This window comes from Dama dama, chromosome 10 (genome assembly GCF_033118175.1).
Source record: "Dama dama isolate Ldn47 chromosome 10, ASM3311817v1, whole genome shotgun sequence".
Lineage (NCBI taxonomy): Eukaryota > Metazoa > Chordata > Mammalia > Artiodactyla > Cervidae > Dama > Dama dama.
The window spans coordinates 36,215,543-36,284,732 of NC_083690.1; the positions used below are offsets into that span (position 1 = coordinate 36,215,543).

General features: G+C 51.0%; 3 protein-coding genes across 5 annotated transcripts; all 3 read right to left on the reverse strand.

The window, feature by feature from the left end:
* Positions 1–6,086: 6,086 nt before the first annotated feature.
* LOC133063758 (mucin-12-like) lies at positions 6,087–19,825 on the reverse strand. Of its 3 annotated transcripts, none has more exons than XM_061153510.1 (11): positions 15,027–19,814; positions 14,519–14,620; positions 13,934–14,061; positions 13,541–13,605; positions 10,573–10,724; positions 10,142–10,213; positions 9,874–10,036; positions 9,027–9,188; positions 8,310–8,389; positions 6,601–6,689; positions 6,087–6,414 (listed from the first exon to the last, which is right to left on the reverse strand). In XM_061153510.1, the coding sequence occupies exons 5-11, from the start codon at positions 10,616–10,618 to the stop codon at positions 6,373–6,375; spliced, it is 654 nt and encodes a 217-aa protein (XP_061009493.1). In that variant the 5' UTR covers positions 10,619–10,724; positions 13,541–13,605; positions 13,934–14,061; positions 14,519–14,620; positions 15,027–19,814; the 3' UTR covers positions 6,087–6,372. The 3 variants fall into 3 exon arrangements, with proteins under 3 accessions (XP_061009493.1, XP_061009494.1, XP_061009492.1); XM_061153511.1 differs by having other exon boundaries at positions 8,310–8,386; positions 15,027–19,811; XM_061153509.1 differs by lacking the exons at positions 6,087–6,414; positions 6,601–6,689; positions 8,310–8,389; ... (1 more) ...; positions 9,874–10,036; positions 10,142–10,213 and having other exon boundaries at positions 10,641–10,724; positions 15,027–19,825.
* On the reverse strand, positions 19,661–32,990 carry LOC133063244 (mucin-2-like). Its single transcript, XM_061152362.1, has 3 exons — positions 32,750–32,990; positions 19,934–21,722; positions 19,661–19,670 (listed from the first exon to the last, which is right to left on the reverse strand). Exons 1-3 carry the CDS (start codon positions 32,838–32,840, stop codon positions 19,661–19,663), a joined length of 1,890 nt encoding a protein of 629 aa, XP_061008345.1. The 5' UTR covers positions 32,841–32,990.
* Positions 32,991–34,274: 1,284 nt separating this feature from the next.
* Positions 34,275–41,718, reverse strand: MUC3A (mucin 3A, cell surface associated). Its single transcript, XM_061153512.1, has 10 exons — positions 39,447–41,718; positions 39,249–39,402; positions 38,203–38,318; positions 38,032–38,090; positions 37,259–37,407; positions 36,810–36,875; positions 36,291–36,453; positions 35,930–36,106; positions 35,761–35,837; positions 34,275–35,494 (listed from the first exon to the last, which is right to left on the reverse strand). The coding sequence occupies exons 1-10, from the start codon at positions 41,475–41,477 to the stop codon at positions 35,286–35,288; spliced, it is 3,201 nt and encodes a 1,066-aa protein (XP_061009495.1). The 5' UTR covers positions 41,478–41,718; the 3' UTR covers positions 34,275–35,285.
* Between the last annotated feature and the right edge of the window lie 27,472 nt (positions 41,719–69,190).

Here is a 69,190-nt window from a genome sequence, read left to right on the forward strand (position 1 = left end):
TGGACTGTAGTACATCAGGCTTCCCTGTCCATCACCAACTCCTAGAGCATGCTCAGACTCATTTCCATCGAGTCAGCGATGCCGTCCAACCATCTTCATCTTCAACCATCCGTCATCCCCTTCTCTTCCTGTCTTCAATCTTTCCCAGCATCAGGGTCATTTCTAATAAGTCGACTCTTGGCATCAGGTGGCCAAAGTGTTGGAGCTTCCGCTTCAGCATCAGTCCTTCCAATGAATATTCAGGACTGATTTTCTTCAGGATTGACAAATGATCTCCTTGAAGTCCCAGGGACTCTCAAGAGTCTTCTCCGACACCACAGTTCAAAAGCATCAATTCTTCGGCACTCAGCTTTCTTTATGGTCCAATTCTCACGTCCATACATTACTACTGGCAAAACCATAGCTTTGACTGGATGGACCTTTGTCAGCAAAGTAATGTCTCTGCTTTTTAATATGCTGTCTAGGTTGGTCATAACTTTCCTTCCAAGGAGTAAGCGTCTTTTAATTTCGTGGCTGCAGTCACCATCTGCAGTGATTTTGGAGCCCAAGAAAATAAAGTCACTCACTGTTTCCATTGTTTCCCCATCTATTTGCCATGAAGTGATGGGACCAGATGCCATGATCTTCGTTTTTTGAATGTTGAGTTTTAAGCCAGCTTTTTCACTTTCCTCTTTCACTTTCATCAAGAAGTTCTTTAGTACCTCTTTGATTTCTGCCATAAGGGTAGTGTCACCTGCATATCTGAGGTTATTAGTATTTCTCCCAGTGACCTTGATTCCAGCTTGTGCTTCATCCATTTCTCACCATAATCCAAAATGACTGGTGTCCTTCTCAAAAGGAAAAATTTGGACACACACATGCACGTGGAGAAGGACGGGAAGATGGAGACAGAGATCAAAGTGATATGGCTGCAAGCCAAGGAACACCAGAAGTGAAAGTGTTAGTTGCTCAGTTGTGTCTGACTCTTTGCAACCCCAAGGACTGTAGCCCACCAGACTCAGGCTTCTCTGTCCATGGGATTCTCCAGGCAAGAATACTGGAGTGGGTTGCCATTTCTTCCTCCAGGAGATCTTCCTGATCCAGGAATTGCAGGCAGATTCTTTACTGTCTGAGCCACCAGGGAAGGCCTGTGATTGCTGGCAAATCACCAGAAGCCAGGAGGAGAAGCCTGGAACAGATCCTTCTCTACTGCCTTTGGAGGGAGCACGGCCCTGCTGACACCTTGGCTTTGGACTTCTGGCCTCTGTAACTGTGAGCCAATAAATTTCTGTTGTTTTAAGTCATCTGTTTGTGATACTTCGTTGCTACAGCCCTAGGAAACTGGTAGAACCAGGAAATGGATTAAAGATAGGACTGCTGTGTAGTTTGATTTTTTTTTTTTTTTTTTTTTGCCTCTTCGATCCCTGGTAGGGGAACTAAGATCCCACATGCTGGGAGGGTGGTGGGTGGGCAACTAAGCCAACTTGCCACAACTTCTGAACCTGCACACCTCAACTAGAGAGCCCACAAACCACAAGATAGATTCCAAGGGGTGAAACTAAGAACCTAAGTTGAATCAATCAATCAATAAAGACCACATGAAAGGACTGCAGACCTGCACACACCTTAAACCTTATCAGCAACCCCACCCGTGAATCATTACTATTAAGTATTAGTTGCTCAGTCTTGTCCGACTCTTTGTGACCTTGTGGACTGCAGCCCGCCAGGCTCAGGCTCAGAGGATCCAGGTTCAATCACTGGGTTGAGATGATCCCCTGGAGAAGGGAATGGCAACCCACTCCAGTATTCTTGCCTGGAGAATCCCATGGACAGAGGAGCCTGACGGAATACAGTCCATGGGGTTTCAGAGTCAGACATGACTGAGCAACTAACACTTTCATTCCTATAAAGCTTCTCACCAAATCCCTCCCAGGTTGGGACATGGTTTCCAAGGGCAGAAGCTCACCTTTTCCCCGTGTGCCTGGCAAAGCAATAAAGCTGTTCTTTTTTTTTTTAATTTACTCCAAAGTCTGTCTCTGAGTTTCAATTCGGCCCCAGGGCAAAGAGGCTGAGTTTTTGTCATCATCCCCATCCATCCACCTCCTTGCTTCCCGTTTGGGCTTCCACCCCGAACAGTCCTCTACATCAGAGCCAGAGCGATTGCTTCAAAACACATTTGTCAAGTGACTTCTGTGCTGCAAACTCCTTGGGGCCTCTGTTACGGGTTGCAAGGTGTCCCCCCTCCCCGAATCCATGCAGTGAATTCCTAACCCCTAGTACCACAGACAGTGACATTGGGAACTGAGGTCATTGCAGATATAATTAGCTCAGATGAGGTCACACTGGAGTAGGGTGGATCCTAATCCCAAATGACTGGTGCCCTTGTAAAAAGGGGCAGTTTGAAGGCGGACACAGAAGCCCACGTGAAGGTAAAGGGTGATGTGGCCACAAGCCAAGATCGACAGCCAACGACCAGAAGCCAGGGGAGAGACCTGGAACAAACCCTTCCCCGCTGACCTCAGAGAGAGCAGAGCCCTGCTGACAGCTTGGCTTTGGCCTTCTGGCCTCTGTGACTGTGAGACAATAAATACCTGTTGTTCTAGGCCACCTGGGTTGTGGTAATTGGTTAAGGCAGTCACGGGAAGTGAGCACCCTTTCTGATCACCTGTTGCTGCCAGGGTGGGTTTGAGAGGAGATAAGTTAGTGGAGATCCCCAGGGGAGCTCCTCAGAGGAGGAGGGCCTGATTCCGGGTGGGGTGGGGGTGTGGGAGCGATACAGGCTTGAGTCTAACTTCCCCAGACTCTCTCAGCCAGAGTACGAGAGTAGGACAGCAGTGGAAACAGGGATCATGGGCAAATGAAAGGGCCCAGGCAGGATGGGGGGTGGGCAGGGAGAGGAGAGGGGGAGGGTGGAAAAGACAGAAGGGCCTGCTGTAGGCAGAGGGCTTAGCAACCAGTCCTGGGTCCCATTCGTGCCGGGTGTGGGCAAGGAGAAGGCTCTTGGCAAGCCTGGACATGCCTGCCCTGGGCTGAAAGGACCTTGTGTTTCTTATGTCCAATATAACCTGGGTGTGCTGCAAGGGAGGGCAGTGGGAGCGGGTGTGTCTGCTGGGACAGGGCAAGGCCAGGCAGAGGCCGATACAATGTTGCTCAAGGCCCTGCCTCAGCCCTGTAGCCTGAGGGAGTATACCTGGCTCTGGGTCCCCAGAGAAAAAACATGGGCGAATTGGTGCCACCCAAAGCTGGCCAGGGGTCTCCAGACCAGTGGACGCCGGGCACAGAGAGAGGACCACAGAATCCAGGAGCAGAGAGTCTGAAATTCTCCATTTCACAGAGAGGGAGACTGAAGCCAGAGAGGCCATGAGTCCCAGAGTCCAGAATGTGGTTAGAGGCTAAGGGGTGATGGGGGAAGGTGGAAAGAAAAGAAGAAGAAAGGGAGAGGGAAGGGAAGAGAGGGCCAGAAAGAGGGCATGGAGGAGCAGGGAGAAAGGAAAAGGGCAGGGGAGCAGAGGGATGAGAGGGACCCGGAAAGATCTTCCCTAGGGCATATCACCGGTCCCCAGACCCACCATTGTCTGGGAGGCATTGAAAATGTTGGGACTGGGAGAGACGGTGTCATTCTTACTACAGATAAGATAGCTTCTGGTGACGTTATCCTGGGAAAATCTGTGCCAAGGGACGGCAGAGTTCAAATCAGTGATGAATCTGCCCTTTAGACCAAGCCAAGCCACTGTCCTGCTCTGCCCAGACTCCCTCCCCCTCTTCCCACCTCCATCTTCTTCACTGGCCCCCTCAGCTCTCAGGTTGGCCCCCAAGAACACCTTGCCTCCTGCGGGCAGGTTTGGACCAAGGAGGTCACGGTCTCCCTGATTACGCTCAGGGGTACTTTCTCCCCCTCCCCCACTCCATTTCCACCTTGAAGGAGAGCTGTCCACAGTCTGGGGCAAGGGGACATGAGGCCCCCACCCCAACCCCTGCTTCTGGGGCCATGAGCTCAGGGCAGGACAAAGTCCAGGATGTGGCTGCTTGAATGACATTGACAGGGCCCAGCGTGAGCCCCCATGTCTGCCCCGAGCTCCCTTCCCTCCCCACCCAGGCAATCCCAGGATGACAACCCAAGGGGGTTGGGAGTCCTGCAGCCCACAGTTTGATTTTGACCTTTGTCCCCTTCCCTCTTTCTCTGGGAGCAGGCAAGGGGCAGAGGGGATCCTGGAGGGTTCGACTAGGACCCGTGATCATCTGCTGAGTTGAGCCCAGTTCCACGGCCAAGGACCCCAGAAAGGCTGAATTGGAAGGAGTCCTAGAGGCCCCAACCATTGTTCTTCAGGCAGAGAAACTGAGGCCAGAGACAACCTGAGTTGCCCCATGGCACACAGCTACTTCCAGGCAGGATTAGAGTTAGGGTTAGGTTAGGTAAGGTTAGGGTTTGTTCCCAAACCCTATCTTGTGCCCATCTGGCTACAGCAGTAGCCTTTTGCCTGGCTCTGGGTTGTCTGACAGCTCTGTGACATCCTTGGGGCACCAGGTGGGGATAGGGTGATGCAGAAATGGTCAGGCCAAGAGTTTGAGGGAGCAGAGCTGTGAGGCATTTGAAGACCCGACTCTTTGGAAAAGATCCTGATGCTGGGAAAGATTGAAGGCAAAAGGAGAAGGGGGTGACAGAGCATGAGATGTTTAGATAACATCACCGGCCTGAGGGGCATGAGTTTGAGCAAACTTTGGGACATGGTGAAGGACAGGGAAGCCTGGCATGCTGCAGTCTATGGGGTCACAAAGAGTCGGACACGGAGCAACAACAACAATGAAAGAGAGAACCTGGGCATCTGGGGCAGGGGTGGAGGGGAGAGGAGGGGAGCACCCACGGGGTAAGGACAGGTCCCACCACTGGCTGAGCATCTGTCACATGCCTGGGGTTTTGTCTGGGGCGTTCTGCCTGCTTCTCCAGCCCTGACAAGTCAGCTTTCTTATTCTCCCTTTTTGGAACGGAAACTGAAGTTCCGCGAGGCCAACTCAGACGAGCCCTAAAGCCTGGCTCTTCCTCTGGACCTCACTGGGGAGGAGAGAGGAGCAGGCGAAGGGCAGGAGGCTGAGAGTACCCCCGCCTGGGCCCCCAGCACGCAGCCCTCCCTGGGCATGGGCAGGTCCAGGACCCCGCAGGGCTGAGGCTGTGAGAGCAATGGGGTGGGGTGGGGGTCAGTCACCCTGGAGAGGGGCAGAAGCTGAAGGAACAGAGGCAGCAGGCGGAGCGTCATTGTCACCAGTCTCGATTTCAGAGCCTGGAGGGCAGCACACCTGCCCTTCACCCTTCGGGGAATTGGTGAAACAAACGTTGGTCAAGGAACCCCAGACATAAACGGGCCCCAAGCCCTTTGATCCCGGAGATGCTGGAGAGCTGGGGCCCACCTAGGGCAGTATGGGAAGCTTCACTGATGACTGGGAGTGTGAGAGGCCCTGTTTCAGGTCAAAGGGCAGAGGGAAGGGGAGGTCCTCCCTGGTCAAACAGCACGTAGGCACACAGGTCATCAGATCTGTCGGGCACAGGGCCTGAAGCGGCCTGGAAGAACTAGGGGGGCCCTGGAGGGAAGTGGAAGGTGGAGGAGAGGGTGCCCTGCTTTTGACTCCAGTCCCCGGAGTGGAGACCCCCTCCCCTCTTCTCGAGCTGGCTTTACTTCTGCTCTGGGTACCCCGCCAGGTCATGGGTACAGGCCAGTGCCCAGCCCCAGGAGGGCTGAGAGTTCTCGGGTCTGGGAGGTTCGCAGATAAGCACAGCCCCTGGGGTCATCTGGAGTGACCTTGGCCCCTCTCAAGTTCAGCAGGGCAACGTGGTCACTCTTCTGCCTTCTGGGGACTCCCGCTCCTCCTTCCCTTGGCCCGAGGTACACTCCCGGATGTGACCCCAAGCTCAGCTGCCGCAGAACCCTTGGGCAGAGGTGGGCCTGATCCGGTCTGGGCTTGGAGCAGACGAGGGGCCCCAGGCTCCAAACGTGGGCACGGGAAGGGGCCCAGATATGCCGTCCAACCCTGCAGTGCTCTTCCCAGAAGGACCTGCCCAGACTCGCAGCGCCCCCCTGCGGGGAGGGGAGGTGACTGCTCGGGCCACGCTCAGCTCTATAAAACTTGTTCCTTTATTGGCAGGAAATTCCTGCACGGTTGTCACAGGTGGAGTAAACAGTTTGAGTAAACAAGATGCCTCGGGGCTCCTGGCTGGAGGGCAAGGGAGCAGTGTTCACAGCAGTGAGGACAGGGCCAGCCCGCTCGCTCTGAGAGGGCCATCCTCGGGCCCGACGACTCCAGACTTCAGGTTCCTCTTGGCAGCCTGGGGCCGGCGGAGGCCTCTGTTGGCCGCAGCCTCATCACCCGGATCTGAGTGAGGGGTGGCAGTCCCTGTCCCCATCACTGAGCAGTCGTCACCACTGTGGGCCTCTGAATGTGGAGCTGGGGAGGGTGGGAGAGAGGAGGTGAGACGGACAGGGGCCCCAGTGATGGCCGTGTCCAGGGGGAGTGAGCTGCCTCTGGGCTGAGGGGAGCCCATCCTCCCCAGGCAGCCCCAGGCAGTGGATGGAGGGGAGAAGCCCCTAGCTGGGGGGTAGGGGGACGGGGAGTTGGGGGCTCCTGAGTCACCTCTGTAGTGGGGTCCACGCTCCTCAGGGAGGGCTGGAAGTTTCTGTAGATGTTTTCAAGGCCAAACGTGTCCCCCTTCAGATCCTGACCTGTTAAGGAGAGGTACTGGGGTGAGAGTGAGCCTTGGGGAAGCCGAAGAGACACCCAGGATAGATTGTTCACAGTAAAAGGGATGGGTTTGGGGAGTCGGCCCCAGAGCTGCCTAAACTCCTTTCCCACTGCCTGTCCGTCCTCCCCCCAGCCCAGCTCATCAGGGATGCGGAAGAGGGGGTGGGGAGGTGGCCCGGGGTGACGCAGGGACAGGAGGGGATGGGAGCTGCCTTCCGACATGCCCCATGGTCAAAAGTCAAGGCCTGGTGAGTGGGTGCCCAAGGAGTCACTTGGTTTAGGTGGGGTAGGAGGGCAAGACTGCCTGGGGTCAACGGGCACACTCCCTCATAGCAACGGTAGCGACAACAGGCAGAAGCAGCTATGCCTGAAATCTTGTGTGAGTTGGCATGAGTCCAGCACCCCCTGTCTCCGTCATGCAGATAAACTCGCTCTTCAACCTTCAGAACCGGGTTCCAGGTCCGCCTGGCATCTTCCTGAATGTTCCTTTGCTCCCTCCCTCGAGATCCTCCCCCACCGTCTGCCCTCCTGGCTCGCTCTCCCCCCAGTGTAGGCTGAGCTGAGCTGACTCCCCAGCGCTGCCCGTAGGCCACAGGCCTCTCTGCAGACTTCAGACTGGCCAGATCTGGGGTATCTCTCCCTCCGCACTTAACTGCCCCCCAGTATGCCCCACCTGCGGCTTCTCCTCACTGCACCCTGTCTCCATCATCCCCTCCCAGAGCCTGCAAACAACAGGCCCTACCCAGCTAGCTCACTGGCATCTGAACTATGTTGACTACTGTCCACACCTCCTGGTCCCCACCGTCCCCCCACTCAGGCTCATCATCCCTGGCCTGCATTACTGTGCTGTTCCCTCTCTGAACTCCCCACTTCATGCAGCCCCCTCAAATCCTCCTGAATGAGCCACCCAAAATGCGTGTCTGGTCCCCCTCCCTTCAAGCTCCTCCAATGGGTCCCCCGACAACCATGGTCCGCTGACCAGTCCTGACCTGGCTCTGTCATCCTCCCGTCCCACTGACCCGCCCCTGGTTCCCTACAGGCCACGTCTTCCCCACCTCCACGCCCTTTCTTAATCAGCAACCCTTGCCTGGAAAGCCCCTCTCCCTTCCTGTCCCGGGACAAGGCCTCACTTGGCCGTGGCCCTTCATCCCACTGAGTGTGTGACATGCTGGGGCTGGGCTCTGGGGTAGGATCAGGCTCTCAGCCGTTGTGAGCGGCTCTGGCGGCCAGAGTGGGCTAACCCACGGGAAGCTCTGTGGAAGGACCACGTGTGACCTGGATCTCGGGAACAGTGGGATGGGGATGTGCAGAGATTCAGACGACCGGAAGCAGCACAGGCTCTGCAAAGTGGTGGGCCACAGACTGGAGTGCAGGGAACTTGATGGGGAGAAGCCAAGTAAAGGCTGGAGGGTCAGCAGGGCTGCCCGTGGGGACTCGGGGTCAGGAGGCTGCAGGCTGTCTGACTGTTGCGGCAGATGCAGGACTGGCTGGCAGGACATGTGTGTGTGTCACCCACAACCACGGGAGTCTGACTGGCCCTTCTCCACACCCCCCCACACCCCTGCCAGCCTGCCCCGCCTTGGCCCCCTGATAAGATCTACCTTCCCAGACGCTTGTGTTCTCAAAACTGCCAGGGTAGCCTGCATCTTGCCACTCTCGAGACATGTCGCACTCTTGCCTGCTAACAGAAATGACGTGAGCAGCTGATGACGGAGAAGTAGGAGACGGGCTCAGAGACCTCTGACCCTCGGCCTCCAGAAGAGTCTGCTCTGGCCAAGCCCTGAGTCAGGGAGGGAGGGGCCTTCCCCTGTGGCAGGGGTAGAAACCGAATAGCATTCCTGGGGATGTCCCCACCGCCTGCCCCCGCCCCCACCCCTCAGAGGGCCTCAGTGACCTTATCTGTGAGCTGGGGGCATCGGAATAGAGTCAGGGCAGTTTCCTCGGCCTGCCGGCCAGGCTCTGTACAAAACATCACTCAGTCTTTTATAGGTGGGAAGAGAGCGATCATTCCCAGCGTCCTAGTGTGTCAGACAGGGCTGCTCTGGGGCAGCCAAGGTGATAAGAGGCGCCAGGTCATTTCATTACACAATCCAGTTTCAGTACATAAGTCTCTGTTTCCATTTCTCTGCCAAGCGGATATGTCTTATCAGATCTGCAGGCTGCCCTCTGCCAGACACAGAGCTGGGACGGACCAGCAGGAAATAGGAGGGACTTGGGGGTGGGGGGCAGGGCCTCAGCCACCCCCGCTGGCCTCAGCAGGGCCTCAGGATATTCTGACTGCGGTCCCCTCTCCCCTAGGCCCAGCCCCGGAAGCTCACCTGTGCAGTTTTCTCTGGGATCGGCTGAGTAAGAAGATCAGGACCACTACCAAGATCACCAGGAGCGCTGCCACGGCCCCCACGACCCCATATACCACGCTCTTGCTGGTGCTGGATTCACAGGTCTCCCCCGAGTACCAGTGTGTGTCTGAGTTCAGGCATCTGGGGACACAGACAAGCTCAGGCCAGTCCACCAGCTTCCCTCACCCACCCAATTTCTGCCTCCCCGCCCCCTGCCCCTGAAAAAAAAAGATCAATATCAAAGCACAGGAAACCATCTCACCCACTGAGGGCAGTTGCTGGGCACCCTCCCTGACTCCCCAAGTCTAAGGGGTGGTGAGTGGGTGCAGGGACCGCAGATCCACAGAGCAGAATCTGAGATGGCCGGGCACCTCATCCCACGCACGTAATGTTCACCCACGTAATCGCTAAGCAGCTGGCACTTGGATGGCCTGTCACCATGTTTTATATTTTGTACTTTAGTTTAAGACATAGAGCGCCAGCAAGGAGGTGATAATGGCATGGTGGCATGGTGGCTGGGATGTTGTTAGGGATGTGAATGATAGATGGAGAGAGAGGTCCATAGATACAGATTTGCAATTGATAACCAGAACTTTTTCAGAAAGGGGACTGCTTGGTTCTCTGAGGCCTGTGTCTGTAATCTCCCGTGGTATATGGGAGCAGGAGGTGGGAGACCTGGGTAGAGAAAAGAGGATGTAGAGACTGGGCTGGAGGTGCCTGTGAGCTCTGCCCACCCTCAGCCTGCACCCTTGGATGACCTTCGGGGAGAGTGGGATCCTACTCCTAGAGAAGGCAGATGCCGGCCTTAGAGGGAACAAGCTCTTACAGACAACGGGGGCCGCTTTGCTGCAGCTGGCACCTGCCGTGGTGACAGTCCATTTCCGACTTCGTCCCTGGGGTGCACTTGTTCACACAGGCCAGCTTCCCATCCAGCTCATCCACGTAGTAGAACTGGGCTAATTCCTTTGCAGCATTCTTAGTGCATTGCTCTGGGGGCAGGTAGGGGGCGGGCAGGAAGTGTCAGCCAGATGAACCCCGTCCCTAGGCCCCCCCACCCCACAGGTTTACTGTCCACTCTCCATGGAGCTGCTCACCTTGCAGGTCAAAGTTGATCTTCACGGGGTTCACGATGGTGTCCGTCTCATCGTAGCACAGGAGTGAGAGGTCTGCCCAGGGTGATGAAAAAGAACAAAACAGATGTGCCTCCCCCTGCCCGCTGCGGGCAGTCAGCCTCCCCTTCCTCCTTGCTGTGGCCAAGACTAGTAGATGCAGTTGAGGCTGTGAGCTGGCTCTGAGGGGGTCACTGGGGCTGCTGACCACCTTAGCCCAGGACTGAGAAGGGCTGCCAGGAGCAGTGCAAAATATGGGGAAGGTACCCGGGCTTGACCTCTGGATTCCTTGAGGGAGATCTCTGGGGTTCCAGAAGAGACAAGAGATGCGGGACGTGGGGGTGGGCCTGAGACCTCCTTAACGGGCCCCGCCCATCCTTTCCCCACCAATATCAAGGGGTTTTGGGGGAGCATACTTTTGCAGTCTTCAGAATTCCCATGTAGCTGTCCAGTCTCATTCATAATCTTGGCCCTTATAATCTTAGTGAGGTTTTCAAACAGCTCCAGTTACCCTGAAGTGTAGTTGGCCTCCATGATGAGTTCGTGTTCCACCACGATGCTGCCAGGACTGGAAACGGGAGTCATCAGTCAACCCTTGTTGCCCGCCCTCCCAGCAAGTGGGGCCCAAGAAGCTAGAAGGGTGATGAGAAACAGTTAGTCATGTGACCCAGGGGCAGGACAGAATATAGACTCTTCCCTCCAGCAGTTAACAACCTAGAGCAAGGCTACAACATAAGCCTGGGATTACAATATATGTCAACGGGTGAAATTTATTCCTAAAAATGGAGGCTGTTGGGCAAAGACATGGAGGAATGGAACCCTTGAGCAACACTGGTGGGAAAGCAAACTGGTACAGCTACTGTGGAAAACAGTATGATGGTTCCTCAAAAAATGAAATATAGAATGATCATGTGATCCAGCAATTCTACCTCTGAGTATCCACCTCAAAGAATTGAAAGCAGGGGCAGGAGGAAATAATTTGTACACCCATGTTCATAGCCAAGTTATTCATAACTAAACAGTGGAACCAATTAATCTAAGCGCCCATCAGCAGATGACTGGATTAACAAAATGCAATGGAATATTACATACAATGGAATATTATTCAGTCTCTAAAAGGAAGGAAATTCTGAGACATGTTGCAACATGCATGAACCTTGAAGACATTATGCTAAGTGAAATAGGCCAGTCAAAAAAAGGATGAATACTGGATGAGTATTTATGAGTAGTAATATGAGATCCCTGAAGTAATAAAATTCAAAATAGAGGCAGAAGGCAGCATGGTGATTGTCAAAGGGCAGATGAGGGGGAATTGGGAGTTACTGTTAAATGGGTACAGAGTTTCAGTTTGGGAAGATGAAAAATTATGGAGGATTTCCCTGGTGGTCCAGTGGTTACGAATCCACCTGCCAGTGCCGGGGACACAGGTTCAATCCCTGGCCTGGGAAGATTCCACAAGCTGTGGGCAACTAAGCCCGAGACTAAAGTCCGCTTGTGCTAGAGTTCCTGCTCAGCAACAGGAGAAGTCGTGCAATGAGAAGCCCATGTGTCACAATGAGAGAGCAGACCCTGCTTGCCGCAACCAGAGAAAGTCCCCCACAGCAATGAAGACCCAGTGCAGCCACAAAAAAAAAAAAAGAATTAAAAAGTTTTAGAGATGGACAGTGGTGGTGGTTGCACAACAATGAGAATTTACTTAATGCTGTTAACCATATACTTAACATGGTGAATTCAGTGGCTAAGGACAGATTTTATGTTATAGGTATTCCACCACAATGAAAATATTCTAAATTTAAAAATTTAAGACAGAAGCTAATGGGTTGTATTTTGAAAACCAAATAAGTAAAGTTTTAGATATGAAAAAACATGAGGGCACTTTAGAAATGTTGGATTCCAACTAGCAATGTTGGATTCCAACCCAGAAGCTTCTTGGTAGATGGTCAGCAATGCTCTGAGTAGAGAGCTCCTGAGACAAGGTCTGTCACTACCCACAGTCCTTGTGACGGAGAAGTCAGAAGCAGGACCCAAGAGGACCTAACCCAACAAAATCCTGAGTCAGAATGGAGACAAAGACCATTGCTCTGAGGCAGGGTGTGGGTGGAGGATGCTGGGTTCTTGATATGTTGGTAACTGACATGCCCCAGGCTCCCTCCCCACCCTTCTGTCTCCTTCTTCCCATCCTCCTCTGAGAGCTCTGCTTCTCCTGCCCATCTGTTAAATGTGGATGCTTCCCATGCTTCTGCCCAGGGACAGCTTCACTTCCATGCTGTGACAATTGCCCCAGCCATCTGGTCTACTCCCTGAGCTTCCAGTGAAGCCTATCTAGGGACGTCAATGCCGATGTCTCTGCTGTAGACCCTTACTATCATACATTTGACCATCAGCTGCTCCATCACTCCACATGGCTGGGCCCCAGACACTTGAGGCTTAACAAGGCCCATGTCAAACTCATTATCTTCTTCCACCATCCTCCTGCTCCTTCTTATGTTCCTCATCTCAGCCAAGGGCAACCCACACTCCCAGCAGCCCAGAAATCTGGTGTCATTCTTCCTTTTCTCCAAACACCCATCAAAATCCAATGATCTGCTGGGCCTGCCTCTTAAAGACCTCTCACACTGGACTACTTTCCCTCTTCAGTAACACCTCTCAGGCCCAGGCTACTATCATCTCCCTCCTCTGTCCATCCATTCTCAACCCTGCAACCAGATTGCACGGTCTGCAGTACAAAGTGTTTACTCTGCCACATGGGCCACAACTGCTGATGCTTCACATGTAAATGAGCACGTGTCACTTTTCCAACCTCCTCTCCCACCACAGCTCCTTTGTCTTCTAGAAGCCAAGTGTGCTTTATGTTCCTAGAATCTGCGCTCCTTTCTCTTACCTGTAGGCACGTCATGGATTTCCTCTTGTAACACTCTCCCTCTCCCTTGCCTCCAGTTGGCCCATTCCTCATCCTTCAAGCCTGAGCTTAGCTGTCACTTCCTCCAGGAAGATTTCTCTCAGTCTCACTGACCCTGCATTCAGGACCTCTCCCTCTGTACCTCGTGTGTTCCTTATCACAACTCTAGCCTCAGTAACTGAGCTATCATAACTACCATAACTCTAGCTACCTGTGGTCTGCCCTTCTAAGCTTCATGAAGAGCAGAACCCAATGTTCCCAGCACCTAGCACAGGGTAGATGTCCACCATTAGCTTGATAAATGGATGAATGCTGAATGAATAAATGCATGGTCTCAGAGCCCTCAGGTGTCGCCTTTGAGCTGGGGGCCTTTTTGACCCAGCCCGGTACTGATGCTCTAACCATTTATAATAGGAGGAGGCAGGAGAGCAGGCAAGAGAGAAGAGCTTCCCACAGTCTATAAACCTTCTCACCCCCATACTTACCGCAGTCTTGTGACATTCACGCCTCTGTATTGGGGAAAGTTTTTGTCCCTGTAAACTTTATCCATCTGAAAGAAACAAGACAGCTAAGTTCATAGAAGCCTGGAGTGTGCAGCAGCCTCTGTTCTCTGTGCTGGGAGCAGTCCCTCAGAACCTCCTTTCCCCAAGGAGTCCCTGTATTCAGTTCAGTCGCTCAGTCGCATCTGACTCTTTGAGACCACATGAACCACAGCATGCCAGGCCTCCCTGTCCATCACCAAACCCCAGAGTCCACCCGAACCCATGTCCATTGAGTCAGTGATGCCATCCGCCCATAGGAAAGAAGGAAGGGGGTGCATAGGGATGTCCCCTCATCCAGGATTCACATCAGGGAATCTAAGCTTCCTCTCCTCTTACCCGACTCTTGAATAGTTGAACGAAGTTCTTGTATGCATCGGAGGATTTGTCATTTAGGTCATCTGTGAAACCCCTGTTAGTCACTTTCACACGCAGGTCTACAGTGGCATTGATTTTTTGGGGGGTTTCTATGGAAACAGGGGATATTATGCATGAGACACAACCTCACAGTAATGCCTTCCAGGAAGGGCTAATTCTTCATTTGTTGGCTTTGTGGGAGAGGAGAAAGTGTGTAGGGAGGCAGATGGAAACTCAAAAGGCAAGTAGGGGTAGCTGAAACATCTGCCCCTTGTCTCTGAAGACCAGGAGGAGCTACTGGTCAGAATCTTGATTCAGTGAGACCTGACTGGAGGGCACCAGATACTCATTCAGATGAGAGAGGCAGGTTAACTAGTGAAAGGGGCTCAGAAGTGGCATGCAGAAAATCTATGCTCTACCTGCGTTTTGGCCTGGGTGAAAGTCACATTTTCTCCTCTACCTGCACAATTAGGCAATGGTAGCAAATGAACCTTCCAATGTTGCCCTCCTATTTTGAATGGTTAAGGGATGTGGAGATGATCTACAAGTCTCAAAAAAGGTCTTTACCTATGGGGAAGGATTCCTTGGGGTATTTACACTGGTAACCAGAGTAGCCTTTGGCACAGACACATTTTTTTCCGTTCCAAGTGGCCCCATTGTAGCACTGCACTGCAAAAAAGTAGAACATTCCAGAGGTTACCATGGAAGCCCAAGACACAAAACACCAACTCTTGTTCCAAGTACCATCATTCAGACATTGCACTGAAAGATGGAAATGGGACTAGATAATCATGCTGCAACTGAGAGCCCTCTGCCACCATTTCAATCCCCAGGAGACAGTGGGGAAAGGAGAAGGAACAACAGAATGAAAGGAAGCAAGAGATGAAAGAGGACACTCAAAGAAATCAAGAGTCCTACAACTCAAAAGAGAGACACACCATCCCCTTGGATGATGTATACTGGCAACAAGATGGTACTGGAAGTGTGGAACAAGACTACAAGGAGGACAAAACTGATTAGCTGATAAAGGAGATGAGCAGGAGGAGCCCACAGAGTGACATACAAGTAGACTTACATGGTGTCATAGTTGAAGAGTGGGTTGTCCTCATAGTTGTCTGTGTCCTAGTGGATGGTGGATGTGGGGTTGAAGTGGTACTGAATCCAGGGACTGGAACACCAGTGGAGCCAGGTGAAGTGGAGGACACAGGAGAAGAAAAGCCAGAAGTCGACTCCTCTTTGGCAGTCATGGTGGTATATTGTGAGACCACAGTGTGGGTGGAGATCTCACTGGGGCTTGATGAGGAAGGACTTGCACTGTTTGTACTGTTCAAAGAATGGGTAGAGAATGATGGCACGGACCCATCTGAGGAGCTGGTGTAGAGAGTGGATCCCAGAGAAGAAGATGTGGTCATATGTCCATCTCCAACGGAAGTGGTTAAGGATTCTCCAGGCCTTGATGTGGAAGCAGAAATTTCATTCCCTACAGTAACAGTGCTGTTCAAGGTGCCTGTCGGTTTTGATGAATCAGGGGTGGAGGTAGCAAGAGTGAGTTCCTCTGTGAGGCCTGTGATTGTCTGTGTGGAGACAGAGGGGGTGGTAGACAGCAGGCTGGGAATTGAAGAGGAAGCTAAGCTACTACCATGGCTGGGATAGGAAGTTGACATAGAAGATTCAGAAATGGTTGAAAGGACAGAGGACATCTCAGTAATTGTTGTTGTACTGAGTCCAGTGCTGGAGGTGGTGGTAGAAAGTCCCTCAGAGTTTGAAGGTATATAAATTGTTGAGGTGTAAGAGGAGACTGTATGTGTTGATGGTGCTGAGACTGTGGTGGACACAGTGGCTTCAGGAGTAGAATATGTGGTCCTTTCTTCATCACCAGTGGAGGAGGTAATAGACTCAGCTGGACTTGAAGTGGACACAGGACTTCCATCCTCTTGAGAAATTGTCGATGTAGGTAAGTCCGTGACTTGAGAAAAATCAGATATGGTGTTGTGATCTGTGGATTTCTGAGTGACAAAAGTGGTAGACTGTACTGAACCAGATGAGCTGGAAAGTGTCTCTCCAGTGCTAGATGGGGCTGTAGAGCTCCCAGAAACTCCTGTGTGGGAACTCTCAGAAGAAACACTAGATGCAGACCACCCAGAAGTAGTGGCAAAACTCCCAGGCTGTGTGGTGAGGGAACCCTCAGAAGACACGGTGAATTCAGACAGACCAGAAATGGTTGGGGAGGACATGGAAATTGTGGTATGGGAACCATCAGAAGACACTGTGGATTCAGACAGACCAGTAGTGGTAGAGCTCCCAGGTACCATGGTTGGGGAACCTGAAGGAGACACTGAGGATTCAGACTGGCCAGATGTGGTGAGGTAACCCTCTGAAGAGACTGTGGATTCAGACTGACCAGATGTGGTGTGGGAACCCTCTGAAGAGACTGTGGATTCTGACTGACCAGATGTGCTGACAGAGCTCAAAGGAATTGTGATGAGGGAACCCTCAGAAGAGACTGTAGATTCAGACTGAGCAGAAGTAAAGGTGGAGCTCCCAGGGTCTGTGGTGTGGGAATCCTGAGAAGAAACTGTGGATTCAAACTGACCAGATGTGGTGGTTAAGCTCCCAGAGATTGTTGAATGGAAACTCTCAGAAGAGACTGTGGATTCTGACTGAACAGAAGGAGTGGGGGAACTCCCAAACCCTGTTGTGAGGGAGCCCTCTGAAGAGACAGTGAATTCAGACTGTCCAGATGTGGTGTGGAAATTGTCAGAGGAGACTGTAGATAAAGTGAGATCAGATGTGGTAGTGGAACTCCAAAGGACTGTGGTGTGGGAACCCTCAGAAGAGATTGTGGATTCAGTCTGACCAGATGTGGTGAGAAAACTCACAGGGACTGTGGTATGGGAATCCTCAAAAGACACTGTGGATTCAGACACAGTGGATATGGTGGGGAAACTCCCAAGGACTGTGGTGAGGAAACTCTCAGAAGAGACTGTGGATGCAGACTGATCCGATGTGGTGTGGGAACTTCCAGAAGAGACTGTATAATCAGACCAAGCAAATGTGGTGGTGGAGGTCCCAGGGAATATGGTGGGGGGGCCATTAGAAGTGACAGTAAATTCAGACCAACTGGAAGTAGTAGTGGAGCTTCCAGGAACTGTGGAGGCGGAACCCTCAGAAGAAACTGTGGGTTCAAACTGCCCAGATGTGGTGACAAAGCTCCCAGGGACTGTGGTGTGGGAACTCTCAGAAGAGATTGTGGATCCAGACTGATCAAATGTGGTGGTGGAACTCAGTAGGACTGTGGTTTGGGAAACCTCAGAAGACACTGTGGATTCTGACAGAACTGATGTGGTGGTGGAGCTTCCAGGGACTGTAGTGGGGGAACTCTCAGAAGAAACTGTGGATTCAGACTGACCAGATGTGGTGATAAAGCTACCAGGGACTGTGGTGGGAGAAACCTCAGAAGAGACTGTGGATCCAGACTGATGAGATGTGGTATGGGAACTATCAGAAGAGACTGTGGATTCTGACAGAATTGATGTGGTACTGGAGCTTCCAAGGACTACAGTGGGGAAACTCTCAGAAGAAACTGTGGATTCAGACTGATCAGATGTGGTGATAAAGCTCCCAGCGACTGTGGTGGGAGATCCCTCAGAAGAGACTGTGGATCCAGACTGATCAAATGTGGTGGTGGAGCTCAGTAGGACTGTGGTTTGGGAACCCTCAGAAGACATTGTGGGTTCAGAGAGACCTGATGTGGTGATGAAGCTTCTAGGGACTGTGGTGGGAGAAGTCTCAGAAGAGACTGTGGGTTCAGATTGACCAGATGTGGTATGGGAACTCTCAGAAGACACTGTGGATTCTGACAGAACTGATGTGGTGGTGGAGCTTCCAAGGACTGTGGTGGGAGAAGCCTCAGAAGAGATTGTGGATCCAGATTGATCAAATGTGGTGGCTGAGCTCAGTAGGACTGTGGTTTGGGAACCCTCAGAAGACACTGTAGATTCTGACAGAACTGATGTGGTGGTGGAGCTTCCAGGAACTGTGGTTGGAGAAGCCTCAAAAGAGACTGTGGGTTCAGACTGACCAGATGTGGTGATAAAATTCCCAGGAACTGTGGTGGGAGAAGCTTCTGAAGAGACTGTGGATTCAGAATGACCAGATGTGGTGTGGGAACCCTCAGAAGACACTGTGGATTCTGAGAGAGCTGATGTGGTCATGGAGCTTCCAGGGACTGTGGTGGGAGAAGTCTCAGAAGAGATTGTGGATTCAGATGGATCAAATGTGATGCTGGAGCTCAATAGGACTGTGGTTTGGGGACCTTCAGAAGACACTGTAGATTCTGACAGAACTGATGTGGTGGTGGAGCTTCCAGGGACTGTGGTTGGAGAAGCCTCAAAAGAGACTGTGGGTTCAGACTGACCAGATGTGGTGAAAAAACTCCCAGGGACTGTGGTGGGAGAAGCTTCTGAAGAGACTGTGGATTCAGACTGACCTGATGTGGTGTGGGAATTCTCAGAAGACACTGTGGATTCAAACTGATCAAATGTGGTGGTTGAGCTCAGTAGGACTGTGGTTTGGGAACCCTCAGAAGACACTGTGGATTCTGACAGAACTGATGTGGTGGTGGAGCTTACAGGAACTGTGGTGGGAGAAGATTCAGAAGAGACTGTGGGTTCAGACTGACCAGATGTGGTGTGGGAACTCTCAGAAGAGAATGTGGGCTCAGAGTGATCAAATGTGGTGGTGGAGCTCAGTAGTACTGTTGTTTGGGAACCCTCAGAAGAGACTGTGGATTCAGACTGACCAGATGTGGTGTGGGAACTCTCAGGAGACACTGTGGGTTCTGACAGAACTGATGTAGTGGTGGAGCTTCCAGTGACTGTGGTAGGAGAAGCCTCAGAAGAGACTGTGGATTCAGACTGACCAGGTGTGGTGATAAAAGTCCCAGGGACTGTGGTGGGAGACGCGTCAGAAGAGACTGTGGATTCAGGCTGACCAGATGTGGTGTGGGAACTCTCAGGAGACACTGTGGGTTCTGACAGAACTGATGTGGTGGTGAAGCTCCCAAGGACTGTGGTTGGGAAACTCTCAGAAAAGACTGTGGATTCAGACTGACCAGATGTTGTGTGGGAACTCTCAGAAGACACTGTGGATTCTGACAGAACTGATGTAGTGATGGAGCTTCCAGTGACTGTGGTAGGAGAAGCCTCAGAAGAGACTGTGGATTCAGACTGATCAGATGTGGTGTGGGAACTCTCAGGAGACACTGTGGATTCTGACAGAACTGATGTGATGGTGGAGCTTCCAGTGACTGTGGTAAGAGAAGCCTCAGAAGAGACTGTGGATTCAGACTGACCAGATGTGGTGATAAAAGTCCCAGGGACTGTGGTGGGAGAAGCGTCAGAAGAGACTGTGGATTCAGGCTGACCAGATGTGGTGTGGGAACTCTCAGGAGACACTGTGGGTTCTGACAGAACTGATGTGGTGGTGGAGCTCCCAGGGCCTGTGGTGGGGGACCACTCAGTAGAGACTGTGGATTCAGACTGACCAGCTGTGGTGTGGGAACTCTCAGAAGACACTGTGAATTCTGACAGAACTGATGTGATGGTGGAGCTTCCAGTGACTGTGGTAAGAGAAGCCTCAGAAGAGACTGTGGATTCAGACTGACCAGATGTGGTGATAAAAGTCCTAGGGATTGTTGTGGGAGAAGCGTCAGAAGAGACTGTGGATTCAGACTGATCAGATGAGGTGTGGGAACTCTCAGGAAACACTGTGGGTTCTGACAGAACTGATGTGGTGGTGACGCCCCCAAGGACTGTGGTTGGGAAACTCTCAGAAAAGACTGTGGATTCAGACTGAGCAGAGGTGGAGGTAAAACTCCCAGGGACTGTAGTGGAGGAAGCCTCAGAAGAGACTGTGGATTCAGTCTGACCTGATGTCATGTGGGAACTCTCAGAATATACTGTGGATTCTGACAGAACTGACGTAGTGGTAGAGCTTCCAGAGACTGTGGTGGGAGAAGCGTCAGAAGAGACTGTGGATTCAGACTGACCAGATGTGGTGTGGGAACTCTCAGGAGACACTGTGGGTTCTGACAGAACTGATGTGGTCGTGGAGGTCCCAGGGCCTGCGGTGGGGGACCACTCAGTAGAGACTGTGGATTCAGACTGACCAGATGTGGTGTGGGAACTCTCAGAAGAGAATGTGGGCTCAGAGTGATCAAATGTGGTGGTGGAGCTCAGTAGTACTGTTGTTTGGGAACCCTCAGAAGAGACTGTGGATTCAGACTGATCGGATGTGGTGTGGGAACTCTCAGGAGACACTGTGGATTCTGACAGAACTGATGTGATGGTGGAGTTTCCAGTGACTGTGGTAAGAGAAGAGTCAGAAGAGACTGTGGATTCAGACTGACCAGATGTGGTGATAAAAGTCCCAGGGACTGTGGTGGGAGAAGTGTCAGAAGAGACTGTGGATTCAGACTGATCAGATGAGGTGTGGGAACTCTCAGGAGACACTGTGGGTTCTGACAGAACTGATGTGGTGGTGACGCCCCCAAGGGCTGTGGTTGGGAAACTCTCAGAAAAGACTGTGGATTCAGACTGAGCAGAGGTGGAGGTAAAACTCCCAGGGACTGTAGCGGAGGAAGCCTCAGAAGAGACTGTGTGTTCAGACTGACCTGATGTCATGTGGGAACTCTCAGAATATACTGTGGATTCTGACAGAACTAATGTAGTGGTGGAGCTTCCAGTGACTCTAGTGGGAGACACCTCAGAAGAGACTGTGGATTCAGACTGACCAGATGTGGTGATAAAAGTCACAGGGACTGTGGTGGGAGATGCCTCAGAAGAGTCTGTGGATTCAGACTGACCAGTTGTGGTGTGGGAACTCTCAGGAGACACTGTGGGTTCTGACAGAACTGATGTGGTGGTAAAGCTCCCAGGGACTGTGGTGGGGGAACCCTCAGAAGAGACTGTGGATTCAGACTGACCAGATGTGCTGTGAGTACTCTCAGAAGAGACTGTGGGTTCAGATTGATCAGATGTGGTGATAAAACTCCCAGGAGATGTGGTGGGAGAAGCCTCAGAAGAGACTGTGGATCCAGTCTGATCAAATGTGGTGGTGGAGCTCCATAGCACTGTGGTTAGGGAACCCTCAGAAGACACTGTAGATTCTGATAGAACTGATGTGGTGGTGGAGCTTCCAGGGATTCCGGTGGGAGAAGCCTCAGAAGATACTGTGGGTTCAGACTGACCAGATGTGGAGATAGAACTCCATGGAACTGTAGTGAAGGAACTCTCAGAAGAGACTGTAAATTCAGACTGACCAGATGTGGTGTGGGAACTCTCTGATTGTGTGGATTCTGACAGAACTGATGTGGTGGCGGAGCTTCCAGTGACTCTCGTGGGGGAACCCTGAGAAGAGATTGTGGATTCAGACTGACCAGAAGTATTGGGTGAACTTTCAAGGACTGTGGTGAGTGGACCTTTAGAAGAGACTGTGGATTTAAGCTGACCAGATGTGCTATGGGCACTCTCTGAAGAGTCTGTAGATTCAGATTGATCAAATGTTGTGGTGTAGCTCAGTTGGACTGCTGCTTTGGCATCCTCAGAAGACACTGTGGATTTAGACTGACCAGAAGTGGTGGTGGAACTCCCCAGTGCAGTGGTGAGGGGACTTGCAGAAGAGACTGAAGATTTAAGTGGACCAGAAGTTGTGGTGGAATTTTCAGAGACTGTGGTGCTAGTAGTTATTGCGTAATCTGTTGTTGTCGTCCCTGAAATAAAAGAAGTTGTAGTTTGTCAGGACTTGAAAGGGATGCAGTTTTTTAATCTTTGATGTATTCAGTTTCAAAGGACTATTATTTTGAACAAATATGAGATGTTTATAGAGAATGTCTTTATTGAATGTCGTCACTGTTTGTCTAGAGTCTTGAGTGCTGCTTGATTCACCAGGACCAGAATATACTGAAGCTTTTATATTATCAGTGGTATTTAAGGAGGCAGATGGAACTGAAAGATTTGGTAATTCTTAGATTGTTTTAGGAAAAACGAATTGCCTTCTAGTCAATATGGCTGATAGTCCATCATCCTAGAGGTGTAGGTGTCACCAGGACTTGTGGGGGCATTTTTGGTTAAGATGCTTGTAGAGAACATCATGAATTGGAAAAACTCAGAGATGAAACTACTATGGTCTATGATTTTGTTATTACATTTAGTGGCAGTCTGTCCCAGGCTGCTGGGACATAGCTGGTCAGTCTGTTACACTGAAGCATGGCTTTTCTTTCCAAGGGTTTAGGAAGTGTCAGAGCATCTGTAGATTTGGACAATTTACCAATGGTAGTCTAGAAATTTGGTCTCTTCTGTTAAATATAGAAATTTTTATAGCGCAAGATAATATCTCTAGCTAATGTTCTGGGAGTTGATTGTGATTTATGACTTGAATTGTTATGGCTGTGGCTATGGATTTTGACAAATTTGCATATATATATGTGTGTGTGTGTATGTGTGTGTGTGTGCATGCTCAATGACTTTAGCTGTGTTTGACTCTATGTGACCTTATGTATTGTGGCCTGCCAGGCTCCTCTGTCCTAGGGATTTTCCAAGAAAGAATACTGAAATGGGTTGCCATGTCCTCCTCCTGATCCAGGGATGGAAACTGCATCTCCTGCAACTCCTGCACTGCAGCAGATATTTTACTGCTGAGCCACTAGGGAAGCCTATATATATATACTCACACATACATATATATATACACACATGCACATATACCTATATATCATTTTCTCAATCCAAAGTGTCATCTGCAAACACTTGAACTGAGAATGCCTCCACATCAAGTATATATGTGTTCTTTTGCCCAATATTGCCTGTACATTCCTCCCTGGGCACCCTAGGACATATGCGTCTCCTTGGATATCGGGCATAAATTCTAGCGGATAGTTGTACTCACACAAATGCCCCCTGCACATTCCTTTTGCCCCTCACATTTTGTGATCTGCAGGCCACATGATCCCCTTCCATCCTCTGACCAGTACTTAGACAAGTCTCTCTTCCCATCCTTTACATCTGAGGTTCCTCCTCTACCCCAATACTTCCTACTGACCCCAAAGGAATAGGAGAGCTAAGGCAGTCACTCGTTACCCTGGACAATTCATCGCCTGTCCTCTCTCTCCAGACACACTTACACAGGGACTAACCACTCTACTGGAATGCTGCCACCTCTACCTGGCTGTCCTGTGTTCATCACAACTGCCCAGGTAAGCTCTTCCTCTCCCCGCTGGTCCCACAGCCCACTCAATGGGTTGCAACTCTCTAATAATGGGAGCTGGGCTTGCACCCTGGGGCTGGAGGGCTTCTATTGTGTTCTCTGGGTCACTTAGAACATGTGGCTGCACTTGTGGAACTCTATTTTCCTATGTAAGGTGGGACTATACCCCTGGCTCCTCTTCACTCTGCCTGTAAGATGAATAAGATCAAATAAAGAAAGGATTTTTGAGACAGTTACACCATAAATCTAGGAATTATCAGGAATTCCACAGGATAGTGTGCAGGAAACTTCCTAGAGAAGTCAGGGAATGCGGCCTCTCATCCCTCCTATCAGTCCCCACTCCTCTGCAAAGATACCCTGGGGCTGCATGCTTCTCACCTCTCCGGAAGGTGGTCTTTGGCCCCTGGCAGAGGGGACAGTGGAAGCCATCAGGGCAGCAGTACCCTCTACCATCCCAGATGCTCCCATTTTCAGAGGGTCCTTAAAGAGGCAGACAGTCTCAGGGTGAGACCAGGAGCTGGACCAGGACTGGAGGCCATGGGAGTGGACCATTAGTGAAGACATGACATTCACACCAATGGTTCTGGATCATTGGCTTTGCAGAGCTTCCATCAGAACTTTAGGGGAAAAGTGATATCAAACCACTGATTAAGGTAGTTCAAGTCAAAGGTGCCATAATGCCTATGATTTGTAGGATTCTAAATTAATGTTAAAAACTTGACAAGATTACTTGGTTGTTTTTAAGTCAGTAGATAAGTTTGTCTTGCCCAGTTCTCTTGCACAGAGCTGACTCATTAGAAAAGATCCCGATGCTGGGAAAGAGTGAAGGCAGGAGGAGAAGGGGATGACAGAGGATGAGATGGTTGGATGGCGTCACCGACTCAATAGACATGAGTTTGAGCAAGCTCTGGGAGATGGTGAAGGACAGGGGAGCCTGGCGTGCTTCAGTCCATGGGGTCACAAAGAGTTGGACACGACTGAGCAATTGAACAACTTGCCTACCAAGAGGAAGAGAAGGGGCTGAGCTGAGAGGCTGCCAGGGGTGGAGGTGGGGGCATCCTTGAGTCTTAGGCATAGGAAGGATCAGAAAGAGAGAGAGAGTACACAATGAGGGCTTTAGTCAACCCAAAACACACTGTAACATGGCTCAGAGTAAACCCAGGCTGGTGGACAAATGGGCCCCCACCCCTCAAGGATGCTCCTGGCCCTCCCCCGAACAGTGCAATTCTAGAGCAGTCAAGGCCCATTTAAGGGACACGGAAGTCAACGGTGGCGGGGAGGGGGGAGGGAACTGTTCCTCTGCCTTTCTCAGAAGGCTTCAAAATGAAAGTAAAAGCCAAGCTATCTTTTTCCTTCCTTCTTTAAAACGAAAGGATTTTGTGGACTTAGGTATTATAAGTTTTACTGGACTTTTTAAGTTATAAAAGTAGACTATTTTTGTTGTGACACGTCAAGAATGAGAAAGCATATAAAGGCAATTTATGATCCCTAACTGAATCACAGGAATGAGTAGAGGTGGGGGGAGAGGTGACATTTATTGGCTGCCTATCAAATTCCTGAGTAGTCGTATCACACTATAATTCAATGACCGTGTATGTAATTGCCTTTGCTCCTTTCTGATAACAGAGGAAACACTTCTGCCATGTTCAGCCTGACCCAGAGCAGATGCTCCATGAGGAGGTCTTGGATAAAGGAGCTAATGAACACTGAAAAGTCTGTCCGATACTTTTTGTTAGTTATTTAATGTCATCTCGGGAGGAAGACGTGACTATTCAGTTTCACAACTGAACTGAGGTTCTAAGGGTTAAATATCTTCCAAGTTCACTCAACTGGTAAGACAGAATTCAAGCACAATCTGAAGGTAGCTTTTACTTTCAGCATAAGGAAGGGGGTTGCAAAGAGGAGAAGAACAAGGAAAAGGTTTTGAGTCTAGGGAACAGCATGTGTGGAGGCTCAGAGTACATGTTTGGATTGAAGCTGGATGTTGAGAAACCAGAAGAGGCAGAGGGAAGGCTGGCAAGGTGAGTGTAAAGCCAGCTCTGGACTTGACTCAGCAATAGTGAAGAGTGTCCAGAAAAGGCCATGGTCACAACTGTGCGTTAGGAGCAGAATCTGGAGAGAAGGGGTGGTGAGGGCAGGGGAAGATTGATGACACATGTTGGGACAGTTTCTGAACAGGCTTTCTTTTGTCTTTATTCCTGAATCCACACCATTTACTCCAGTTTGCTGCCACTCACATGTTCACTATAGTTGCCGACCAGCTTGAGTACCCCAATCGCTGTCCATTTCATCAGTTTGCCCTTCCTCCTGGAAGCTCTCATCTCCTTCAGATTCTAAGACACCACTGCCTCCTAATCACCCTTTTTCTCCTCCCTGGTGCTGTTCTTTCCTGTTCAGTATCTAAGTGAGCAGAGTAGAAAAGACTCTGATGCTGAAAAGAGTCAGGGAAAGATTGAAGTCAAAAGGAGAAGAGAGCAGCAGAAGATAAGATGGCTAGATAGCATCACTGACTAAGTGGACATGAATTTGAGCAAACTCCAGGAGACAGTGAAGGACAGAGGAGCCTTGTGCTGCAGTCCACGGGGTTGCAAAGTGTTGGATGTGACTTAGCAACTAAACAACAACAACAAGATCTAAGTGAAACCCTTAAGATAAAGGCTCTGCCGTATCCCTCATCTTCCAGCAGCAATCCCCTCTGTGCCCAAGGCTTTAACTCATTTCTGGGAGGGACAAGGAAAAGGAACCCTAGAGAACTTCCCTGGTAGTCCAACAGCTAAGATTCCCTGCTCTCCATGCAGGGGTCCCGGGTTCAATCCTTGGTCAGGGAACTAGATCCCAGATGCCACAATTAAAGATCCCAAGTGCTGCAACTGAGCCCAGCCAAATAAAATAAATACATTAATATTAAAAAAAAAAAAAAAGAAGTAGGCCCCCTAGACAGCACTGCCCTGGTGAAGTGCTTCCGAACCCTCCCAGCCCAAAATTCTGGTGGCCACAACATCGCCAAAGGATGCGGCAGAGAACTTGAGCAAAGTCCTTCCCAGACTCAACCTCCAGGGTCAGGGGTGTTCCACAAGCAAGTTGAGCCAAGGAAAAACACAGAAGTTCTCCAAAGGAACAATTTACATGGCCAACAAGCCTACAAGAAGAAAATGGTCAACATCACTAGAAAGCAAAGATTTTCAAAACAAAGCAAGATACTATTTATCTTTACTTATCACATGGCACCCCCTCTGTGATGTTAAGTGATATAGCTGGTATTGGTTGGGGAATAAGATGCCGATGGATGTTTATTTAGTATCTTATTGCTAAAGGGTGATTTGAAAATGTACCTTAAGGATCATGGGCTGAGTCGTACCATTTCAATGATTCCTCCTCTAGTTACTAACCCTGAAGTAAAGGAGTCCAATGCAGATTTTTGTTTAAAAAATTTCTTTACAGCAATATTTATTACATTATTATCTATTATAGTGAAAAATTGGGGAAAACCTGTCTAAGAATAGGAGAATAGGAGAGTGGTTAAATGGCTAAAGTATTCCATAAAATTGAATATTGATCAGTCATTAAAATAGAAACTGCCCATAGAATAAATCTAAATAGTTATTTGGAAAAAGACCAAAATGTTAACAACATGTATCTGAGTGGCAGGCTTAAGGGAGATTTTCCTCCTTTGGTCTGTCTATATTTTCTGAATGTTGTACCATAAGTAGGCATTCCTGATATAATGTTTAAACACAGTAAAGGTATATGCTATAAAAATAAAACCTTAGGTGCACCCTGCACCTTGGAGAACCCAGGCAAAATCACTAATAATTCCAAAGCTGGGATTCCCCACAATTTTGTGGTCAAAATGCTTAACAAGAATGACCTTAATGTCATTTTTGTGTTGCTAGAAAATGTCGTTTTAGTGTTACACTAGCTATCCAAGACACCAGGTCTCCTATCAAACAAGTAAAAATTTGTTTGATAAAATTTCTTGCCCTGTGTACAGTTCTTATCGCCTCTTTCTTTAAAACATAATCATTTTAGGGACTTCTGTGATGGTCCAGTGGTTAAGAGTTCATCTTCCAATGCAGGGGACTCAGGTTCAATGTCTGGTTGCAAACTAAGAATCCCACATGCTGCAGGGCAACTAAGCCCACACGCCACAAAGAAGATCCAGTTCAGCCAAAAAAATAATAATCAACTAAATTATTTTTAAAAAGATAATCATTTGAGTTAGGCAGCTAGTTTGCCAGGCAAGTTTTTCACTGTGACATTCTTGAGGAAGAGCCCTCAAAAGCACCTTGGGACAAGTCTGAAGACCACCACCTTGATATAAGATGGTCCCCTCCTACTCTAATATCTTCAAAACATATTTCTGCTTGTGGTGACTCAGCAAGGTCCATGGGAACAGTCCTGAAGAGTGGAGTGTGGAGTTGGGGGCACTCCTGTCAGGGCAGGTGCTACCCAGGTTCAGGATCTCATACAGTTAACCTCTCTGAGCTTCCATTTCCTCCAGAAAATGGAGATGACCGATGCCTGCCTTCACCACTCTGCTCATTCTAGAATATTCTCCAAGAGAAGCAGTGCGGCGACCACTAGGCTGTGTCACTCAGTCCTGGGTGTACTCTCAGCCCTGCCACACACAACCTCAGTGACTTGGACCCATCTCCTTTTCGGTAACGTCATTCCCACCCGGCAGAGTCACCACAGAGGTGACACGGGGTAGGGGCCACCTTGGCTCTGTCCTCGACCCCCACCCCCTTGCACACACCTGTGGAGAATGAATGGGCTTCCTGGTTTTCTAGCATCAGCAGCCAGTGCCACCTGCCCCTGCCCACTGCCTCCCTGAAAAGACAGCAGTTGCTCTGATTGCTGCAGAAGAATGATATAGAGGGTTGAATTGTGTTTTGCCAAGGCAGGAAATGTGGGTTTGATCCCTGGGTTGGGAAGATCCCCTGGAGAAGGAAATGGCAACCCACTCCAATATTCTTGCCTGGGAAATCCCATGGACAGAGGAGCCTGGTGGGCTGCAGTCCATTGAGTCACAAAGAGTTGGACACAACTTAGCCACTAAACAACAACAATAAAAGATATGTCCAAGTGCTAACACTTGTATGCTTGAGTGTGACCTTATTTGGAAATATAGGCTTTATAGATATAATTAAGTTAAGGATCTCAAAATCAGATCCTTCTAGATTTAGGTTGGGCCTTCAATCCAATGACTGGGGTCCTTATAAGAGAAAGGTAAGGGGCATTTGACACAAATTCAGGGGAGAAGGCCATGAGAAGACAGAGGCAGAGTCTAGAGTGATGCCACACAGCCAAGGAACGCCACAAAGCACCAGAATCCAGAGGGGGCAATGAAAACCTTTGGAGGGATTGGACCCTGGGGGTATCTCATTTCAGACTTCCGGCCTCCGTCACTATGAGAGAATACACTTCTGTTGTTTGAAACCACCAAGTTTATGGTAATTTGTTACAGCAGCCCCAAGAAACTAACACACACAGACACTCCCACTTAGAGCAAGTGGTAAAGAAAGTGGGCTCTGGAGCCTAACCCCTCCCGGCTCCTCCACCTGATGGACGGAAACCTTAAACTACTTAGCTCATGTCTCCATGCCTCAGTTTCCCCAGGTATAAAACAGGAATCAGTCACAGCACTTCTTTCCAGGGTTACTGGGAAATTTAAATGAGATAACAGATATCGTTTAGAACACTGTTTAGCACATAGTAGGCCCTCAATGAACACCAGCAATTTTGAGCATTAGGGTCATACTCAGGCCACAGGTGGAGAAGAAAATGGCATCCCACTCCAGTATTCTTGCCTGGAAAATCCTATGGACAGAGGAGCCTGGCAGGCTACAGTTCGTGGGGTCACAAAGAGTCAGACACAGCTGAGCAGCTGAGCAGCTGAGCACAGGCTACAAGGAGCTCTGGCTTTCCAAATTGTTAGACCTGGAGGATCCAGTTGTCAATATTCCAGTTACGTCCATAGCTATGTATGGCTTTGTCAGTTCTGAAATTGTCTAAAGTGTTTGAATATCTATTACTGTTGTTGTTATTTAGTCATTAAGTTGTGTCCAATTCTTTGAGGCCACTCTCCAGGCTGAGCCTCACCACCAGCCTTAGGCTGTGGTTCTTTCTGCCCCATTCCCATGTTTCCATCTAGTAAACAAGACTGTAAACTGGCTTATTCATTCTGTCTGGTTCAGAGCACTTGCCTGGGCAGAGCCAAGCCTCCTGTGTTTGCAGAATGAGTAAGTTTATTACTCTGCATAAAGCATCACTTCCTTTTAATTGCTCTAAATTTACATCACCTACATTCCAAAGGTTACCCCTTTGGCTATTGTGAACAAATCCATTCTGGTCTTCGTCACAGTTTTATATATTGAACGTTTCCACTTCCACTTTGGCCTTTCTAGGTTCCAGAACTCCCCTGACTACTTGGGGCCCCTGAGGCAGCCCTTCCAAGAGAGACACTCAGTCCCTGTTCCCTGCTGTCATTCCAAGCAGCTCCACTCCCCCACCCTTCCTAGGAACACTTTGGAACTTCACGTCCACAGGACAGGACAGACTCCAGTCCTCAATGTAGGAACTTTGTGGCCCCTGCAGCAGTGGAGAATGGAGAATTCTAGACCGTGTCTCTGTTTTTGTCCTCCTTCCTGAGCCCAGACCTCTAGGAAAGCTCCATCCAGAAATTCCAAGCTCACCCCAAGCTCAACAGGCCTGCCTGGAGCCCATTGTCAATCACCAAAAAGAGTCTCTTGCTTCTTGAGTCACACAGGCTCTAGAACTATCTATCTTGGTGCCTCCACAGCCCATCCTCAAGAGGAAACTCCTCGCCATTTCCAGGGGAGTTGGGTTCCCAGATGGACCCTCAAGGCCTCCTGCCAGTGTTAGGGGAAGCACGCTGACAGAAACCACCCACCCTGGCCATACACCATAGTAAGCATGTGTGAGTTATTTTGTGACAGGAGGTCCTAGTAAGGAACACAGAACTAACAAGCCACCACCAACCAGAAGAATTAGGAAAAGGTCACAAGGAGACACCACAGGTCCAATCATCTCCCAGAATCCTTCTCTCTGGCACCCATCTTGGCTGAGCCACTAGGAAGGGCCCTGAGTCAGAATGGTTGGCCAAAGACAGCCTGGAAACTAATCCCATCACCAAAAAACTGGAGCCAGGGAGCCACGAGGCAGAGCAGTCCTCCTGGGTTCCCGGACCCTACTGCTCTGCACCCGGACGCCCCTTCCCAGTGAAGTCTCCTGCTTTGTCAGATCGTGTGTCTCCTCAAGCAATTCAATTCTGAGTGGTAGGCAGGAGCCCACTCTCAGGCTCTGGAAGGGGTCTCCCTTCCTGCAAAACCAGGTTGGTTCTCAATGTATCTGTCTTACCAGGGTGACCCATCCCTGCTCTGTCCTTGGACATTCTCTGGTGTCTAAAAGCCTCCACCTGGTTTTAATGTTCCTGTTGCCTAAAGATGCTCCCGCACCAGTACGCTTTCCCCAACCGGGCAAATGCCCCTCGCCTTCAGGGCATTCCTACACCTTGACTCCCCTGCACAGCCCTGCAGTGTTTTTCTACTTTCTCCGGCTGGCATTCCTTGTCCCTACTGTTCACTTGTCTAAGACCTCATCAGTCTTCATGATGGGAACTGGGGAACCCAGAGGATGGAGGGGATGAGAAACAAAGAAAACCACAGATGCCACCACTGGTGTCTGCTCTGATGTCTGAACACCTCCCTGAGAACCCAGAATACATGCAGGGGGTGGAGGTATTGCAGAGGGCTGAGGGCCCTCCACTGTGGGCTCAAAAGCAGCACAAACCTAGAGTCAGGTCATGGTGATCATCATATGATTACTGGTCACACTGTTTTCAGGTAAGTCACTCACTCTCTCTGACCCTTGCTTTCCTATCTGCCTTCCTTTCCTTTCACAGTCTTCTTAATAAAAGTCATACTGACTGCATGCTGTGAAATGTCTTCGCAAATAGCAGATCCTTCTTCGAGTCGGGGGCAGTGGGCCTTGGAGCGTCCTCAGACCTGGAGTGCCCTGGAAGGGCCCTACTTGCCTGATCTCTTCACGCCTGACAGCTGTCTGCACTTATCAGAGATAGACACTTTTTGACTCCTTAGTGTGCTAATGGATCCAACATGATGTTTTTCCTTGCAGTTATGAGCATCTTGCCGACAGGGGTCTTTGCTTGTGTAGGTGGGATCTCCAAGGCATGGCAGGAGGCACAGAGGCAACACACTTGCTGACTTCTGGGTCCTTCCTCACTGTCACTGCCCTCAGCTTCCGCCTGGGGAGCTGGGACAGGTGGACCCTTCCTAAGGCTGACCCCCACCATAGCGTCCTTTTCTCTGTATATTACCTTAAAGCTAATATGTCTGTAATTAACGTATTTTCAGTGTTAGGGGAAGTGTTAGTCCCTAACACAAAGTTTACACCCCCAGTCCTGCCTCCTCTCCCCTCAGGTTCTCCCAGCCAGAGCCACTACCCCCAACACATCCTGGTAGAGGAGAGGGAAGTACATCAAGGCATTGTGGACTGAGGTCGCCTCTAAGGACCTAAGTTCCCATGTGGGCTATCTCACAGCTGCCCTTGAAGATCTCCAGAGACATCCCCACCTGTAGTCTCCCACCCTCAATCCACTCACAACCCCTCACCACATACCCTGCAGGCCCTTCAACTCAAGTGATGCCACTTTCAACTGGCTGGCACCTTGGGCTCACTCCCCCAATGCCCCTCACGGGAGCATCCACTTTGCCCACTCCTTCCCCCAGGGGTGCTTCCCTGTTGCTAGGGAGTCAGAAAGTCTGAACCCAGGGGAATCAGCTTCTAACCAGTCTCTTCCCAAACAAACGGCCATGACAAGGTTATTTTGTTTATCTATTTGCTTTCTGGCTACCCTGCGTGGCTTTCTGGATCTTGCTTCCCCACTTAGGGACTGAACTCGTGCCCCCCACAGTGGAAGCCCAGAGTCGTAACCACTGGACTACCAGGGAAGTCCCTCCATGACAAGGTATAACAAGGACCTCAGAGCCTGCCTCCCCCTCAAGCCCTTCCATGATCTCTAACTAGAGGGGCTGCCCCTGGCCCCCCTGAGGCTCTCCCCAGGCCAGGAGGGAAGCTAGTGGACACCTCTTGGACTCCCGCCCTCCCGGCCAGTGCCAGCAGCCTGTGCAGTGTCTCCATGAAGTTTGGAAAGAGCTGACCCAACACTTGGGCCGATGCAACCCCCAGGATGAAGGCAGGCAGAGACCACTGCCCAGATGAAGAAGAAGCCCCTTGGGGAGGGTGGATTCCAGTGAACCATCAACAACATAGCATAGCCCAGGCCCTTCCCTCTGCACCCATGGGTCTCCAGGGTGACCCCTTTAGCTCCCAAAGACAGGATGAGGTCATGGCCAGGGTGTCCAGCCCTTGAGCAGCCCCCTCCCCTGAAAAGAGAGGGAGGGAAGAAAGAAGGAAGGTTAGCCCCCTGCAGCCCTCCCCAAGGCCAGTGCACATCAAGACCACTGGGAACCAGGGCCAGGTCTCACTTACCTGATGATGTGGATGTGGCAGTGGCCGAGGAGGAGGCAGTGTTGGGCACCCAGAGCCAGAAAACCATCGGCAGGATCCAGGTCACCAGCATCTCCCTGAGTGTGAGGCCCTGGCTGCAGGGTCTGCCCACATCAGCAGAGACTAAGAAATGAGTGCCTCCCAGGGAGGGAACAGCTATATAAAGGACCCCAGAGACCTTTGCCTTGGGAAGAACAGTGTCTGGCCCAGGGTGGAGATGAGCATATTGGGGCTGAGTAGGTGACACATACTGACCACGGGGAGGTGGCCAAAGGGCAGCCGGGCCACCCTCTTCCTCTCTAAGAGACCAGAACCACCCTCCGCAGGGTCTCTAGGTGGCAGAAGCCAGAGTTACGGGTGGGGCAGGGCAGGACAGGAGGGAGGGACAGGCAGTCAGAGGTGTGAGTGCATGACGGTTGCTAAGAGGTGGGGGCCAACAAATGCCAGAAAGACGGTGACTGTGGAGGGAGGGGCACCAGAGCCTGGGCATGGGGCTGCGGGCCAGGCCAGGCCGAGGGAAGAACCCTCCACCTTTGCCCCCGGGAGGCCTCCCTTCTGGTCTTCTTTCCCCGTCATTCACCCAGTGCTGGCCCCTTCTGAAGAAGGGCAGTGGCTTCTTCCCCCAGGCTACCTCTGACCCCAGTGCCTCTCCCGGGTGGGGCTGCCTCTCACACCTGAGGCTTTATGGTCCTGGTCTCCACCCTCACAGTGGCCGCTGCCAGTACCCTCTTCTGTCCTGAACAAAAGTCCCAGGGGCTTTCCGACACCCCCACCCAAGGAAGCAGGTTGTGCCAGCCCTGACCCCCCTCAGCTCTGGTCTGACGGGACTGGCTGCCCACAATAGTGGGAACAAGAGGGTCCCAGGTACGGCAGGCTCTGGCAGGAGTGTGTCTGCCACCGAGGCTTCTAGTCTCAAGGTCTTCGGGGATGCTTGGCTTACCCATCAGAGCCAAAGGCAGCTCTGACCATTGTGGCCAGTGGAGGTGGTCACCACTCCAGTGGGTGACCCCACCAGAGTCACCCACCACCCAAAGCCAGCTCTGAGCTCTTAACATTAAGGGGCACAGACGACAAACTCCACAGGCTTCCACCCCCTTCTCCCACCCACTTACTGAAAAAAAACGGGTCCTCCAGTCTTTACATTCCCTTTGAAGACAGTCATGGCCCTTGAGAGCTGGCCAAACAACCCTTTCTTCCTCAATGGGAGAAACCAGCACTCCCAGGCACCCCCCACAATATCTCTTCCAATGTACTTACTCCTCAACCGATGGGAGCATGAGGGAAAAAAAAGGCACAGAGCAGGTATTTTGTTTTGTTTTGTTTACAACAAGTATTACATTATGTACAGTTGGGTGAACTGGAGACTTGCAGACTTCCTGTCCCCAAGTGAGGTCTTCCTGCAAAGGAAGGCTGGGCTTCTGGCTTCACAGGTTATAGCAGAGATGGGGGTGAACCAGGGAGAGGAAAGGGGAGGAGAGGTCGGGAGGGGTAGGAAATGGGGGGGCACTAAGGGAGAGGAGGGAGAGTTAGGGGAACAGGGAGGAGCGGCTGAGGGAGCTTTCCCACCTCAGGGCCCCTCTTCCCCTCATCTTCAGGGACCTGGGAACCTGCCTGCCACCCCCCACCCACCGGGATCCAGGGCCCTTAGGGGTGACAGGAAGGATGGGGACTCAGAATGGGGGACCTGGCCTAGGGAACACCAGTTGGGGGTCCTAAGATGCAGAGGGCATCTGTACCTACCTAGGGAGGGGAGGTGGGGAGGAGTGAGGATTTAGGAGTAGGGCACGGAGATGTAGGGGGCAGGGGGGATTTAGGGTTGAAGGTAGAAAGATGAGGAAGGGGAAGGTATGGAAACAGGGAGACACAGGGCGGGAGTGTGGGGGAGGAGGGACTTAAGAAGAAGTGGGTTCAGAGGGGAGAGGGTTAAGAAGTGGTGGAGGGGCGCAGCAGGGAGTTACAGGAGGACAGGGTAAGAGGCTGGGACAGGCTGCAGGCTGCTTACAGGTACCGGGGGAGGACCTGGCTGGCAGTAGGGGTGCACACAGGAAAAGGAGAGACAGAGGCGCGAGCCTCGGGGAAGGACATGGGGACGGGGGATGTGAGTGAAGCCATATGAGGTGAAGGCCAACAGGAAGGTGCATTGGACAGAGGTTGGACCCAGGACACCTGGTTTCACTGAAACCCACAGGAGGCGTCAGGAGGAGTGGGCCACTTGCACTTTACAGATGACAAAACCAAAGGTTGGAGAAGTTATTGATTTGCCCAAGGTCCCACAGTGGAAGAGTGTGGATTTGAACTGGGTCTCCAGGTAGATTTCACCTAAGCTGGGGGATGAGGGTAGATGGAGGTCTGTTATGCCCTAGGAAACCAGAAGACTGAGCCACAAAAGCCTGCAGCCATCTCTCCAAAGGCAGTGCAGATGGTTCTCTCCGCTGTCCGGGCAGGTGGAGAGGGCAGTGTGGGCTCACAGTGAGGAGAAGGCCACTTCAGGTCTGTCAATATGCACCTGCCATAGAATTCACAAGACGGGGAGTGAGAACAGGGAATCACCCTTCAGGGGCCTGGCTAAGAGGTCACTGCCTCCTGGCCCAGTGAGCCCCCTGCCCTGGGAGAGGGGCATCAGGAGCTGGACCTGTGACAGCTCCTTACCATCAACCCATCCCCGACCCCTCACCGTGGCATTGGTGTCCACGGTGTCCAAGGCCACAGGGAAGTTTTCTTCGTTAACTAGAGAGAGAAAAGAGAACAGGGGAAGGAAGAGGAAGAGGTGGGGAGGAAAAGGGGGAGGGAAGAAAATGTAAGGAAGGCGGGGCCTCAGGGGGCTTCCGCGCAGCGAGGGCCTGTGCAGGACCTGGGCCTTAGAGGGGGGCGCGTGGAAGCAGCGAGGGCAGGAGGTAAATGCCTGTCTTGGACAGGAGAAGTCCTCTAGTCTCCCCGGGAGGAAATGGTGCCCAGGGAGGCACCCCCCACCCTCGCCAGAAGTCAACACTCACTGTCATCTTCGAAGCCCGAGTTAGAAAAAGTCCCCGCAGTGTTCTCATCCCAGGTCTCGAACCACTTCCTGTCGTCCCTGGACCTGCCAGAAGGGCGCCGCGTCGTCAGGGCAGGGTAACCCGGTTGGAGACGCCTTTCCCGTCACCCATCCATCCCCAGCTCACTCACCTGCCTTGGCCTTGCCTGTCCCTCCTCCGGGAGCGCACGACGAACACGCTCAGCGCCACCAACAGCAGCAACAGAAGCAGGGCCCCGGCTCCCGCCAGGCCCCCAACCAGCGCCTTCCAGGAGATAGCCACCTCGCAGCGCGGGCCCGAGAACCAGTGCGTGTCCGTGGAGAAGCAGCTAGGGGAGGGGGCCACAGGTCACATCACCTCACCACCTCCCGGGTCTGGTCCATCCACGCCCCTGGACCATCCTGGTCCTGGCAGGTGGGCGGGGCTCCATCCTGGGGCAAGTGGGCGGGGCCTCTGGCCGGCCGCGGTTAGGGGTCGGGGATTGGCCCAGCTGGCTGTGGGCGGGGCCTCACCGGCAAGAAGGACCACTCTTCGGCAGAACGCATTGGCCCTGATGGCAGTCAATGGCGCCTTCCACGCCGGCCGTGCAATTGGTGACACAGCGGAGCTGGTTCTCCTCCAGGAAAGGGAAGTAGAAATCCTCGTAACCTTTGGCAGCAGCGCGGCGACAGATAGCTGGGGGGTAGGTAGGGGGTTGCAGACGTAAAGACCTCATGCATTCTACTCTGGGGCCTGGCCATGGTAATTCTGAAAATGGATAGAGGACTGCATTTCTGCTGGTGGCGTGTCGGCGGGTAGACCGAGGGATTAGATGAGTGCAGGGTAGGCCCGTCACCCTCTCCTCACCTTCTCTGCTGATCCTTCCTCGTGGAAGCTACTAACAAGGACCTGAGAGGCAGCCCTGCCAGGTCGGTACCACTTGCCTCCCCCAAAGGGCTCCCCTCCTCCCTGGGAATTTCAATGGACAGCTGTCCCTTGTGGGAGGGATCCCTGCCACCTGGGGCCACTCAGCCCTTTGCCCCACCTCTCACCTTCCGGTGACAGCTCCATCCTGGTGGCGTTGTTCACCTTGATGGAGTCAGGCTTAAAACACAGGACTGCGGGCCACAGGCACAGGTGGAGTCGGGGGAGGCACGGGAAGGGACAGAGAGCACTTTGTCAGTATGGGCGAGGTTTGGATGGGCCATGAAGGAAGGCTCCTTGGGCCTCCCTCATGTCCCCTGAAGAGCCAGGGGTCCTCGGCCACCCGGGAGACCTTGAGCAACTCCCTCTTCCGCAGCTCCTAGGTTCTGACAACCCTTCCTTAGGCTCACCCTTGACCCAGGTTTCTGTGGACCCGTCTCCCTTCTCCTATCCTGCCTGAGGTACCACAGAGCTGACACCTGCCCCCCGTAGGCCCCTGTGTGAGCTGGAGCAGGCTGGGATGGTGGCTGTGACCCTGACCCCTCCCTCCAGCCCCAGGCCCCCAGCCTCTGTTCACCCTGGTCATTCTGGCAGTTGTCCCCATCCTGGCTGACATTCTGGAGCTCCTCCTTCAAGGCCACCTTCACCTTCTCATACTCCTTCTCCAGCTGGGTGCTGAAGGGTAACTCCAGCAGGACTAGATATTCCACCACGATGCTGCCATTCCTGGGGGTGGGAGCGGGGTGCAGAGAGCCTTAAAAGGTGCCTAGGCCCAAGCCACCATGCAACTGTAGAAGGGCATTTCCAGACCAGCCACAGCTATGCGGGTGTTGGCAGGAAGGGGCAGAGACAACGAGATGGGGTTCCAGACTGATTGTGTCCAGAAGGGACTGCTAGCTTCTCTGCCTTGGGCAGCCTGGGTAGGCGGGACAAGGAGTGATTGACGTTCTCTTTGTGTTCCCTCAAGCCATAATCAAACCGTGCCCTCCTGGGCTCTCTGCCTCCCTCTTGCTCACCCGTCCACTATATCAGGTGCCAACCAGAGAGACCAGCTATGGTCCAGACACCAGGCACCAAGCCTCAGGCACCTCCTCCCTGTAGATCCCAATCACTCTGCATCCAACATGCTTCAAGGGAAGGGGAGACATCCCTCCTACAGAGGAATGAATCCTGAAGGTGATCCCCAAACACCCTCCATGGAGTAGTTCCTTCGCCTCCTCCATCCATCCCTCTCTATGACATTGAATGACTCCAAAAGCAAAGGATGGCTTCTTTGGCCCTTTTTTGTGCACCCCTCCCACCACCACACACACTTGACAGTGCCTCCACAGCCCCAGAAAGGGGTCCTACCTCAGAGAAAGGATCTGCACCTCCTTGAATCCCTGCACGTTTTGGTAAATCTTCTTTATCTGAAATGCCAAGGATCCCAGCTCACATCTGAACCTCCAATCAGATGGCACCTCCAGGCCCAAGCTACACTGCAAGGGCATACCTCTGAATTTTCCCCCGCTTCCTCCTCACCTGATCCTGGAAGGCTTTCGTGAAATCCTTGTAGACCTTAGAACTGTTGTCATTGAGGTCCGGGGAGAACTCCTGGTTGACAGACACCTCCATGCCCACTTCAGCGTCCACCTTGTCTGCACAACATGCCTTGCTCTGGTCATTTCATGTTCCGTTCCTGTCTAACATCGCTACCACCATCCCAACCCAGAGGATGCTCCCATGGACCCTCTGAGGACTGACTGAATAGCAGGAAAGAGAGAGGTAGGAATTCTGGAAGGTGTTGTTCCAAGATGTGAGAAACACTGCAAGTGGGAGTGTCCAGCAGTCAGTTCTGTAGTCTCTCAGCTCCCCCAGTGAAGCAGAATAACAAAGGTGCTTATGTCTAACCCCCAGAACCTGGGAATATGTTATGCTACATGACAGGGAGCAATCAAAGTGGCAGATGGAACTAAGGGTACTAATCTGCTGATTTAATATTGGGAAATTAACAAGGAATATCCAGTGGGCCTAGTATAATCATAAGGTCCATAGAGAGAGGAGGAAGGAGGCAGAAAAATCAGAATCACTCAAAGAATGATGTAAGTATGGAAATAAGGAATAGACCTGCAATGTTGCTGGCATCAAAGGGAGCCAGGGGGCCTTGTGACAAAGAGGATGGGCAGCTCTCAAGTCTGGGAAAGGGCAAAGGAATGGATTCTTCCCGAGGGCCACCAGAAAGAACCAGTCCTAGGCAACACCTTAATTTTAGCTCTTCATGACTCGTGTCGGGCTTCCAATCAACAGAATTGCAAAATAATAAATTTGTATTGTTCATCTGCTAAGTTTGTGGTAATTTGTTATAGGAGAAATTAGAACCTAATACAACTCCAAGCGACACAAACTGGGAGGAGATATCAAAAAAGAGAGTGACCCCAGCGACCTCCTGGAGGTAAGGGTGGAGAGTAGTCATGGTCTGGGATTGAGGAGAGCACGAGGGAGAAAGCACAGATGAAGAGATTTGGCAAAATGATTGGGCCCATTTGAGGCATGGCACCTCCTGAGAGAAAGTGCAGAGAACAACTCACCCATATTTATCTCTTCCACAGCAAACTGGCATTTGGGACCACTGAAGGTGCTAAGGCAGGAGCAGTGATCCTGTGTCCAGGTGCCACCATTGTCACATTCTGGGTAGCAAGCAAAAAGGGGAAGTTCAGGCCAGGACTGACCTTGGTCATGGGAATTTAGCAGGAGAGGGAGGAGAGGCAACAAGGGAGCAAGTGATCCAAACCTGGGGTGGTGGTCTGCCTGGACTGTGTGGTCGTCTGGGTTGTGGTTGAAGTTGTCCTGGATGACGTAACGGTGGAGAGAGTCTTGGTGGTGCCCGCCGGTATACCTGAAGTACTGCCGATGGTTGGGCTGGGGGCTGTCAACTTGCTTGTAGTCACGATGGAAGATGAAGAGCTGCTACTTGGCTTCACGGTCGGTGGGAGGGTAGTGAAGCCTGTTACACGTGGGGTAGTTACAAAGCTGGTGCTGATCCAGGTCCCAGTGGTGGATCTTTGTGTGCTCGGGAAAACCGTGCTAATGGGAGTGGTTCCAGTGCTGATAGAACCAGGAGCAGCGGTCTGGTTGGTGGGGTGAGTTTCCAGAAAGGAAGTGGAAGTGTCCGGTTTTACAGGGAAGAGAGTTGTCATGGTTGTGGAACTGGGAGAGGTGGCCATCTCAGTAGTAGAGGTAAAAACTGACAATGGGACGGTGGGTGTAGAGGTAACGTCGGTGTCTGGACCCACTTCTATACATGGTGTAGTGGGAGAAGCAGACACTATTGTAACTGATATGGATTCTGGACATGGGGTGGTGGAAGACAGAGTCAGCATGGTGGTCGTTCGGGTGGGAGAGGTTATGAGGGAAGTCATGGTGGGGGAAGTTCTTGTCGTTTCAGTTGATGAAAAAGTAGGAAAGGTAGTGATAGAGGAAGGGCCTGTGATTTCTGTGCTGGACGCTTGAGAGGAGGTAGAAAAAGAACTACTTGTCGTGGAGGTCTCTGAACTTGGGCTGGTAGAAGATAGAGATGATATTGTTATCGCAGGTATTGAAGAGGAGATGATGGTACCAAAAGGGGTACTTATTGCATTAGTAGAAGTACTCAATATAGGGAAAGCTGAAGAGGGAGAAACACCTGAAGTACTGAGAGCTGTTATGGAGGTGGGTGGTGTTACCATGTTTGAGGTCCCAGTCTTAACAACTTCTGTGGTTGAGGGAGTGCTAAGAGATGCTGTGATCAAGGTGGCAGGGGGAGACGTATATGTGGGAGTGGGGACTTCAGTTCTGGTTGTGGTAAACGTCCCAGTCAGAGGTGAAGGGGTGGATGTGGCCTGGGTGGCAGGGATTGTGGGTAGGGTAAACAGAGGGGTGGTGTCTGTGGTTTCGGTGGGTACTGGCTCTGTGGTTGGGAAAGATGGAAATGATACAGGCAAACTGGATGCTGTCAAGGTACTACTGGTCACTGGAGTAGAGACTGGAGATGTCTGAACATGGACTGTACTTGTTTGAGTGACTGAGGTTGTGATTGGAGAAAGAGAAGTAATATCTGTTGTGAGAGACTCTACAGAAACGGTACCAATAGGAGTAACTGTGCTTCTCAAAGTAGATGAAGCAAGCAGGGTTGTGTCTCTCGTCTTGGCTGTTTGTGTAGAAGCTGCAGTGGAGGACAGTCCCATGGAACTGGACTGATATGTGTATGTATCAGTGGTGGTGGGTGCCAAAGTGGTTTCAGCCGTTTCCTGCATTGAATTAGACGTGCTCAAGGCAGATGAGGTGGTACTGTCTGCCTGAGTGGTCCAGGTACTGCTAGTAGGCACGAAAGAAGGGCCTAAAGATGCAGCTGAAATGCTGGTAGAGAGGAAGGGAGTTGCTGTACTTTGGGTGGAAGGGAACATGGATGTGCCACTAGGCCTAGTGGCTAAGGTTGTGATGATGTTAGAGGTTGTGCCTGTATTATGGGTAGTGGGGGAAGATGGGATGATATCTGTGGTGGGGAGGGAGGAGCTAGACAGCACAAGGGTGGAGCTGAGGTCGGGCTTGAAGGTTGAGGAACCAACGGGATTCGTGGATGTGGACGAGGTGGTGGCTGGTGTCAGGGTAGATGCTTCTGTACTGACAGAGGATGGAGGTACAGTCGTGGATGTCTGCACAATGGTGGAGACAGGGAGGGATGCAGTGAATGCAGATGTGGCTGTGCCCGTGGTGGAGTAGGTGGTTGAAGAGGTGAGGATCACAGTGTTATGGACTGTTGTGGGGGTGATTGTGGTCATCAAGTGTGTGCTAGCAGCCTGGGTGGATTCTGTAGTGGTGGGCGGGGACAGAGGGGTTGTGGTCGAGGTGGGAGCTGCAGTGTCCGTGGGAGTGGTGATGTCTGTCGTGGACCTGGTAGGAGTGCTGGTCGGAGGAGAAGGGACAGAAGTGGTGTTGGGAGTGGGGATACTAGATAGAGGGCTCGTGTTTCTGGAGGAAGTGGAGGCTGGCTCCGTGGCTGTGGTAGGAGTGGATGAAAGCACACTCATCGATGATGTCATGGTACTGGTGGTGATGGGAGTCGAGGTGGTGGATGCCGGAGAATATAGTGTCCTGGTGGGAGTGGCAGACGATGTGACTGACGGCAGAGAGGACACCACCGTGGTGACAGGGTGGCTAGAGGTGTCACTGGGAGGATTTACTGTGGTTGTGGGCAGTGGATCGGTGCTTGTGGCAGGTGAGGTGGTACTCGTTGTCTGAGTGGTCCTGGTAGTGCTGGTAGACACAGAAGTGCCTAGAGATGTAGCTGGGATGGTGGTAGTGAGGGAGGGAGTCACTGTGCTGTGGGTGGTAGCCGATGTGGATGTGTCAGTAGGCACAGTGACTGAGTTTGTGACAACACTGAAGGTTGTGTCTGTATTCTGGGTGGTGGAGGAAGGTGGGACGTTATTTGTGATGGTGGCTGAGGTGCTGGTCATCACAAGTGTGGAGCTGAGGTCATGGGTGGAGCTCAATGGGGCAGTGGTACTCGTGGATGTGGACTCACTGGTGGGTGATGTCAGTGTAGATGCTTCTGTACTGACAGAGGAGGGAGGCACAGTCGGGGATGTCTGCAGGATGGTGGTGGCAGGGAGGGATGATGAGAATGGAGATGTGGCTGTGTTGCTGGTGGAGTAGATGGTTGAAGAGGTGAGGGCTGTGGTGCTTTGTGATGTTGTTGGGATGAATGTGGTTGCCGAATGAGTGTTTGAGCCCTTGGTGGTTTCTGTGATAGAAGTAGTGGGCACAGTTGTGATGGATGTGGACGAGGTGTCCGTGGGCGTGGCAACCTGGGTGGTGGACGTGCTGGGAGTGCTTGTTTGAGGCGAGGTGCCAGCAGTGGTTTGGGTGGGAGGGAGTGTGGTTGTCTTGGTGGGCGGAGGGCTGGAGTTCGGGTTTGACGGAGAGGCGGGCTCTGTGCTGGGAGCAGGAGAAGAGGAGAGAGGCACCCCCGTAGACAAGGTCAGGGTATTGGTGGTGATGGGATTCGAGGTGGTGGGAGCCGGAGAATATAGTGTGCTGGTGGGAGTGGCAGATGATGTGCCTGACAGAGGAGAGGACACCTCCGAGGTGACAGGCTGGCTAGAGGTGTCACTGGGAGGATTTACTGTGGTTGTGGGCAGTGGATCGGTGCTTGTGGCAGGTGAGGTGGTACTCGTTGTCTGAGTGGTCCTGGTAGTGCTGGTAGACACAGAAGTGCCTAGAGATGTAGCTGGGATGGTGGTAGTGAGGGAGGGAGTCACTGTGCTGTGGGTGGTAGCCGATGTGGATGTGTCAGTAGGCACAGTGACTGAGTTTGTGACAACACTGAAGGTTGTGTCTGTATTCTGGGTGGTGGAGGAAGGTGGGACGTTATTTGTGATGGTGGCTGAGGTGCTGGTCATCACAAGTGTGGAGCTGAGGTCATGGGTGGAGCTCAATGGGGCAGTGGTACTCGTGGATGTGGACTCACTGGTGGGTGATGTCAGTGTAGATGCTTCTGTACTGACAGAGGAGGGAGGCACAGTCGGGGATGTCTGCAGGATGGTGGTGGCAGGGAGGGATGATGAGAATGGAGATGTGGCTGTGTTGCTGGTGGAGTAGATGGTTGAAGAGGTGAGGGCTGTGGTGCTTTGTGATGTTGTTGGGATGAATGTGGTTGCCGAATGAGTGTTTGAGCCCTTGGTGGTTTCTGTGATAGAAGTAGTGGGCACAGTTGTGATGGATGTGGACGAGGTGTCCGTGGGCGTGGCAACCTGGGTGGTGGACGTGCTGGGAGTGCTTGTTTGAGGCGAGGTGCCAGCAGTGGTTTGGGTGGGAGGGAGTGTGGTTGTCTTGGTGGGCGGAGGGCTGGAGTTCGGGTTTGACGGAGAGGCGGGCTCTGTGCTGGGAGCAGGAGAAGAGGAGAGAGGCACCCCCGTAGACAAGGTCAGGGTATTGGTGGTGATGGGATTCGAGGTGGTGGGAGCCGGAGAATATAGTGTGCTGGTGGGAGTGGCAGACGATGTGACTGACGGCAGAGAGGACACCACCGTGGTGACAGGGTGGCTAGAGGTGTCACTGGGAGGATTTACTGTGGTTGTGGGCAGTGGATCGGTGCTTGTGGCAGGTGAGGTGGTACTCGTTGCCTGAGTGGTCCTGGTAGTGCTGGTAGACAGAGAAGTGGCGAGAGATGTAGCTGGAATGGTGGTAGTGAGGGAGGGAGTCACTGTGCTGTGGGTGGTAGCCGACGTGGATGTGTCAGTAGGCACAGTGACTGAGTTTGTGACAACACTGAAGGTTGTGTCTGTATTCTGGGTGGTGGAGGAAGGTGGGACGTTATTTGTGATGGTGGCTGAGGTGCTGGTCATCACAAGTGTGGAGCTGAGGTCACGGGTGGAGCTCAATGGGGCAGTGGTACTCGTGGATGTGGACTCACTGGTGGGTGATGTCAGTGTAGATGCTTCTGTACTGACAGAGGAGGGAGGCACAGTCGGGGATGTCTGCAGGATGGTGGTGGCAGGGAGGGATGATGAGAATGGAGATGTGGCTGTGTTGCTGGTGGAGTAGATGGTTGAAGAGGTGAGGGCTGTGGTGCTTTGTGATGTTGTTGGGATGAATGTGGTTGCCGAATGAGTGTTTGAGCCCTTGGTGGTTTCTGTGATAGAAGTAGTGGGCACAGTTGTGATGGATGTGGACGAGGTGTCCATGGGCGTGGCAACCTGAGTGGTGGACCTGCTGGGAGTGCTTGTTTGAGGCGAGGTGCCAGCAGTGGTTTGGGTGGGAGGGAGTGTGGTTGTCTTGGTGGGCGGAGGGCTGGAGTTCGGGTTTGACGGAGAGGCGGGCTCTGTGCTGGGAGCAGGAGAAGAGGAGAGAGGCACCCCCGTAGACAAGGTCAGGGTATTGGTGGTGATGGGATTCGAGGTGGTGGGAGCCGGAGAATATAGTGTGCTGGTGGGAGTGGCAGATGATGTGCCTGACAGAGGAGAGGACACCTCCGAGGTGACAGGCTGGCTAGAGGTGTCACTGGGAGGATTTACTGTGGTTGTGGGCAGTGGATCGGTGCTTGTGGCAGGTGAGGTGGTACTCGTTGTCTGAGTGGTCCTGGTAGTGCTGGTAGACACAGAAGTGCCTATAGATGTAGCTGGGATGGTGGTAGTAAGGGAGGGAGTCACTGTGCTGTGGGTGGTAGCCGACGTGGATGTGTCAGTAGGCACAGTGACTGAGTTTGTGACAACACTGAAGGTTGTGTCTGTATTCTGGGTGGTGGAGGAAGGTGGGACGTTATTTGTGATGGTGGCTGAGGTGCTGGTCATCACAAGTGTGGAGCTGAGGTCACGGGTGGAGCTCAATGGGGCAGTGGTACTCGTGGATGTGGACTCACTGGTGGGTGATGTCAGTGTAGATGCTTCTGTACTGACAGAGGAGGGAGGCACAGTCGGGGATGTCTGCAGGATGGTGGTGGCAGGGAGGGATGATGAGAATGGAGATGTGGCTGTGTTGCTGGTGGAGTAGATGGTTGAAGAGGTGAGGGCTGTGGTGCTTTGTGATGTTGTTGGGATGAATGTGGTTGCCGAATGAGTGTTTGAGCCCTTGGTGGTTTCTGTGATAGAAGTAGTGGGCACAGTTGTGATGGATGTGGACGAGGTGTCCGTGGGCGTGGCAACCTGGGTGGTGGACGTGCTGGGAGTGCTTGTTTGAGGCGAGGTGCCAGCAGTGGTTTGGGTGGGAGGGAGTGTGGTTGTCTTGGTGGGCGGAGGGCTGGAGTTCGGGTTTGACGGAGAGGCGGGCTCTGTGCTGGGAGCAGAAGAGGAGAGAGGCACCCCCGTAGACAAGGTCAGGGTATTGGTGGTGATGGGATTCGAGGTGGTGGATGCAGGAGAATATAGTGTGCTGGTGGGAGTGGCAGACGATGTGACTGACGGCAGAGAGGACACCACCGTAGTGACAGGGTGGCTAGAGGTGTCACTGGGAGGATTTACTGTGGTTGTGGGCAGTGGATCGGTGCTTGTGGCAGGTGAGGTGGTACTCGTTGCCTGAGTGGTCCTGGTAGTGCTGGTAGACAGAGAAGTGCCGAGAGATGTAGCTGGAATGGTGGTAGTGAGGGAGGGAGTCACTGTGCTGTGGGTGGTAGCCGACGTGGATGTGTCAGTAGGCACAGTGACTGAGTTTGTGACAACACTGAAGGTTGTGTCTGTATTCTGGGTGGTGGAGGAAGGTGGGACGTTATTTGTGATGGTGGCTGAGGTGCTGGTCATCACAAGTGTGGAGCTGAGGTCAAGGGTGGAGCTCAATGGGGCAGTGGTACTCGTGGATGTGGACTCACTGGTGGGTGATGTCAGTGTAGATGCTTCTGTACTGACAGAGGAGGGAGGCACAGTCGGGGATGTCTGCAGGATGGTGGTGGCAGGGAGGGATGATGAGAATGGAGATGTGGCTGTGTTGCTGGTGGAGTAGATGGTTGAAGAGGTGAGGGCTGTGGTGCTTTGTGATGTTGTTGGGATGAATGTGGTTGCCGAATGAGTGTTTGAGCCCTTGGTGGTTTCTGTGATAGAAGTAGTGGGCACAGTTGTGATGGATGTGGACAAGGTGTCCATGGGCGTGGCAACCTGAGTGGTGGACGTGCTGGGAGTGCTTGTTTGAGGCGAGGTGCCAGCAGTGGTTTGGGTGGGAGGGAGTGTGGTTGTCTTGGTGGGCGGAGGGCTGGAGTTCGGGTTTGACGGAGAGGCGGGCTCTGTGCTGGGAGCAGGAGAAGAGGAGAGAGGCACCCCCGTAGACAAGGTCAGGGTATTGGTGGTGATGGGATTCGAGGTGGTGGGAGCCGGAGAATATAGTGTGCTGGTGGGAGTGGCAGATGATGTGCCTGACAAAGGAGAGGACACCTCCGAGGTGACAGGCTGGCTAGAGGTGTCACTGGGAGGATTTACTGTGGTTGTGGGCAGTGGATCGGTGCTTGTGGCAGGTGAGGTGGTACTCGTTGCCTGAGTGGTCCTGGTAGTGCTGGTAGACACAGAAGTGCCTATAGATGTAGCTGGGATGGTGGTAGTAAGGGAGGGAGTCACTGTGCTGTGGGTGGTAGCCGACGTGGATGTGTCAGTAGGCACATGGACTGAGTTTGTGACAACACTGAAGGTTGTGTCTGTATTCTGGGTGGTGGAGGAAGGTGGGACGTTATTTGTGATGGTGGCTGAGGTGCTGGTCATCACAAGTGTGGAGCTGAGGTCACGGGTGGAGCTCAATGGGGCAGTGGTACTCGTGGATGTGGACTCACTGGTGGGTGATGTCAGTGTAGATGCTTCTGTACTGACAGAGGAGGGAGGCACAGTCGGGGATGTCTGCAGGATGGTGGTGGCAGGGAGGGATGATGAGAATGGAGATGTGGCTGTGTTGCTGGTGGAGTAGATGGTTGAAGAGGTGAGGGCTGTGGTGCTTTGTGATGTTGTTGGGATGAATGTGGTTGCCGAATGAGTGTTTGAGCCCTTGGTGGTTTCTGTGATAGAAGTAGTGGGCACAGTTGTGATGGATGTGGACGAGGTGTCCGTGGGCGTGGCAACCTGGGTGGTGGACGTGCTGGGAGTGCTTGTTTGAGGCGAGGTGCCAGCAGTGGTTTGGGTGGGAGGGAGTGTGGTTGTCTTGGTGGGCGGAGGGCTGGAGTTCGGGTTTGACGGAGAGGCGGGCTCTGTGCTGGGAGCAGGAGAAGAGGAGAGAGGCACCCCCGTAGACAAGGTCAGGGTATTGGTGGTGATGGGATTCGAGGTGGTGGGTGCCGGAGAATATAGTGTGCTCATGGGAGTGGCAGACGATGTGACTGACGGCAGAGAGGACACCACCGTAGTGACAGGGTGGCTAGAGGTGTCACTGGGAGGATTTACTGTGGTTGTGGGCAGTGGATTGGTGCTTGTGGCAGGTGAGGTGGTACTCGTTGTCTGAGTGGTCCTGGTAGTGCTGGTAGACACAGAAGTGCCTATAGATGTAGCTGGGATGGTGGTAGTGAGGGAGAGAGTCACTGTGCTGTGGGTGGTAGCCGACGTGGATGTGTCAGTAGGCACAGTGACTGAGTTTGTGACAACACTGAAGGTTGTGTCTGTATTCTGGGTGGTGGAGGAAGGTGGGACGTTATTTGTGATGGTGGCTGAGGTGCTGGTCATCACAAGTGTGGAGCTGAGGTCACGGGTGGAGCTCAATGGGGCAGTGGTACTCGTGGATGTGGACTCACTGGTGGGTGATGTCAGTGTAGATGCTTCTGTACTGACAGAGGAGGGAGGCACAGTCGGGGATGTCTGCAGGATGGTGGTGGCAGGGAGGGATGATGAGAATGGAGATGTGGCTGTGTTGCTGGTGGAGTAGATGGTTGAAGAGGTGAGGGCTGTGGTGCTTTGTGATGTTGTTGGGATGAATGTGGTTGCCGAATGAGTGTTTGAGCCCTTGGTGGTTTCTGTGATAGAAGTAGTGGGCACAGTTGTGATGGATGTGGACGAGGTGTCCGTGGGCGTGGCAACCTGGGTGGTGGACGTGCTGGGAGTGCTTGTTTGAGGCGAGGTGCCAGCAGTGGTTTGGGTGGGAGGGAGTGTGGTTGTCTTGGTGGGCGGAGGGCTGGAGTTCGGGTTTGACGGAGAGGCGGGCTCTGTGCTGGGAGCAGGAGAAGAGGAGAGAGGCACCCCCGTAGACAAGGTCAGGGTATTGGTGGTGATGGGATTCGAGGTGGTGGGTGCCGGAGAATATAGTGTGCTGGTGGGAGTGGCCGATGATGTGCCTGACAGAGGAGAGGACACCTCCGAGGTGACAGGGTGGCTAGAGGTGTCACTGGGAGGATTTACTGTGGTTGTGGGCAGTGGATCGGTGCTTGTGGCAGGTGAGGTGGTACTCGTTGCCTGAGTGGTCCTGGTAGTGCTGGTAGACACAGAAGTGCCTAGAGATGTAGCTGGGATGGTGGTTGTGAGGGAGGGATTCACTGTGCTGTGGGCACTCATTAACATGGATGTTGTACTCGGCCTGGTGGCTGAAGTTGCTTCAGTGCTGAAGTCAGTATCTTGATTCCTGGCAAAAGGTGAAATGACATTTTTGTCTGTGTTCGTAGGTGAGGTGCTAGACAGAGTTAGTGTGGCGCTGAGGTTGGTGGTAGAGATCAATGCGACAGTGGTACTGGGTGTGGACTCAGTTGTGGCTAGCGTGGTTTTCCTTCCTCTGGAGAAGCTGGTTGATGATGTGAGACCTGGTATTCTTTGTGATGTTACTGATGTGGGTGTTACTATATTTGGAGTCCCAGTCTCGTCCATTTCTGTAATCGAGGTGGATGGCAATGTTGCCGTAATTGAGGTGACTGGGTTTGAAATATAGCTGGGAGTGGTGATTTCTTTTGGGATCGTGGTCATAGTAGTAGTGAGGAATGGAGGGGTGGACGTAGCCTGGGTGGTAGTTATTATCAAAGTGGATAGAGGGGAAGTGTTTGAGGTTGTAGTGAGGACTGGTTCTGTGGTCAGAGCAGGTAAAGACTGAGGCTTACCGATGGGTGATGTCAAGGTATTTGTAGTCACTGAAGTGGAAGTAATGGTTGTCGGATAATTGACTGTATTTGTAGGTGTGTCTGACAATGTGATCGGGGGAGTAGAAGTAATCTTTGTCGTTACAGATTCTGTAGAAACAACAGTTGTAGTAATAAATGTGGTTTTCCTGGTGGAAGAAGCATGAGATGTTGGGTCCCTTGTCTCATCTATTTCTGTAGTGGCTACAGTGGTGGAGGGTGGTCCCTTGGTAGTGGATGTCATGTGTGTGTCAGTGCTGGTTGGCGCAGGGCTGGATTTGGATGTGGTAAATGTGGCAGGAATAATTGAGGACATGACTGGAGAAACTGAAGTAACTGAGGCAGTGAGAAGTTCTGTGGGAATGTCAGTCATTGGAATGAATGTCGTCTTCACAGAGCCCGTTGTGTTCACAGGAGTTGTGTTTGGTGTACCTATTCCAGTGATTGCTTCAGTAGCAGCAGGTGCAACTGGTGTTGTAGGTGTTGTTAACATATCAGTTGACGTGGGTGCTGGAGTGGTGGCTGTGGATGTTTTAAATGTACTGAGCATGTCTGGAAGTGAAGTAGTGGTTGTAATCAAGGTACTATCAGTGGTGGGTGAGAAGTTTTTGTCAGTCACTGTTGTTATCAAGGTGTTCCTCGTAGTCAGAGAAGGGGTAGTAGCAGAGGTAGGCACGATTGTTGGGGTAGGAGACGCAGTTGTGTGGACACTTGCAGCGGCTGGGGTAGTCCTTTTAGTGGTACCAGTCATAGAGGAGATCAGAGTATCTGGGGTTGTGTGTGTGGCTGGGACAAAGGAGGAGAGTGGGGCTGTGGTTGTGGGAGTTTTCCCTGGAGTGGTGACTGTGGGGGGACTGGTCACGGCGGAGGTGACTCTCTTGGTTGTTGACACGGGATAAGCACTGGTGATGGCTGTCCGTGGTGTCTCTGTCCCCGGTGTGGTGGGGTGAGAGCTGGGGAAGGACACGTGGGTCTGGCTCACGCAGGTGGTGGTGGGGTAAGTGGTGGTGATTATGAGGCTTCTTGGATTGGTGCACTCTGTCGAGCCCATGTAGACGATCATGGTAGGTGGGCTGGTTTCAACCTTGAAGACAAACTTGGACGTGGGGATTGTTGGGGGCTTGGAATTGATGGGTGATTTGAGCAATGTTTCAGACAGGGATTTCGAGTTGGGGGAGGTGCGGATGGTCTTGGGTATGTTTTCCCTAGCATCGGGAGTGGGAGGAGTTTGGGGGGTGTTCAGTGGCCACTTTGCTGTGCCTTTGGAGTGTGGGGAATTCCTCAGAGCAGTGCGCCAAAGCTCATTAGAGGTGGAAGTGACCGTGGCTGAAGTTCCTGTTTTGGCGTAGAACAGAGGAACACAGTGGTAGGTCGGTCTGTCACCTTAACACCACATAGGTTATTCACTTCCCCATGTTCCACGTACATGTCACAGAAGGTAGGACGTGCCACCTTCCTCCATCAGAAGCACTTTTGCACTGGTTTCCTTCCAGTTTCTAAAGGCCAACATCTGTCTACTCCCCGGGGCAGCCTCACCAAGAGGAATTGGGGTGGGAAGGAAACTTTAATCCTTTGCCCACGTGTCTTCCAGCCTTGGGATTGAGATAGACAGGGACCTGGGACCCTTCACTGCAGTGCTGCAGTGATTTCACCTAGACCCACCTCTCCCTGGGCAACAAAATACGGATAAACTGTATGGGACTACTGTGCTATGCTGTGCTTAGTCACTCAGTCAGGTCTGACTCTTTGTGGACCCCATGGACTAGAGCCCTCCAGGCTCCTCCATCTATGGGATTCTCCAGGCGGGAATACTGGAGTGGGTTGCCATGTCCTCCTCCAGGGGATCTTCCTGACCCAGGGATCAAACCCAGGTCTCCCACATTGCAGGTGGATTCTTTACTGTCTGAGCTACCAAGGAAGCCCATATGGGACTATTATATGGAACTAAAATAACTGCATGCATTGGCAGTTGGGGCAATATTACGGACAAAAGATACAAAGAGACCAAAAACTCAAGCACCATTTTTAAAGAGCCCAGAACAAAGAAGCAAAAGCAGGGAGTCAGGAGCAAAGAGCAGGGTACTGTGCTTGCCACCTTCACACAATGCCACTTAAGCAGTGGACAAAACACCTAAGCCACCCCTCTGGCCCATCCCCTGGACACACATGTACCCTCACCCCACATAAGGTACAAGCTCGCCTCCCCCTCCTCAGGGAGTTATTAATAGCAAGCAAGGGAACCTGCTATTTATTCTCACTTCCCTCTTCTGCAGCAGAGGCCCCAGTAAAGTCGTGCCTGAAATTTTGGTCTGGCCTCTTGTCAATTTCTATGGATTGGAGAAACCCAAGAACCCTGGTCAGTATCTGGATGGCAGTGCTGAGCATGCAGGTTCAGCGTGCTCCTTCCTGCCATCGCCTCTCCCATCCGTTCCTCCTCACACACCCACGTCCCCCTTACTCTGCTCCTCCCACCTTCACCTGCTGCCCAGAGTCTGTCCTTCTGGTTCTATGCCCCACCCTCTGGCCCACCTCTGCCCCTCTCCCTGTGACCCACTGCTGTCCAGGCTGACTCTCCTCTTTGGAGAGAGAGAGACAGAGAACCCAGCCAAACCTGGGGTGGGGACACATCATGGAATTCAAGAGACGAGGGGTCAGAGAGCAGCAATGTCAAAGAGAATACCAAAGGGGAAAACAGACTAAAGCTCAGACTTCATTGAGTTTGAAGGGCAAGGAGACTGGACCACACGCAGGCTGAGGGTCAGGACAGAAAGGAAACTTCCAGAAAGAGACACCTCAGCAGGCAGGCATGAGTCCTCAAGACTTTTAATGTGCAGCCTTGAGTGTTGATAGTAAACACAGATACATTTTCTATCATCTATTTACGCCAAGGGATTAATTAGTTTACAAACATGAGTCCTCCCTACAGATATTGTCAACCCCACCTTGTAAGTCATGAGAGTGAGGGTCAAAGATCTCATGATGCTGAGGGTGACCAGCAGACACAGCAGTTACAAGCAGGAAACACCCAGACCTCCTGCCCTCTCGGGGTTAGTGTCCTCAACTAGACTCATCATTTCTTTGCTCTGAGAGCTGGGATTTCATTTCTCAGCTTTGCTGGGGTGTCCTAGAGGTAAGGCAGGGGATTCTGAAGATTCCTGGCCCAGAGCCCTTGTCGCCAAGAGCCGACCCTGGAGATAAGTGAGAGGGTGGATTGGGGGGACCTCTGTGACGGAAAGGTCTAGGATTGGGGCTCAGGAGCAGACCCTGGGGCAGGAGCAGAGGGAAGGGAAGTGCAGAGGAATTCCAATGTTCCTAAGGGGTGGGAGGGACCCCATACTAGGTGGCCTCAGAACCACCCTTTGGGAGCCATCAGAATCTCCCCCCACCACCCTGCCAAGGACAGCTGTGTCCAGAAACGTGGGCTGGGTCGGGGTGGGAGAGTCAGGGGCAGAGCTGGAGGAGGGGCCACTGTGACCAAAAGTGGAGATGCCCCAGAGAAAGGAGGGGTTCCCAGGGCAGACACAGGTCCCTCAGGAGGGCTGAATGGGCGGAAGTAAAGGGAGGGATGGGGCTTCCCCGGGGAAGTGGTAAAGAATCTGCCTGCAGTGCAGGAGACACAGGAGGCGTGGGTTCAATCCCGGCGTTGGGGAGATCCCTGGAGAAGGAAATGGCAGCCCACTCCAGTACTCTCGCCTGGGAAATCCCGTGGACAGAGGAGCCCGACGGGCTACAGTCCATGGGGTCGCCAAGAGGCAGACAGCACTGAAGCGACCGGGCAGGCGCGCACAAAGGGAGGGAGAATCCAGGATGGAGGAAGCATCAGAGCTGGGGGAGCAGGAGCAGCAGGAGGAAGGGGGCTCCGAAACCTGAGTCCAAGTGGGAAGAGCACTCTTCCAGAAAGAGGTTACCCCATCCAACTGATGCACACGGACCCCTGCAAACCTGCTCGGCCCCTGGGGGAGAGCAGCCCCTGGGACCCAGCTGCCCTCCCCTCCCCCTGCCTCAGTTCTACTCGCACAGAGAGCTCTGAGGGACCCCTCCTCGGGCTCCTTAGACATCAGGGTCCCCCCAAACAGGCACACACACTCTGCCCTGGGACATCAGGACGGTCTCCGCAGCCCTCCCCCACCGCGCCTCCTCACCTGTGGACCCCAGGAAGGCCCTGAGCATCCAGAGGAGACGCAGCACCCTGAAGAGCTGCATGGGTCCGGAGGCGCCGCGGAGGCTGGGAGCAGGGCCAGCGCCAGCACGGGGGACTGCAGCGGGGAGGCGGCACCAGATGAAGTTATCTGCCCTGCTGGGTGTGGTAGCTAAGCATAGCTTCACCTTTGCAAGGCTCCACCTACCCCCTTTCCTCCCACCCCCTCCCTAGATCTGATGTTGCTGCAGGGAGGGTGGACTACCTAGAAGATAAGACAAGCCCAGGAGGTGTCAGCAGGGAAGAACTCCAACCCCAGGCTGCCTGGGCCACTCAGAGCAGTTCCTGGGACATTGCCCTTCCCTCTGCAGGCCCCCCACCAAGAACTAGCAGGACTGGACAGAGAAATCACTTGGCCAAGACCTTGGACTTTGGAGTCTGGCACCTCTCCTCAGTTTCATTTCCAGCTGTAGTGGGGAGGGGTACCGAGATGGAAACTTGTTCTTCACTCCCTCCACCCTCACTCTTCCCCTTCTCAGTCCATGGGGGAGGGACGGTAGGGGCAGAGGGGGCAGATCTCAGCTGCTGTTCAGGTTTTATTTATTTATTTATTTTTAATTTTTTCATTTATTTTTATTAGTTGGAGGCTAATTACTTTACAATATTGTAGTGGTTTTTGTCATACATTGACATGAATCAGCCATGGAGTTACATGTATTCCCCATCCTGATCCCCCCTCCCACCTCCCTCTCCACCTGATTCCTCTGGGTCTTCCCAGTGCACCAGGCCCAAGCACTTGTCTCATGCATCCCACCTGGGCTGGTGATCTGTTTCACCCTAGATAATATACATGTTTCGATGCTGTTCTCTCAAAACATCCCACCCTCACCTTCTCCCACAGAGTCCAAAAGTCTGTTCTGTACATCTGTGTCTCTTTTTCTGTTTTGCATATAAGGTTGTCATTACCATCTTTCTAAATTCCATATATATGCATTAGTATGCTGTAATGTTCTTTATCTTTCTGGCTCACTTCACTCTGTATAATGGGCTCCAGTTTCATCCATCTCATTAGAACTGATTCAAATGAATTCTTTTTAATGGCTGAGTAACATTCCATGGTGTATATGTACCACAGCTTCCTTATCCATTCGTCTGCTGATGGGCATCTAGGTTGCTTCCATGACCTGGCTATTATAAACAGTGCTGTGATGAACATTGGGGTGCACGTGCCTCTTTCAGATTTAGTTTCCTCGGTGTGTATGCCCAGAAGTGGTATTGCTAGGTCATATGGCAGTTCTATTTCCAGTTTTTTAAGAAATCTCCACACTGTTCTCCATAGCGACTGTACTAGTTTGCATTCCCACCAACAGTGTTAGAGGATTCCCTTTTCTCCACACCCTCTCCAGCATTTATTGCTTGTAGACTTTTGGATAGCAGCCATCCTGACTGGCGTGTAATGGTACCTCATTGTGGTTTTGATTTGCATTTCTCTGATAATGAGTGATGTTGAACATCTTTTCATGTGTTTGTTAGCCATCTGTGTGTCTTCTTTGGAGAAATGTTTGTTTAGTTCTTTGGCCCATTTTTTGATTGGGTCATTTATTTTTCTGGAATTGAGCTGCAGGGGTTGCTTGTATATTTTTGAGATTAATCCTTTGTCTGTTTCTTCATTTGCTATTATTTTCTCCCAATCTGAGGGCTGTCTTTCACCTTGCTTATAGTTTCCTTTGTTGTGCAAAAGCTTTTAAGTTTAATTAGGTCCCATTTGTTTAATTTTGCTTTTATTTCCAATATTCTGGGAGGTGGGTCATAGAGGATCCTGCTGTGATTTATGTCGGAGAGTGTTTTGCCTATGTTCTCCTCTAGGAGTTTTATAGTTTCTGGTCTTACATTTAGATCTTTAATCCATTTTGAGTTTATTTTTGTGTATGGTGTTAGAAAGTGTTCTAGTTTCATTCTTTTACAAGTGGTTGACCAGTTTTCCCAGCACCACTTGTTGAAGAGGTTGTCTTTTTTCCATTGTATATTCTTGCCTCCTTTGTTGAAGATAAGGTGTCCATAGGTTCGTGGATTTATCTCTGGGCTTTCTGTTCTGTTCCATTGATCTATATTTCTGTCTTTGTGCCAGTACCATACTGTTTTGATGACTGTGGCTTTGTAGTATAGTCTGAAGTCAGGCAGGTTGATTTCTCCAGTTCCATTCTTCTTTCTCAAGATTACTTTGGCTACTCGAGGTTTTTTGTATTTCCATACAAATTGTGAAATTATTTGTTCTAGTTCTGTGAAAAATACCGTTGGTAGCTTGATAGGGATTGCATTGAATCTATAGATTGCTTTGGGTAGTATAGCCATTTTGACAATATTGATTCTTCCAATTCATGAACACGGTATATTTCTCCATCTGTTTGTGTCCGCTTTGATTTCTTTCATCAGTGTTTTATAGTTTTCTATGTATAGGTCTTTTGTTTCTTTAGGTAGATATACTCCTAAGTATTTTATTCTTTTTGTTGCAATGGTGAATGGTATTGTTTCCTTAATTTCTCTTTCTGTTTTCTCATTGTTAGTGTATAGGAATGCAAGGGATTTCTGTGTGTTAATTTTATATCCTGCAACTTTACTATATTCGTTGATTAGCTCTAGTAATTTTCTGGTAGAGGTTTTAAGACTTTCCACAGGTTGACCCACACAGCAATGTGTTGTTGGTCCAGCTATTCAGGTGGGTCCCCGCAGCCATGAGGTCAAACCACATGTGCTTCCAGGTCATTTTCCCCTGACCCTTTAGAGCCCATTAGGATAGTGCCTTTGGCTTTCTGAGCCACTTCTCCATCTCTGGTCTCTCCCCCAGCCTGCACCCATTCCTGGGATTTGTCACTTTCCCCTAGATCAGCAATGGATTGCCCAACATCATAAATATTGTGAGTCACAAATGGGCTCAGCGTGGCTAACCCTTTCCACACCAGATAGTGAGGGCGGACGGGACCATCTTAGCTCTCATTCCTGCAGTGAAGGTGGCCCAATCAGGGCCTTTGAAGACAGGGGCATAGGCTGCCTGTCCCATTCCCAACTCTTTATGAATTTGTTATACCTTTTCTATAGATTTCCAGGGTCCCACATGCCCAGGAAGGTCCCCGTTATTGGGCAAGCCTCCCTGCAGGGTAGAATAATCTGATCTATAAGGGAGTGAGGACCTTGAACCTTCCCGCCTCACTGCCAGCAGCGTGTGGGCTTGTCAGATGATATTGATTGATTCTGTACTTTGTCTCTGCCTCCTTTGGATCAGTGAAACCACTGCTCCTCAGATCTCATGCCTGCTAACTTTGCTAACTCTCCCTGGTCTTTGGCTAGAATTTAGCACCTATATCCATAAGCTCAGCAGGTGTGTATTCTATCACCATGAAAGTTTCCTGAACTGAGGGCATCTCCCCCACCCCGCAACCCTGTCTGGTGGTGCAGTAGCTATGCTTTTGCATTCCTTGGTATCTGACTCGGGTAATAGTTGCATGGGGCTCCCCTTGTGACTCAGACAGTGAAGAATCTACCTGCAGTACAGGAGACCTGGGTTCTGTCCCTGGGTAGAGAAGATTCCCCTGAAGAAGGAAATGGAAACCCACTCCAGTATTCTTGCCTTGAAAAATCCCATGGACAGAGGAGCCTGGTGAGCTACATTCCATAGGGTTGCAAGAGTTGGCCATGACTGAGCAACTAATGCCTTCAACAGTTGCACAGCTGTGTGAATATATTAAAAACCACTGAATTGTACACATTAAAAAGCTGAATTGTATACTCCAGCTCAATAAATAAATGTTTTTTTAAAAAAAGTAAATATTGGATGGGGATGGGAGTGAGGAAAATATTAGAAAATACTGTTCTCATGAGCCTTTTTCGAAAATAAAAAATACTAGAAGAAAAAAAATAAGTCAACCAAAAGTCAGCCAAGAGATGAGTGGATAAAGGACTAACTCTGATCACTGAATCTCTCTAATTGATGAAGTAAAATTAAAAGCAATGTGAGGACTATGGTTAAACTGAATGCTTTAATGCTTCCGTTATAAAACCTAACAGCATAAAAATAATGTTTTGTTAATTGGGAGGGGAAAAGGAAGTATGACTTCCTTACATTTTACAGCCAGAGATTTATATACATCATTTAAAACTGACTAATGAGTAATAAACTTATAAAAGTATCTAACATGGAGAAGGAAATGGCAACCCACTCCAGTATTCTTGCCTGGAAAAAAATCCATGGACGGAGGAGTCTGGCGGGCTGAAGTCCATGGGATTACATGACTAAAAAAAAAAAAAAAAAAAGAACAACAACAAAAAAAGTATCTAACAATGCAAAGGTAAATATTAATAAAAGTAATAAGATAAACAGTATGGTGCTACTGTATGGCACAGGGAACTATATTCAGTACCTTGTAACAGCCTATAATGAAAGAGAATGTGAGAAAGAATATATATATATGTAGAACTGAATCATTTTCCAGTACACTGGAATCTAAACCAACATTGTAAATCAACTATATTAAAAAAACTAAAAAATTAGAAAATGAGAAGATAATATATACAAACAAAGGAAGTGAAGGATGGGAAGCCAGAAGAAGAAAAGTATCAATATATTGATCTCATGATTGCTCATAGTGGGGAATTAAATCCTAAAGAAACAGAATTACATATAAGTTCCATATTCTATAACAGTGACCGTAGTAAAATTGCCTGATATTCCAAATTGTCGGAAGAAACATACAGAAAAGAAAGCAGAATCCAAACAATAAAAGTGTTTTTAAGTTATAAAGCATGGGGAGGGTGGAAAATGTGAGGAAAGAAAACAGCTGTCATAAATAAAAGAAAATGAATTTCACTTAGCTGCTTCCCTGGTGGCTCAGATAGTAAAAAAAATTCACCTACAATGTAGGAGACCCAGGTTCGATCCCTGGGTCAGGAAGAGCCCCTGGAGAAGGAAATGGCTACCCACTCCAGTATTCTTGCCTGGAAGGCTACAGTCCGTAGGGTCGCAAAGAGTCAGACATTACTGAGCGACTACATGTTCACACACTTTTTAAAAAGACTTTAATATTGACACACAAAGGAAAATTCAACTCTATTGTATATAAAAGACACATCTCAGACAAAGTGATTCAGAAACTTTTAAAAAATACTCGAATTTGATTGGAGCATAGTTAATTTACAATGCTGCGTTAGTTTCAGATGTACAGCAGAGTGATTCAGTTATACATATACATACATCATTGTTTTTTAGATTCTTTTATCCATTCAGAAACTTTTGATGGCCCAACGTTTCCTAGACAAATGCAAACAAGAAAGCAAAGGTCATGGTATTAATTGATTTCTTCTTCTTCTTTTACTCTTTCATTTCTTTCCATAAATTTTTATTATTTTTCTTTGGAATATCTGCCAGGGCATCCAAGGCTAACAGTTTTGGCGATCTGAGTATGAGCAGTTGCTGCTGCTACTGCTGCTAAGTCGCTTCAGTCGTGTCCGACTCTGTGCGACCCCATAGACGGCAGCCCACTAGGCTCCACCGTCCCTGGGATTCTCCAGGCAAGAACACTGGAGTGGGTTGCCATTTCCTTCTCCAGTGCATGAAAGTGAAAAGTGAAAGTGAAGTCGCTCAGTCGTGTCCAACTCTTCGAGACCCCATGGACTGCAGCCTACCAGGCTCCTCTGCCCATGGGATTTTCCAGGCAAAAGTACTGGAGTGGGGTGCCTTCTCTGTGAGCAGTTAGAGCACAATATTTTGAAAGGAGCAAAGATTCAGTGTGTCGATCACAGATATATTTGCAATACAAAGGAAAAGAGGGGAAAAAAATCCAAGGACTGAAATGTATCCTGGTTATAATTCTTACATTAAAATTTCATTGTTTAGTCACTAATCAACTCTGATTCTTTGTGATCCCATGGACTGTAGCCTGCCAGGCTCCTCTGTCCATGTAATTTTCCAGGCAAGAATACTGGAGTGGATTGCCATTTCCTTCCCCGGGGGATCTTCCTGACCCGGGGACGGAACCCACATCTCTTGCTTGGCAGGCAGATTTTTTACCCCTGAGCACCTGGAAAGCTGTGTCAATATTAGATCTTTCATTTTATCGCTGGTGTAGTCTACAGTATGGATATACCACAGTTCATTCATTCACCGCTGGATGGACATTTGAATTGTTTCCAGTGTGTGGCGTTTCTTTGAGAACTGAAGATTTCACTTCTCTAGTGCAAACACCCAGGAGATGGATTGATGAGGGTCATATGGTAAGTGCATATTTAATTTACTTGTGAGAAATGGAATATTTCCTGCCATATTGATCTTGGTGAGGCAGCAGTGAGTGGTGACCTGAAGCAAGATCTTAATTCCCTGCCTAGGAATTGAACCTGGGTAGGGCTTCCCCGGTGGCTCAGATGGTAAAGAATCTGTTTGCAGTGCAGGAGACCAGGGTTCAGTCCCTGGGTTGGGGGGATCCCCTGAAGAAGGAAATGGCAACTCACTCCAGTATTCTTGCTTGGGAAATCCCATAGACAGAGGAGCCTGGTGGGCCATAGTCCATGGAGTTGCAAAGAGTCGGACACGACTGAGCTACTAACACTTTCACTGTCAGCCTGGATGAAAACCAGGAATCCTAGCCAACAGACTAGCAAGAGCTAGAAGCTGTTTTTCCCTGAATCTTTGCCCCCAATGAAAAATGCATTTATCACAGAGGCAGAAGCTGTAAATGCAGGTACTAAGTTCATTACCTGAGACATAGCACAACAAGTGGGAGAGCACATAGAAAAACAGTTTTTTAAACTGTTAAAATAGGAACAAAAGGCAGAGAGGCACACCTAGAGAGAAAGGGTGTGGGTGTCACTCCTAGCGAGGAGGAGCGCTGTAAAAAGGCGGTTGAAAAGTAAAAGTGGCTCAGATGTGTCCTACTCTTTGTGAGTTTTTGGGCTCTATACAGTCCATGGAATTCTCCAGGCCAGAATACTAGAGTGGGTAGCCTTTCCCTTCTCCAGGGGATCTTCCCAACCCAGTGATCGAACCAGGTCTCCCACATTGCAGGTGGATTCTTTAGCAACTGAGCCACAAGGGAAGCCCTAAAGAGGCAGTTAAGTCATTTATGTAGGTCAGTTCTTCCAGGTCTTTGTCTTCCTTCAGGCCAGTCATCTGGTTTCTTTTTCCACATCTGATTTCCCCTGGGTGGGCACCTACCCCTCAGCCAAGATGGATCTCAAAGTGAAGGCTTCTGGGAAGAGCAAGACTCATTATGGCCTGGAGATATCCCCTGACTTTTGACTTCCAGGGACCTTGTCCCCAAAAGGCGGTAAGTGGAGATTCCTTAATCCTTTACTCAAACAGGGTTTTGCCCCTCTTTGTCCCTGCCATGACTATTACCTTAGGATGTTTACAAGAAAAAAAGGCTAGCTATTTACCCAGCCTCCTTTTCAGAGGGCAAATAGGAGGCTGATTGTAAATGCCTTAACTGGAGCCCATTTAACTCTTGTCTCAGGAAATTCTAACAGTTTTATGTATTCAGTCTGAAGCCCACTTCTTCAGGTCCCATGAAATGCAAACAGAAGGCCAGTTGTAAATGTCTAACCTGGAGCCCTAAGGACACTCAGAAAGGAGAAAACTACCTGAGATGTAGCAGTCATCACAGACTGCAGCCATTCCCTACCAGTGAGCCCCAAGGGAGCAGAGGACGTAAAACAAAACAAAAACAGGTTACTGGCCCTGGATTGCTGAGATGGATATGAGAGGAATGATTTCAGGGAGCCCAGACTCTTGCATCTTCCCATACATAGAAAAGCGCTAACTTCCCTAACTTGGGATCTCTGGCTTCCTTTATTTTTTTTTTTTAATTTTTTTATTAGTTGGAGGCTAATTACTTCACAACATTGCAGTGGGTTTTGTCATACATTGACGTGAATTAGCCATGGAGTCACATGTATTCCCCATCCTGATCCCTCCTCCCACCTCCCTCTCCACCCGATTCCTCTGGGTCTTCCCAGTGCACCAGGCCCAAGCACTTGTCTCATGCATCCCACCTGGGCTGGTAATCTGTTTCACTATAGATAATATACATACTGTTCTTTTGAAACATCCCACCCTCACCTTCTCCCACAGAGTCCAAAAGTCTGTTCTGTACTTCTGTGTCTCTTTTTCTGTTTTGCATATAAGGTTGTCATTACCATCTTTCTAAATTCCATATATATGCGTTAGTATGCTGTAATGTTCTTTATCTTTCTGGCTTACTTCACTCTGTATAATGGGCTCCAGTTTCATCTATCTTATTAGAACTGATTCAAATGAATTCTTTTTAATGGCTGAGTAACATTCCATGGTGTATATGTACCACAGCTTCCTTATCCATTCGTCTGCTGATGGGCATCTAGGTTGCTTCCATGTCCTGGCTATTATAAACAGTGCTGCGATGAACATTGGGGTGCACATGTCTCTTTCAGATCTGGTTTCCTCAATGTGTATGCCCAGAAGTGGTATTGCTGGGTCATATGGCAGTTCTATTTCCAGTTTTTTAAGAAATCTCCACACTGTTTTCCATAGTGGCTGTACTAGTTTGCATTCCCACCAACAGTGTTAGAGGGTTCCCTTTTCTCCACACCCTCTCCAGCATTTGTTGCTTGTAGACTTTTGGATAGCAGCCATCCTGACTAGCGTGTAATGGTACCTCATTGTGGTTTTGATTTGCATTTCTCTGATAATGAGTGATGTTGAGCATCTTTTCATGTGTTTGTTTCTGGCTTCCTTTAATTAACAATAATCTTTTGTTGTTGAGACTACCTGCCCTTTGTTGCAGAACTTCTGTATAACCTGGTTCCTCCCTTAACCTCCTCGGAGAAGTTCTCTCAGGGTTACTTGAGATGCTGTCTCCCAGGCTTGTAGTCCTCTAAAAATTCCCACCAAATAAAACATAACTCTAGGCGTTTAGATGGTGAATATTTTTTAAGATGACACTTGGTAAGAAACTGCCAAACTCTTCTCCAGAGTGTGGCTGTAGCATTTTGCGCCTTGGCAGCAATGGATAGGGGTTTTGCTCCTCATCACCATCAACACTTTACCAACTGTCAGTGCTTTTAAATTTTAGCCATTCTCATAGGTGTGTAATGGTACCTCATTGTGGTTTTAATTTGCACTTCTTTAATGACTAGTGATGTTGAACATCTTTTGATATTCTTACTTACTACCTATATATCCTCTTTGTTGAGGTATATGTTCAAGTCTTACTCATTTTTTAGTTATTTTCTTACGGTTGAATTTTGAGAGTACTTTATGTATTCTGAATACAAGCCCCTTGTCAGATACATGATCTATGAATATTTTCTCCCATTTTGTAGTTTATTTCATTCTCTTAACAGTGTCTCTCAGATAGCAAAAGTTTTAATTTTGACAAAGCCCAATTTATCAATTTTTTCCTTCTACAGACAGCATTTTGGGTACCACAAAAGATGCATTCTAATGGCAGGGTGTATGATTCACAATGATGATAAGAAAGTTATCTATGTGCCAATTTGCAATTAGAGCTATACTTATACAAAATAGAAGAAGGAATAGACAGAAGCATATGAGCAATAGAAAACTAATTCATTTCTCTCAGCCCAGGAAAAATCAAATGGATCAAAAAAGAAATAAATGTAGAAAGGATTTGATAGAACCAAAAGAGCCTAAATAACATGATAAGGCAAGTCTGGTTGAATAATATAATGAATACTGCATCCTGAAGACAGAGAATAGATCTCTTTAGCAGCTACCAATAGAACATCAACAAACATTAACATGCATTAGACCAAAGAAAGAGAACATTTCTCTTTAAACCAAAAGAACTAGACAGTATTGCATTAGTGGTCAGGGAAGGGTCAGAGAGTTGGGGCCTGGGGCTGTGCTGGACTGTGGGTCCTGTGAGCTGCTCAGAAAATGCTAACCTTCTCTATCCACAGCCAAGGGTCTGGGTATCCCATGTTCTCAGGCCCTGGCCTGGCAGAGGGCAGTATCCGGCTATCATCTCCTGCCGTCTGGAGAGTTCTCTGGGTGTGGGAGTGGAGTAGAGGTGTGAGGTCCCTGGAAACTGCAGAGAGCATCACCTGCCCTTCTCCCTCAGAGTTCATCCTGCCCTGGCTCTCGCCCCTCAGAATTCTGGAGCAATACCCTAGCAGCTCTCACCCTGACCCCATGGTCTTATGGAGTCTCCAGGTCTTTGGAGGAGCCAGGCTTACCCATCAGAACCAATGGCAGCTGACCGAGCCAGTCACCCACCTCCTTGAGGCAGCCCTGAGCTCTTAAGGTCAGGGGCACAGACAACAAACCCAACAGGCTCCCACCCCCTGCTCCCCACCCACTCCTTGAGAAAAATGGGTCTTCAATCTTGATGTTGCCTTTGAGGATGGTCATGGACTCAGAGAGCCAGCCATAGACCCCTTCCTTCCTCAATGGGAGAAACCAGCACCCTGAGGCCCCCAAAACATATCCTCTGATATCCTTGCTCTTCAACTGAGTGAAGAGACCAGAGCATTAGAAAGAAAAAGACATACAGCAGTTACTTTGAAAATGCTATATTAAACTACAATGCTAAAAAAAAAAAAATAAACTACAATGTTATATTATGATCAATTGGGTGAATAGGAGACTTGTAGACTCCCTGGCCCCAAGTGAGGTCTTCCTGCAAAGGAGGCTAGGCTTCTGGCTTCACAGGTTATAGCAGAGATGGAGGTGAACCAGGGAGAGGAAAGGGGAGGGGAGGTGGGGGAGGGGTAGAAAGTGGGGGGCACTAAGGGAGAGGAGGGAGAGTTAGGGGAACAGGGAGGAGGGGCTGAGGGAGCTTTCCCACCTCAGAGTCCCTCTTCCCCTCATCTTCAGGGACCTGGGAACCTGCCTGCCACCCCCCACCCACCGGCCCTTAGGAGTGACAGGAAGGATGGGGACTCGGAATGGGGCACCTGGCCTAGGGAACACCAGTTGGGGGTCCTAAGATGCAGAGGGCGTCTGTACCTACCTAGGGAGGGGAGGTGGGGAGGAGGGAGGATTTAGGAGTGGGGCACGGAGATGTGGGGGGCAGGGGGGATTTAGGGTTGAGGGTAGAAAGAGGAGAAAGGGGAAAGTATAGGAACAGGGAGACACAGGGCAGGAGTGTGGGGGAGGAGGGACTTAAGAAGAAGTGGGTTCAGAGGGGAGAGGGTTAAGAAGTGGTGGAGGGGCGCAGCAGGAAGTTACAGGAGGACAGGGTAAGAGGCTGGGACAGGCTGCAGGCTGCTTACAGGTACCGGGGGAGGACCTGGCTGGCAGTAGGGGTGCACACAGGAAAAGGAGAGACAGAGGCGCGAGCCTCGGGGAAGGACATGGGGACGGGGGATGTGAGTGAAGCCATATGAGGTGAAGGCCAACAGGAAGGTGCATTGGACAGAGGTTGGACCCAGGACACCTGGCTTCACTGAAACCCACAGGAGGCGTCAGGAGGAGTGGGCCACTTGAATGTTACAGGTGACAAAACCGAAGTTCGGAGAAGTTATTGATTTGCCCAAGGTCCCACAGTGGAAGAGCGTGGATTTGAACTGGGTCTCCAGGTGGGTTACACCCAAGTTGGGGGAAGGATGAGAGTAGGCGGAGGTCTGTTATGCCCTAGGAAACCAGGAGACTGCGCCGCATGAGCCCATGGCCATCTCTCCAAAGGCAGTGCAGATGGTTCTCTCCGCTGTCTGGGCAGGTGGAGAGGGTAGTGTGGGCTCACAGTGAGGACGAGGCCACCTCAGGTCTGCAAATATGCACCTGCCATAGAATTCACAAGACGGGGAGTGAGAACAGGGAATCACCCTTCAGGGGCCTGGCTAAGAGGTCACTGCCTCCTGGCCCAGTGAGCCCCCTGCCCTGGGAGAGGGGCATCAGGAGCTGGACCTGTGACAGCTCCTTACCATCGATCCATCCCTGACCCCTCACCGTGGCATTGGTGTCCACGGTGTCCAGGGCCACAGGGAAATTTTTATCTTTAAAAATAGAGAGAGAAAAGAGAACAGGGGGAGGAAGAGGAAGAGATGGGGAGTAAAAGGGGGAGGGAAGGAAACGTGAGGAAGGCGGGGCCAAGAACAAGAGAAGTCCTCTGGTCTGCCCAGACCAAAATGATGCCCAGGGAAGCACCCTCCAGCCCCCACCTTCTCCAGGAGACAAAACTCACCTCTTCTGTCATCCTGGAAGGCAAAGTTAGAAAAAGCCGGTTTTGCACTCTCATCCCAAGTCTCGAACCACTTCCTGTCGTCCCTGGACCTGCCAGAAGGTGGCCCCGTCGTCAGGACAGGGTAACCCAGTCCGGGACGCCTTTCCCGTCACCCATCCATCCCCAGCTCACTCACCTGTCTCGGCCTTGCCTGTCCCTCCTCCGGGAGCGCACGACGAACATGCTCAGCGTCACCACCAGCAACAGCAGAAGCAGGGCCCCGGCTACCGCCAGGACCCCAACCAGCGCCTTCCAGGAGATAGCCACCTCGCAGCGCGGGCCCGAGAACCAGTGCGTGTCCGTGGAGAAGCACCTGGGGGAGGGGATCACAAGTCAACACACTCACCACCTCCCGCGCCAGGACAATTAGTGCCCCTAGACAACCCAGGTCCTGGCAGGTGGGCGGGACGAGTGGGCGGGGTCGGAGGGGCCTGATGATTGGACCAGCTGGCTGTGGGCGGGGCCTCTGGCCGGCCGCGGTTAGGGGTCGGGGATTGGCCCAGCTGGCTGTGGGCGGGGCCTCACCGGCAAGAAGGACCACTCTTCTGCAGAACGCATTGGCCATGATGGCAGTCAATGGCGCCTTCCAAGCCCGCCGTGCATTTGGTGACACAGCGGAGCTGGTTCTCCTCCAGGAAAGGGAAGTAGAAATCCTCGTAACCTTCGGCAGCAGCGCGGCGACAGATGGCTGGGGGATAGGTAAGGGGTTGCAGACGTAAAGACCTCATGCATTCTACTCTGGGGCCTGGCTATGGTAATTCTGAAAATGGATAGAGGACTGCATTTCTGCTGGTGGCGTGTCGGCGGGTAGACCGAGGGATTAGATGAGTGCAGGGTAGGTCCGTCACCCTCCCCTCACCTTCTCTGCTGATCCTTCCTCACGTGGAAGCTACTAACAAGGACCTGAGAGGCAGCCCTGCCAATTCGGTACCACTTGCCTCCCCAAAAGGGCTCCCCTCCTCCCTGGGAATTTCAATGGACAGCTGTCCCTTGTGGGAGGGATCTCTGCCACCTGGGGCCACTCAGCCCTTTGCCCCACCTCTCACCTTCCGGTGACAGCTCCATCCTGGTGGCGTTGTTCACCTTGATGGAGTCAGGCTTAAAACACAGGACTGCGGGCCACAGGCACAGGTGGAGTCGGGGGAGGCACAGGAAGGGACAGAGAGCGCTTTGTCAGTATGGGCGAGGTTTGGATGGGCCATGAAGGAAGGCTCCTTGGGCCTCCCTCATGTCCCCTGAAGAGCCAGGGGTCCTCGGCCACCCGGGAGACCTTGAGCAACTCCCTCTTCCGCAGCTCCTAGGTTCTGACAACCCTTCCTTAGGCTCACCCTTGACCCAGGTTTCTGTGGACCCGTCTCCCTTCTCCTATCCTGCCTGAGGTACCGCAGAGCTGACACCTGCCCCCCGTAGGCCCCTGTGTGAGCTGGAGCAGGCTGGGATGGTGGCTGTGACCCTGACCCCTCCCTCCAGCCCCAGGCCCCCAGCCTCTGTTCACCCTGGTCATTCTGGCAGTTGTCCCCGTCCTGGCTGACATTCTGGAGCTCCTCCTTCAAGACCACCTTCACCTTCTCATATTCCTCCTCCAGCTGGGTGCTGAAGGGTAACTCCAGCAGGACTAGATATTCCACCACGATGCTGCCTTTCCTGGGGGTGGGGCGGGGTGCAGAGAGCCTTAAAAGGTGCCCAGGCCCAAGCCACCATGCAACTGTAGAAGGGCATTTCCAGACCAGCCACAGCTATGCGGGTGTTGGCAGGAAGGGGCAGAGGCAACGAGATGGGGTTCCAGACTGATTGTGTCCAGAAGGGGCTGCTAGCTTCTCTGCCTTGGGCAGCCTGGGTAGGCGGGACAAGGAGTGATTGACATTCTCTTTGTGTTCCCTCAAGCCATAATCAAACCGTGCCGTCCTGGGCTCTCTGCCTCCCTCTTGCTCACCCGTCCACTATATCAGGTGCCAACCAGAGAGACCAGCTATGGTCCAGACACCAGGCACCAAACCTCAGGCACCTCCTCCCTGTAGATCCCAATCACTCTGCATCCAACATGCTTCAAGGGATGGGGAGACATCCCTCCTACAGAGGAATGAATCCTGAAGGTGATCCCCAAACACCCTCCATGGAGTAGTTCCTTCACCTCCTCCATCCATCCCTCTCTATGACATTGAATGACTCCAAAAGCAAAGGATGGCTTCGTTGGCCCTTTTTTGTGCACCCCTCCCACCACCACACACACTTGACACTGCCTCCACAGCCCCAGAAAGGGGTCCTACCTCAGAGAAAGGATCTGCACCTCCTTGAATCCCTGCACGTTTTGGTAAATCTTCTTTATCTGAAATGCCAAGGATCCCAGCTCACATCTGAACCTCCAATCAGATGGCACCCCAGGGCCCAAGCTCCACTCCAAGGTCATTTGAGTTTTGAATATTCCCCCCTTCCTCCTCACCTGATCCCGGAAGGTGTTCGTGAAATCCCTGTAGACGTTAGAACTGTTGTCATTGAGGTCCGGGGAGAATTCCTGGTTGACAGACACCTCCATGCCCACTTCAGCGTCCACTGTATCTGTACACAACATGCCCTGCTCTGGTCACTTCAACGTCCATTCCTATCTGACATCACCACCACCACACTAACCCAGAAGCTGCTCCCACTGCACCTCTCCATGTTTCCTGAGGACTGACTGAATAGCAGAAGGAAGAAAGGTAGGATTTCTGGGATGTGTTGTCCTGAGATGTGAGAAATACTGGAAGCGGGGATGTCCCACAGTCAGTTCTGTAGTCTCTCTCTAGTCTGCCCCAGTGGGAAGAATAGTGGCCCCAAGGTGTCTATGTATAATCCCCAGAACCTGGGAATATACTATGCTACATGACAAGGAGGAGCTAAAGTGGCAGAAGGAATGAAGGGTACTAATCAGCTGACTTTAATATGGGAAATTATGACTGAGCCCAGTGTAATCACAAGAGTCCTTAGCAGGGGAAGAGGGACTTGGCAGAAATGAGAACCACTCAGAGGATGTATGGGAAAAAGGAACAGACATGCAATGTGGCTGGTATCAAAGATGTAGCCAGGGGGTCTTCAGGAAGAAATGTAGGAGGCTGGAGAATGTGGAAAGGGCAAAGAACTGGATTCTCCCCTAGGGCTACCAGAAAGAACCCAGCCCTAGCCAACACCTTGATTTTGGCCCTGCAAGACTCAGGTTGGACTTCTAATCTACAAAATTCTACTGTAATAAATTTGCATGGTTCATCTGCTGAGTTTGTGGTAATTTGATACAGCAGAAATTAGAACCTAATACAACTCCAAGCAATGCAGACTGGGAGGAGGTCCTCGGAAAGAGAGTGGCCCCCGTGACCTTCTGAGGTGAGAGTGGAGGGTAGGTATGGTATGGGGTAGAAGAGAGCATGAGGGAGAAAACAGGGATAAAGAGATTTGGCAAAATGGTTGGTCTCATTAAAGTGACACCTCCCAAGAGAAAGTGCAAAAAGAAACTCACCCAGATATATCTCTCTGGCAGCCAACTCGCAGCGGGAGCCATAGAAAGTTCGGGGACAGGAGCAGTGGCCCTGCGTCCAGGTGCCACCATTGTCACAAGTGCCTGGGTAGCAAGTGAAAAGGGAAGTTCAGGTCAGGACTGACCATGGTCATGGAATTCAG

What these genes read in the sequence shown, in the direction of transcription:
- LOC133063758 (XM_061153509.1), bottom strand. Translation starts at nt 18,165, where the DNA reads ATGACCACATCAGCTCTCTCAGAATCCACAGTGTCTTCTGAGGGTTCC. An exon ending in CAAGGAATCCTTCCCCATAG is followed by an intron (nt 14,062 to 14,518) that starts GTAAAGACCTTT and finishes CTGTTTCCATAG; the next exon opens with AAACCCCCCAAAAAATCAAT. An exon ending in TTCAACTATTCAAGAGTCGG is followed by an intron (nt 13,606 to 13,933) that starts GTAAGAGGAGAG and finishes TGTTTCTTTCAG; the next exon opens with ATGGATAAAGTTTACAGGGA.
- LOC133063244 (XM_061152362.1), bottom strand. Translation starts at nt 32,840, where the DNA reads ATGCTGGTGACCTGGATCCTGCCGATGGTTTTCTGGCTCTGGGTGCCC. An exon ending in TGCCACATCCACATCATCAG is followed by an intron (nt 21,723 to 32,749) that starts GTAAGTGAGACC and finishes CTTTTATTTCAG; the next exon opens with GGACGACAACAACAGATTAC.
- MUC3A (XM_061153512.1), bottom strand. Translation starts at nt 41,477, where the DNA reads ATGACCACAATCACCCCCACAACAGTCCATAACACTGTGATCCTCACC. An exon ending in TGTGGAAGAGATAAATATGG is followed by an intron (nt 38,319 to 39,248) that starts GTGAGTTGTTCT and finishes CATGTTGTGCAG; the next exon opens with ACAAGGTGGACGCTGAAGTG. An exon ending in CGAAAGCCTTCCAGGATCAG is followed by an intron (nt 38,091 to 38,202) that starts GTGAGGAGGAAG and finishes TTGGCATTTCAG; the next exon opens with ATAAAGAAGATTTACCAAAA.